This window comes from Stegostoma tigrinum, chromosome 27 (assembly GCF_030684315.1).
Source record: "Stegostoma tigrinum isolate sSteTig4 chromosome 27, sSteTig4.hap1, whole genome shotgun sequence".
NCBI lineage: Eukaryota > Metazoa > Chordata > Chondrichthyes > Orectolobiformes > Stegostomatidae > Stegostoma > Stegostoma tigrinum.
In genome coordinates, this window is record NC_081380.1 from 8,417,165 (window position 1) to 8,474,860 (window position 57,696).

The following is a 57,696-nucleotide window of genomic DNA, read 5'->3' on the forward strand; positions in this document are numbered from 1 at the left end:
TACACGTAAGCTGCCCTCCCTCGCCTATTCTGCAATGACTCGATTCGGAGATATCATACTCTTCTCCTGTTGCCCCTGAAAAGTAGGGGTGGGGTGACTGATGTCGCAGTGATGCAGCTGTACACTCAGGGCTCAGTTTATAGACCTGCTGCTGCACTGAGGCCTGTCAGTCAGGCATTCGTTACCATTCCCGGCCCCAACTCCCAGCAGAGACTGAATCTCTGGTACCTCTGGGCCGCTATTTCTCAGAGACTGCTCCACGGCCAATCCACTGCCATCCATGCCTGCTCTCCCAGCAGACGCCAAGAAGAGAATTTCCCGCCTCTCGTGAGCAGCTTCCGTCAACGGACCCCTTGGTGTTGCCCAGGGATCACCGGCCCAACGTCAGCATCACTCTCCTGTGACCAGCCCACTGCACTACCCAATCTGGGATTGAGAGCCCACGTCCCTCTGGCTGAACTCAGCCACCGACACAAAACATTAATGGCACGTCCCTCTCAACTGTCTGAGTTTCTGAGCTTTCCCAATGCTTTCTGTTTCTAATTATCATAATTCTGATTCTCCCGTTACTGATAAAGAGAAGCTGTGTTGATATTTATGGTTTGAATGTCCATACAGTGACATCCCCCGGTGACGTCCTACCTCTGGATCATTTTGCCTAGCTGATGAGCGGTAGTAAGGGGCAGGAACATCAGAGTGCGTCCAGGGTACTGTATCGAGCAGGTCTGTACAATTTTATTGGATGATTATTTTAAGCAGTGACAGATCTTGCTTTGACATACTCCCCCATACACACAGCTCACGTGGGCCCCAGTGTCCAGGGCAAAGGCCCAGCAGCAGCAACAACACGACATGCGCTTTCTGCAATTCTTCAACGCAAAAATGATAATCAAATCCAGTCTTCCACGCTCTTTCTCACGGTTCACAATTGTTTATTGACATTTTTCTCCCTCTGTTTCTGTTTTTGGTAGATGACTCGAACAGTCGTCAGGAAATTTCCGAGGAACAAGATGAGAAATGCGAGACCACACATGGAAACCTACAACAAGGAGAGGGTCACACGCAGTGAGTCAGGCCATGACTCTGTGATCAAATCACAGGCACACAGGAGTCATACAAGGTTGCACGCACTAGCAGGGAGGTGATGGCATAGAGGTATTATCGTTGGACTGTTAATCCAGTGACCCAGGTGATATCCCAGGGACCCAAGTTCAAATCCAGCCACGGCAGATGGAGGAATTTGAATTTAATTCAAAATCTGAACCATGAATCCATTATCGATTGATGGAAAATCCCATCTGGTTCACTAATGCCTTTCAGGGAAGGCAGTCTGCCATCCTTATCTGGTTTGGTCTCCACGTGACTCCAGACCCACAGCAAAAAGTGTGATTGACTTTTAACTGCCTTCTGGACAATGAATGCTGCCTGGCCACTGATGTCCTCATCCCATGAATGAATTTTAAAAAAAACTGAAGATCAAAGCTTGGTCAACGAATAGCAGTGAGTTAGGTCACTGATACATTCGCAAAAGGACTCGATGTCTGAGTAAACAAGGTGTTGAGCTGGATGAACACAGCAGGCCCAGCAGCATCTTAGGAGCAGGAAAGCTGACATTTCGGATCTTTTTTCTGATGAAGGGTCTAGGCCCAAAATGTCAGCCTCCCTGCTCGTAAGATGCTGCTGGGCCTGCTGTGTTCATCCAGCTCCACACTTTGTTATCTTGGATTCTCCAGCATCTGCAGTTCCTATCATCTCTCAACATCTGGGTATCTTGCTAGAGAACAAGACCTCCAATGCGAGGGATTACCCGTTACAAGACACTACAGCAAGTGATCTTAATGAACAATACATGGGGATGCAGCTGAATGTATCCAACTGTCCCTTATTTCTTACATTCTGAATGCACAGCTCTCTCCTCTACAATCAGCATTCACACTTCTACACTGTTGGAGATTTCTTTCCTGTGGTTTAACCCCAGTACATTTGATAATGTATTTAACAGTTTACAGGGTATGGCTCACACCACAAGGTACCTTTCCCAGCAGACCCTACAGAAAGATTGTTTAATGTTCAAACCCCATGCTCACCTGCCATTCCTTACAGTCTGGGTGGTTGGTTAGCCTGAACAAGGTGATGGCATTATAAAACTGCCAGAACTGCAAAGGGGAAGAACAACATCGTGTTAATGAGCAGTATTCCCACGCTTGCCCACATGCCAACTTGTGAGAATAGAGGTGCCACCACCAACAATTAGACTGTGAAAGGTGGACACCAACATTCCCACCTGTGGACTCCGAGAGGAAGTGAGGATCTAGGCCAAGCATCGTACCGTGGGCCTGAGCACGGCATTTGTTGTCGCTAACTTTCTCCCTTCTTTCCTACGGCCTCTCAAAGCTGTTGACCGTATTGGAGACATTACGACCAAGCCCAGCAGCCCCCTGCAAATGGCAATTCCCTGTCTGCAAGGCTAGGCCCTGGGAGTTAGTCAGGCCTGTGACAGTGAAATTGTTACGTCTCACACGTTACCTCAGCACCAGCTCCCATCGCTGAGCACCTTCTGGGATTTAGACAAGGGAGTCTAAATGAATCTTATTCAATTGGAAGATTCTGAGGGTGGGGGCACTGTCAGAGCAGATTCTGAACATATGTTCCTCCAGAACCATTCCAAAGTTAGGTCTCTCCCATCTAGGATGAGGAGGAGGAACCTCTTCTCTCCAAGGTCTGTTAATCTTTGGAATTCTAAGAAAGGTTTGATTTACAAGGGAGTCCAGTCTTCTAAAGGATGACAGGCAGGAACTAAACCCAACATCAAATCAGCCATGAACTTACTGCATAGTAGAGTGGGGTTGAGAGCCAAGTGGCAAACTCATGCTCCTATCAATGTTTAATGTTTTGCTCTGGGGTTGGTAACTGTGGTCGCTGTTTCCCGACCAAAGACTGGGGCACTGAGGCCAATATTACTGCACCCAACACGGCTGCCTGCTGAGGTCATTCAGAATCAATGGCAGCCAGGATCCAGTTGTGGGATCCTGGCTTCGGTTTCAATTTCAACAAGGGTCGGCACGGTGGCTCAGTGGTTAGCACTGCAGCCTCACAGCGCCAGGGACCCGAGTTCAATTCCAACCTCAGGCAACTGTCTGTGTGAAGTTTGCACATTCTCCCAGTGTCTGCGTGGGTTTCCTCCGGGTGCTCCGGTTTCCTCTCACAGTCCAAAGATGTGCAGGCTAGATGGATCGGCCGTGCTAAATTGCCCGTAGTGTTCAGGGGTGTGTGTGTGTGTTATAGGGGAATGGGTCTGGGTGGAATGCTTCTAGGGGTGGTGTGGACTTGTTGGGCCGAAGGGCCTGTTTTCACACTGTAGGGAATCTAATCTTAAAAAAAAACAACGGCTACAAAAAGCAAAATACTTCAAATAACTTACATGACCAAAGAACAAAAACGGTAGAAGAAACGTGAGGCCTCTCCACATCCAAGATTGGAAACCTTCTGTAAATACAAACCCACGATGCTCAGTTAGTCTAGACAAGGTGGAAAGATCTGCTCTCTTCCGAGACCTCCTCCAGCCAAATGTTCACTGTTGGATTTGGCCACTCCATGTGGTTAATTTAAAATAAAAACAGTCCCACTCTCCTATATCAGTCCTATCTCGATGTTACACCTACAATATGCGCCAACAGCTTATACAGGAAACACACAACACAGGCGTCACTCAAGTGGCCATGGGGTGGTTAAGAGGCGACCAGTCCTCAATGGGGTTAGAGGTCAGTGAGTGGATGTTGACACAGCCAGTCAAGGGGCTTTACAAATTCCAGTCCCCTGCTGGATGTCAGTCAGTAACCTGGCCCTCCCACAGGTCAAGTCTAACCAGCCTGAGGATGACAGGGAAGTCACTCAGGGAGCTGGGGAGGCTCTATACGGGGCTGGCCTGTCAGATCAGTCCAGATGCTGGGTCACGGTCAGCCCTGAGGACTTGCTCACCCGATAGTTATCAAAGAACAGCCCCACAGTGTTCTGGGCAAAGTGAGCAACTCGAGTCCGAGGCTGGGCTCTATGAGACTGGGTCGCTGGTGACAGCAGTGCGGGGCAATGTGGAGACAGTAGGATCTGAGCTCAGAGTGAATCGGATGAGGTTGGGAGAGGGGAGCAGGGAGTCACTAGGTTGGCTTTTACATGGGGAGGGCGTGAGGCTCACCAGCTCTTGGGAATTTCTAAAACCATAGGCTCTGGGGGTAAACTGGGGACAAATATCTTTACATTAAGGAGCTCCGCGGTGGAGGGTGTCACTGAGAAGTCACAGGGGCTACAGGGACAGCAACAGCAAAAGGAACTCAAAGGATGGGGCCTTGTGAGGTCATACCACACCTCATCAGATCCAGAGTGTGGTGGGCCCAGACCCAATGTTTAACAGTATCATGGAAGAATTAATCAAGATAGTTGAATCATGACTGAATAATTTAACATCGTCAGTGTGACACAAAGATCATTCAGGAACTATTTATTCTAAAGGACCTATGTAGGAAGATAAAGAAGAAATCAACTGGATTGTTTACAATGCTTCAGCCATTGGCTATGTAACTGTAATTTACACCCATTTACTTCATCTAGATCACCAAGCCACAGCATCCGTTAAAGATTAACTCTTTATCAAATTAATATCTAAATGAAAGTGGAAACAGAAATCTTATAGAATTTACAGCCCAGACAGTGGCCAAAATGCCATTCACATTCCACCTCCCACTGACTCATTGACAACTGAGTTGGCAATGAGCGCACTCACCTACAGTCAGGTCCATGTTATGTCTCTCTCCCAGGGCTCGGAGTCTGTACAGGCAGCCACTCTGATAATAATACTGCAGGAACTGCACAAAGCCTACACAATACAAGCACAGTGAGTGAGCCAGAAGTCCAGACATTCAAATCCCAAAGGCAACCTCTGGTAATCTCTCTCCCCGCAGGAAATGTACGGACTTACCTGTGGTCCTTGTTATATTGCTGAGCCTTGAAATAGGGCACTTAGAGCTGGATTATTGCTGAGTCATGATGACTCCCAAGCCATATAAAAATGGAGAGACAGACAGACTCATTTCCGGGATTCCTGAACCCATTCCCAGTATAGGTGCCAAGTTCACACCTTGCAGGCCTGACCTGACCAGCTCCACTATAATGCCTCTCAACACCTTACAATACTCAACAGAGCAAAACAGGCTACTCTGTGATGGGTTTAGGAGCCCTCAGTGGAATGTGAACCTGGATTTGGGAACTTATCTAAAGCTATGTTCAATAGCTCTTACCCAAATCCCTACTGTCCACTCCCATGAGCTGTCATGGCCTCCATGACCACACAATACCGATTCATGCACATCCCCAGTTAGGATTGAACACAGTCTCGTTTTACTTTGCTGGGAGCCCAGACTGATAAAACCTTCTATTCTGACAAGTGAACAGTTTACTTGCTAGACTGACAACTCTAAGTGGTTATAGCACACTGTTCTTAACATGATCTCTTTTGTCAACGCCCCATGTTTTTCCATCAAGATTAGCCTCAGCTGGTGATACTTTAAAGACGGTGGAAATGGTTTTGGTTCACTGTTTCACAGAATTAACGAGAGTTCTGTATGGACCAGGATGGCAGGGGCAGATCATGACTCATCAATTACAGAACAGAACGACTTCCTTTGGAAGGTAAGCTTTATGCAATATTGCATCGGGTCACAAGGCATCTGCATGTCGCATAACTGACCCATCTAGCCTGCACGTCCCTGGATACTATAGCCGATTTCACATGGCCGACCCATCTAGCCTGCACGTCCCTGGATACTATAGCCGATTTCACATGGCCGACCCATCTAGCCTGCACGTCCCTGGATACTATAGCCGATTTCACATGGCCGACCCATCTAGCCTGCACGTCCCTGGATACTATAGCCGATTTCACATGGCCGACCCATCTAGCCTGCACGTCCCTGGATACTATAGCCGATTTCACATGGCCGACCCATCTAGCCTGCACGTCCCTGGATACTATAGCCGATTTCACATGGCCGACCCATCTAGCCTGCACGTCCCTGGATACTATAGCCGATTTCACATGGCCGACCCATCTAGCCTGCACGTCCCTGGATACTATAGCCGATTTCACATGGCCGACCCATCTAGCCTGCACGTCCCTGGATACTATAGCCGATTTCACATGGCCGACCCATCTAGCCTGCACGTCCCTGGATACTATAGCCGATTTCACATGGCCGACCCATCTAGCCTGCACGTCCCTGGATACTATAGCCGATTTCACATGGCCGACCCATCTAGCCTGCACGTCCCTGGATACTATAGCCGATTTCACATGGCCGACCCATCTAGCCTGCACGTCCCTGGATACTATAGCCGATTTCACATGGCCGACCCATCTAGCCTGCACGTCCCTGGATACTATAGCCGATTTCACATGGCCGACCCATCTAGCCTGCACGTCCCTGGATACTATAGCCGATTTCACATGGCCGACCCATCTAGCCTGCACGTCCCTGGATACTATAGCCGATTTCACATGGCCGACCCATCTAGCCTGCACGTCCCTGGATACTATAGCCGATTTCACATGGCCGACCCATCTAGCCTGCACGTCCCTGGATACTATAGCCGATTTCACATGGCCGACCCATCTAGCCTGCACGTCCCTGGATACTATAGCCGATTTCACATGGCCGACCCATCTAGCCTGCACGTCCCTGGATACTATAGCCGATTTCACATGGCCGACCCATCTAGCCTGCACGTCCCTGGATACTATAGCCGATTTCACATGGCCGACCCATCTAGCCTGCACGTCCCTGGATACTATAGCCGATTTCACATGGCCGACCCATCTAGCCTGCACGTCCCTGGATACTATAGCCGATTTCACATGGCCGACCCATCTAGCCTGCACGTCCCTGGATACTATAGCCGATTTCACATGGCCGACCCATCTAGCCTGCACGTCCCTGGATACTATAGCCGATTTCACATGGCCGACCCATCTAGCCTGCACGTCCCTGGATACTATAGCCGATTTCACATGGCCGACCCATCTAGCCTGCACGTCCCTGGATACTATAGCCGATTTCACATGGCCGACCCATCTAGCCTGCACGTCCCTGGATACTATAGCCGATTTCACATGGCCGACCCATCTAGCCTGCACGTCCCTGGATACTATAGCCGATTTCACATGGCCGACCCATCTAGCCTGCACGTCCCTGGATACTATAGCCGATTTCACATGGCCGACCCATCTAGCCTGCACGTCCCTGGATACTATAGCCGATTTCACATGGCCGACCCATCTAGCCTGCACGTCCCTGGATACTATAGCCGATTTCACATGGCCGACCCATCTAGCCTGCACGTCCCTGGATACTATAGCCGATTTCACATGGCCGACCCATCTAGCCTGCACGTCCCTGGATACTATAGCCGATTTCACATGGCCGACCCATCTAGCCTGCACGTCCCTGGATACTATAGCCGATTTCACATGGCCGACCCATCTAGCCTGCACGTCCCTGGATACTATAGCCGATTTCACATGGCCGACCCATCTAGCCTGCACGTCCCTGGATACTATAGCCGATTTCACATGGCCGACCCATCTAGCCTGCACGTCCCTGGATACTATAGCCGATTTCACATGGCCGACCCATCTAGCCTGCACGTCCCTGGATACTATAGCCGATTTCACATGGCCGACCCATCTAGCCTGCACGTCCCTGGATACTATAGCCGATTTCACATGGCCGACCCATCTAGCCTGCACGTCCCTGGATACTATAGCCGATTTCACATGGCCGACCCATCTAGCCTGCACGTCCCTGGATACTATAGCCGATTTCACATGGCCGACCCATCTAGCCTGCACGTCCCTGGATACTATAGCCGATTTCACATGGCCGACCCATCTAGCCTGCACGTCCCTGGATACTATAGCCGATTTCACATGGCCGACCCATCTAGCCTGCACGTCCCTGGATACTATAGCCGATTTCACATGGCCGACCCATCTAGCCTGCACGTCCCTGGATACTATAGCCGATTTCACATGGCCGACCCATCTAGCCTGCACGTCCCTGGATACTATAGCCGATTTCACATGGCCGACCCATCTAGCCTGCACGTCCCTGGATACTATAGCCGATTTCACATGGCCGACCCATCTAGCCTGCACGTCCCTGGATACTATAGCCGATTTCACATGGCCGACCCATCTAGCCTGCACGTCCCTGGATACTATAGCCGATTTCACATGGCCGACCCATCTAGCCTGCACGTCCCTGGATACTATAGCCGATTTCACATGGCCGACCCATCTAGCCTGCACGTCCCTGGATACTATAGCCGATTTCACATGGCCGACCCATCTAGCCTGCACGTCCCTGGATACTATAGCCGATTTCACATGGCCGACCCATCTAGCCTGCACGTCCCTGGATACTATAGCCGATTTCACATGGCCGACCCATCTAGCCTGCACGTCCCTGGATACTATAGCCGATTTCACATGGCCGACCCATCTAGCCTGCACGTCCCTGGATACTATAGCCGATTTCACATGGCCGACCCATCTAGCCTGCACGTCCCTGGATACTATAGCCGATTTCACATGGCCGACCCATCTAGCCTGCACGTCCCTGGATACTATAGCCGATTTCACATGGCCGACCCATCTAGCCTGCACGTCCCTGGATACTATAGCCGATTTCACATGGCCGACCCATCTAGCCTGCACGTCCCTGGATACTATAGCCGATTTCACATGGCCGACCCATCTAGCCTGCACGTCCCTGGATACTATAGCCGATTTCACATGGCCGACCCATCTAGCCTGCACGTCCCTGGATACTATAGCCGATTTCACATGGCCGACCCATCTAGCCTGCACGTCCCTGGATACTATAGCCGATTTCACATGGCCGACCCATCTAGCCTGCACGTCCCTGGATACTATAGCCGATTTCACATGGCCGACCCATCTAGCCTGCACGTCCCTGGATACTATAGCCGATTTCACATGGCCGACCCATCTAGCCTGCACGTCCCTGGATACTATAGCCGATTTCACATGGCCGACCCATCTAGCCTGCACGTCCCTGGATACTATAGCCGATTTCACATGGCCGACCCATCTAGCCTGCACGTCCCTGGATACTATAGCCGATTTCACATGGCCGACCCATCTAGCCTGCACGTCCCTGGATACTATAGCCGATTTCACATGGCCGACCCATCTAGCCTGCACGTCCCTGGATACTATAGCCGATTTCACATGGCCGACCCATCTAGCCTGCACGTCCCTGGATACTATAGCCGATTTCACATGGCCGACCCATCTAGCCTGCACGTCCCTGGATACTATAGCCGATTTCACATGGCCGACCCATCTAGCCTGCACGTCCCTGGATACTATAGCCGATTTCACATGGCCGACCCATCTAGCCTGCACGTCCCTGGATACTATAGCCGATTTCACATGGCCGACCCATCTAGCCTGCACGTCCCTGGATACTATAGCCGATTTCACATGGCCGACCCATCTAGCCTGCACGTCCCTGGATACTATAGCCGATTTCACATGGCCGACCCATCTAGCCTGCACGTCCCTGGATACTATAGCCGATTTCACATGGCCGACCCATCTAGCCTGCACGTCCCTGGATACTATAGCCGATTTCACATGGCCGACCCATCTAGCCTGCACGTCCCTGGATACTATAGCCGATTTCACATGGCCGACCCATCTAGCCTGCACGTCCCTGGATACTATAGCCGATTTCACATGGCCGACCCATCTAGCCTGCACGTCCCTGGATACTATAGCCGATTTCACATGGCCGACCCATCTAGCCTGCACGTCCCTGGATACTATAGCCGATTTCACATGGCCGACCCATCTAGCCTGCACGTCCCTGGATACTATAGCCGATTTCACATGGCCGACCCATCTAGCCTGCACGTCCCTGGATACTATAGCCGATTTCACATGGCCGACCCATCTAGCCTGCACGTCCCTGGATACTATAGCCGATTTCACATGGCCGACCCATCTAGCCTGCACGTCCCTGGATACTATAGCCGATTTCACATGGCCGACCCATCTAGCCTGCACGTCCCTGGATACTATAGCCGATTTCACATGGCCGACCCATCTAGCCTGCACGTCCCTGGATACTATAGCCGATTTCACATGGCCGACCCATCTAGCCTGCACGTCCCTGGATACTATAGCCGATTTCACATGGCCGACCCATCTAGCCTGCACGTCCCTGGATACTATAGCCGATTTCACATGGCCGACCCATCTAGCCTGCACGTCCCTGGATACTATAGCCGATTTCACATGGCCGACCCATCTAGCCTGCACGTCCCTGGATACTATAGCCGATTTCACATGGCCGACCCATCTAGCCTGCACGTCCCTGGATACTATAGCCGATTTCACATGGCCGACCCATCTAGCCTGCACGTCCCTGGATACTATAGCCGATTTCACATGGCCGACCCATCTAGCCTGCACGTCCCTGGATACTATAGCCGATTTCACATGGCCGACCCATCTAGCCTGCACGTCCCTGGATACTATAGCCGATTTCACATGGCCGACCCATCTAGCCTGCACGTCCCTGGATACTATAGCCGATTTCACATGGCCGACCCATCTAGCCTGCACGTCCCTGGATACTATAGCCGATTTCACATGGCCGACCCATCTAGCCTGCACGTCCCTGGATACTATAGCCGATTTCACATGGCCGACCCATCTAGCCTGCACGTCCCTGGATACTATAGCCGATTTCACATGGCCGACCCATCTAGCCTGCACGTCCCTGGATACTATAGCCGATTTCACATGGCCGACCCATCTAGCCTGCACGTCCCTGGATACTATAGCCGATTTCACATGGCCGACCCATCTAGCCTGCACGTCCCTGGATACTATAGCCGATTTCACATGGCCGACCCATCTAGCCTGCACGTCCCTGGATACTATAGCCGATTTCACATGGCCGACCCATCTAGCCTGCACGTCCCTGGATACTATAGCCGATTTCACATGGCCGACCCATCTAGCCTGCACGTCCCTGGATACTATAGCCGATTTCACATGGCCGACCCATCTAGCCTGCACGTCCCTGGATACTATAGCCGATTTCACATGGCCGACCCATCTAGCCTGCACGTCCCTGGATACTATAGCCGATTTCACATGGCCGACCCATCTAGCCTGCACGTCCCTGGATACTATAGCCGATTTCACATGGCCGACCCATCTAGCCTGCACGTCCCTGGATACTATAGCCGATTTCACATGGCCGACCCATCTAGCCTGCACGTCCCTGGATACTATAGCCGATTTCACATGGCCGACCCATCTAGCCTGCACGTCCCTGGATACTATAGCCGATTTCACATGGCCGACCCATCTAGCCTGCACGTCCCTGGATACTATAGCCGATTTCACATGGCCGACCCATCTAGCCTGCACGTCCCTGGATACTATAGCCGATTTCACATGGCCGACCCATCTAGCCTGCACGTCCCTGGATACTATAGCCGATTTCACATGGCCGACCCATCTAGCCTGCACGTCCCTGGATACTATAGCCGATTTCACATGGCCGACCCATCTAGCCTGCACGTCCCTGGATACTATAGCCGATTTCACATGGCCGACCCATCTAGCCTGCACGTCCCTGGATACTATAGCCGATTTCACATGGCCGACCCATCTAGCCTGCACGTCCCTGGATACTATAGCCGATTTCACATGGCCGACCCATCTAGCCTGCACGTCCCTGGATACTATAGCCGATTTCACATGGCCGACCCATCTAGCCTGCACGTCCCTGGATACTATAGCCGATTTCACATGGCCGACCCATCTAGCCTGCACGTCCCTGGATACTATAGCCGATTTCACATGGCCGACCCATCTAGCCTGCACGTCCCTGGATACTATAGCCGATTTCACATGGCCGACCCATCTAGCCTGCACGTCCCTGGATACTATAGCCGATTTCACATGGCCGACCCATCTAGCCTGCACGTCCCTGGATACTATAGCCGATTTCACATGGCCGACCCATCTAGCCTGCACGTCCCTGGATACTATAGCCGATTTCACATGGCCGACCCATCTAGCCTGCACGTCCCTGGATACTATAGCCGATTTCACATGGCCGACCCATCTAGCCTGCACGTCCCTGGATACTATAGCCGATTTCACATGGCCGACCCATCTAGCCTGCACGTCCCTGGATACTATAGCCGATTTCACATGGCCGACCCATCTAGCCTGCACGTCCCTGGATACTATAGCCGATTTCACATGGCCGACCCATCTAGCCTGCACGTCCCTGGATACTATAGCCGATTTCACATGGCCGACCCATCTAGCCTGCACGTCCCTGGATACTATAGCCGATTTCACATGGCCGACCCATCTAGCCTGCACGTCCCTGGATACTATAGCCGATTTCACATGGCCGACCCATCTAGCCTGCACGTCCCTGGATACTATAGCCGATTTCACATGGCCGACCCATCTAGCCTGCACGTCCCTGGATACTATAGCCGATTTCACATGGCCGACCCATCTAGCCTGCACGTCCCTGGATACTATAGCCGATTTCACATGGCCGACCCATCTAGCCTGCACGTCCCTGGATACTATAGCCGATTTCACATGGCCGACCCATCTAGCCTGCACGTCCCTGGATACTATAGCCGATTTCACATGGCCGACCCATCTAGCCTGCACGTCCCTGGATACTATAGCCGATTTCACATGGCCGACCCATCTAGCCTGCACGTCCCTGGATACTATAGCCGATTTCACATGGCCGACCCATCTAGCCTGCACGTCCCTGGATACTATAGCCGATTTCACATGGCCGACCCATCTAGCCTGCACGTCCCTGGATACTATAGCCGATTTCACATGGCCGACCCATCTAGCCTGCACGTCCCTGGATACTATAGCCGATTTCACATGGCCGACCCATCTAGCCTGCACGTCCCTGGATACTATAGCCGATTTCACATGGCCGACCCATCTAGCCTGCACGTCCCTGGATACTATAGCCGATTTCACATGGCCGACCCATCTAGCCTGCACGTCCCTGGATACTATAGCCGATTTCACATGGCCGACCCATCTAGCCTGCACGTCCCTGGATACTATAGCCGATTTCACATGGCCGACCCATCTAGCCTGCACGTCCCTGGATACTATAGCCGATTTCACATGGCCGACCCATCTAGCCTGCACGTCCCTGGATACTATAGCCGATTTCACATGGCCGACCCATCTAGCCTGCACGTCCCTGGATACTATAGCCGATTTCACATGGCCGACCCATCTAGCCTGCACGTCCCTGGATACTATAGCCGATTTCACATGGCCGACCCATCTAGCCTGCACGTCCCTGGATACTATAGCCGATTTCACATGGCCGACCCATCTAGCCTGCACGTCCCTGGATACTATAGCCGATTTCACATGGCCGACCCATCTAGCCTGCACGTCCCTGGATACTATAGCCGATTTCACATGGCCGACCCATCTAGCCTGCACGTCCCTGGATACTATAGCCGATTTCACATGGCCGACCCATCTAGCCTGCACGTCCCTGGATACTATAGCCGATTTCACATGGCCGACCCATCTAGCCTGCACGTCCCTGGATACTATAGCCGATTTCACATGGCCGACCCATCTAGCCTGCACGTCCCTGGATACTATAGCCGATTTCACATGGCCGACCCATCTAGCCTGCACGTCCCTGGATACTATAGCCGATTTCACATGGCCGACCCATCTAGCCTGCACGTCCCTGGATACTATAGCCGATTTCACATGGCCGACCCATCTAGCCTGCACGTCCCTGGATACTATAGCCGATTTCACATGGCCGACCCATCTAGCCTGCACGTCCCTGGATACTATAGCCGATTTCACATGGCCGACCCATCTAGCCTGCACGTCCCTGGATACTATAGCCGATTTCACATGGCCGACCCATCTAGCCTGCACGTCCCTGGATACTATAGCCGATTTCACATGGCCGACCCATCTAGCCTGCACGTCCCTGGATACTATAGCCGATTTCACATGGCCGACCCATCTAGCCTGCACGTCCCTGGATACTATAGCCGATTTCACATGGCCGACCCATCTAGCCTGCACGTCCCTGGATACTATAGCCGATTTCACATGGCCGACCCATCTAGCCTGCACGTCCCTGGATACTATAGCCGATTTCACATGGCCGACCCATCTAGCCTGCACGTCCCTGGATACTATAGCCGATTTCACATGGCCGACCCATCTAGCCTGCACGTCCCTGGATACTATAGCCGATTTCACATGGCCGACCCATCTAGCCTGCACGTCCCTGGATACTATAGCCGATTTCACATGGCCGACCCATCTAGCCTGCACGTCCCTGGATACTATAGCCGATTTCACATGGCCGACCCATCTAGCCTGCACGTCCCTGGATACTATAGCCGATTTCACATGGCCGACCCATCTAGCCTGCACGTCCCTGGATACTATAGCCGATTTCACATGGCCGACCCATCTAGCCTGCACGTCCCTGGATACTATAGCCGATTTCACATGGCCGACCCATCTAGCCTGCACGTCCCTGGATACTATAGCCGATTTCACATGGCCGACCCATCTAGCCTGCACGTCCCTGGATACTATAGCCGATTTCACATGGCCGACCCATCTAGCCTGCACGTCCCTGGATACTATAGCCGATTTCACATGGCCGACCCATCTAGCCTGCACGTCCCTGGATACTATAGCCGATTTCACATGGCCGACCCATCTAGCCTGCACGTCCCTGGATACTATAGCCGATTTCACATGGCCGACCCATCTAGCCTGCACGTCCCTGGATACTATAGCCGATTTCACATGGCCGACCCATCTAGCCTGCACGTCCCTGGATACTATAGCCGATTTCACATGGCCGACCCATCTAGCCTGCACGTCCCTGGATACTATAGCCGATTTCACATGGCCGACCCATCTAGCCTGCACGTCCCTGGATACTATAGCCGATTTCACATGGCCGACCCATCTAGCCTGCACGTCCCTGGATACTATAGCCGATTTCACATGGCCGACCCATCTAGCCTGCACGTCCCTGGATACTATAGCCGATTTCACATGGCCGACCCATCTAGCCTGCACGTCCCTGGATACTATAGCCGATTTCACATGGCCGACCCATCTAGCCTGCACGTCCCTGGATACTATAGCCGATTTCACATGGCCGACCCATCTAGCCTGCACGTCCCTGGATACTATAGCCGATTTCACATGGCCGACCCATCTAGCCTGCACGTCCCTGGATACTATAGCCGATTTCACATGGCCGACCCATCTAGCCTGCACGTCCCTGGATACTATAGCCGATTTCACATGGCCGACCCATCTAGCCTGCACGTCCCTGGATACTATAGCCGATTTCACATGGCCGACCCATCTAGCCTGCACGTCCCTGGATACTATAGCCGATTTCACATGGCCGACCCATCTAGCCTGCACGTCCCTGGATACTATAGCCGATTTCACATGGCCGACCCATCTAGCCTGCACGTCCCTGGATACTATAGCCGATTTCACATGGCCGACCCATCTAGCCTGCACGTCCCTGGATACTATAGCCGATTTCACATGGCCGACCCATCTAGCCTGCACGTCCCTGGATACTATAGCCGATTTCACATGGCCGACCCATCTAGCCTGCACGTCCCTGGATACTATAGCCGATTTCACATGGCCGACCCATCTAGCCTGCACGTCCCTGGATACTATAGCCGATTTCACATGGCCGACCCATCTAGCCTGCACGTCCCTGGATACTATAGCCGATTTCACATGGCCGACCCATCTAGCCTGCACGTCCCTGGATACTATAGCCGATTTCACATGGCCGACCCATCTAGCCTGCACGTCCCTGGATACTATAGCCGATTTCACATGGCCGACCCATCTAGCCTGCACGTCCCTGGATACTATAGCCGATTTCACATGGCCGACCCATCTAGCCTGCACGTCCCTGGATACTATAGCCGATTTCACATGGCCGACCCATCTAGCCTGCACGTCCCTGGATACTATAGCCGATTTCACATGGCCGACCCATCTAGCCTGCACGTCCCTGGATACTATAGCCGATTTCACATGGCCGACCCATCTAGCCTGCACGTCCCTGGATACTATAGCCGATTTCACATGGCCGACCCATCTAGCCTGCACGTCCCTGGATACTATAGCCGATTTCACATGGCCGACCCATCTAGCCTGCACGTCCCTGGATACTATAGCCGATTTCACATGGCCGACCCATCTAGCCTGCACGTCCCTGGATACTATAGCCGATTTCACATGGCCGACCCATCTAGCCTGCACGTCCCTGGATACTATAGCCGATTTCACATGGCCGACCCATCTAGCCTGCACGTCCCTGGATACTATAGCCGATTTCACATGGCCGACCCATCTAGCCTGCACGTCCCTGGATACTATAGCCGATTTCACATGGCCGACCCATCTAGCCTGCACGTCCCTGGATACTATAGCCGATTTCACATGGCCGACCCATCTAGCCTGCACGTCCCTGGATACTATAGCCGATTTCACATGGCCGACCCATCTAGCCTGCACGTCCCTGGATACTATAGCCGATTTCACATGGCCGACCCATCTAGCCTGCACGTCCCTGGATACTATAGCCGATTTCACATGGCCGACCCATCTAGCCTGCACGTCCCTGGATACTATAGCCGATTTCACATGGCCGACCCATCTAGCCTGCACGTCCCTGGATACTATAGCCGATTTCACATGGCCGACCCATCTAGCCTGCACATCTCTGGACTGTGGAAGGAAACCCATGCTGACATGGAGAGTCGCCTGAGGCTGGAATTGAAACCAGGTCCCTGGCGTTGTGAGGCAGCAATGCTAAACCACTGGTTACGGGGAGAAGGGGGGCGGGGGGGAAGAGGTGGGAAATGAGGTTGAGAAACATGTTACCCATGATCAAATGGCAGAGCAGACTCAAATGGTCTAAATGGCATAATTCTGTTGCTTTTTCTTTTCAAGCGGGTTTGTGCTTCAGAGGAGTTGGTGACTCTGGGTGCATGCTCACTAGAAGGTTGGAGGCAGGAGACCTCCCCAGTCTTCCACTGATTCACTGTCTTGTCATGGGTGGCCAATTCATTCCGTCGCGTGGCCAGCAAAAACAAACCAAGCAGGCAGGTCATTGTACCATCCAGAAACTGCCATCAGCTCTTCTTGTCCTACTCAGCTAACAACGTAATTCTAGTGGTAGTGACGGAGTGACGAAGGTGGGCCAGGACTTTGGAAAAACTTAGTAATCCAACCATGCTGTGGGAATCTTCAATCTCCCAAACATCCTAAAGGATGGTGTCTTGGACAATGCGGACCCAGTATGAGGGACAGTTCAGCTGCTGTCATGTTGGCGACCAGTCTTATAGCATGGACTCCAGAGAATCACCCCCACTGCATCTTCATGGAGAGAGTTTAATCAGCTCTTAGCAGGTCCCCTTTGCAGACGGGAGGCAATGTCTCGCTGGCATTTGAGCAGTTACATGCTGTTTCCCAAAAACATGGGAACACAAGACTGCAGAGAATTGAAAAGGCAAGCTGGAGACTTGAGAGGTTGGACGTAGAGGAATGTCATACTGACAAACAGAACAGAAACATCACCTCACTCCATGTAGAATTCTTCTGTACCTGACCTGTAGGTAGAAGCTGCGAACAGTCACCCCAGTGTTTAATAAAGATTGCCAAAGATTAGCAGAGCTGACAGAGGAGTTGTACATGTCTATACCACTGGGTGAAAGGGAACGTTCAGGAGGTAGGAATAGAGCAGACGCTACTTAATAATTAATTAAAATACATCTTTGAAGATTGTGGGGAAATAGTTTGGGTTCAGTATTTAAAAACAACGAAAGAAAAAGAGGATGTAGCACTGCATGTACTTACTCTGATACATAGAAAACGAGAGGAATTGGTTTCGAAATATCTGGTACATTTTCGAATCGGGCCTGAAAAAGACAAAAGGTGAACCTGTAGTGGGAACAGCGATGGGTGTGCGAGCATTTCCACAGGAGCCCTGTGTCTGATGAATGAGGACTGTTCTGCTGTGAAAGGGTTAAAACAGCTCAACTAGCTCAGTAATTGCCAGGGCAGCTCCCAGAGTCCACAGCCTTCAGTACAGAGGAGACAGGTAGGAAAGGAACTACATTCAGAGCCAACAGTGTAGACACTGCCATCTCCTGAATTCCCTTTCTCCACCCCTTCAGGATCCTGGGCTCTCATTCATGGATGACTCAGGTTACACCCACAGGGGAGACAGTGAGAGCGCACACGTGCAAGAGAGCGAGCAAATGAGAGACAGAGCAAGAAAATGAGTGAGAGAGCATGATAGATAATGTGCAGAAGTGCACAAGACAGCGTGCAAGAGAGCCAGCACACAAGGGAGAAAGAATGAGAAAAAGATGTATACTGAGAAAGAATGACAGCATGCCAGAGGAAAGAGAGAGATGGAGATAAATAAAAAGTGTGACTCAGCGGAATTAATAACTTGCCCTGCATGCGTGTATGTGACCAGTTCAAAGTACAGATCATGGTAAATAGGGAACAGTGTAGGGAGGACTGTACCAGGGGTGGGTTGAGCCTGTTCTCTCCAGGCATGGGGACAGGGAGGAGATGAAGAAAAGTCCATCCATTCACAGCCACCAGGAGATCCACACCATGATCTAAACACTCAGAAAATCAGAAACTTCACCACTGCTGGAACGCAGAGATCCTACCCAGAACAGCATAGAGTAAACAGAGAGCACCAAACTGCCACAGTCAATTTAACCATTCCAATAGGCATGCATTACAGGTACAGCCCAGGTTATACAATATTACTTGTATCACATGGCCTCATTTCCCTTTGTAAAAGTACATTTGACACAGAACAGACACACTCCTGTCTAAAAGGGTTTGTACCAGGCAGACATTATTTGATGAACACGGTGAAAGGCAGCATTTTGAGCACAGGGTCTGGAGCTCCACACTGGCCAGATTTAGTGGGGGACAGGGACAGGGGTATGGGGGTTAGGGGTGTTGCTGCTAGGTCCATGGGCGGTGAGCAGTAACCACACGCAGATTGACAGCTGGGTTCCAGCCTTTGTGAAGCCCATGCCATCCAAGCCCTGCTTGGAAAACAGGGGCTAGGCTACAGGCACAAAAAGACAGACCTATTCAGTTTGAACAGTGGTAGACCATAGCGCCACTCGAGCACATTCCAACATTGTTTCCATATACTTTGCTGATATACCCTTCAAATCTAATAAAAATCCATCAATCTCAAGCTTAAAACTGATTTGCAAAAAACAATTTCAATCCTCTACAAGCTCTCGTGTCTAAAATCTCTGGCTGTAGCTTTTAGACTATACCTCCCCAACCAGCACAGAAATGGTGAACAGAACTCTTTGCTCCCCTTAATATCTTGAAAACTCTCATCACATTACTACTTAACCTTCTACCTTGTAAGGAATATAGGATTCATTTGTGGAATCTCGCCTTACCTTGGAATGCAGGTTTCAATGCTAAATAAGCGAAGGAATCGAATTTTATGGGGAAAAGACATAAAATGGAGTTGAGGATGATCAGATTAGCCACGATATTATTGCTGTAGCAGACTTGATGGGCTGAATGGCCTATGTCTGCTCCTACATCTATGACCTTTCTTTTGGTAATTCTATATTCCATTCTCTCCATTGTGATGATCTAACCAGCGCCGTGCCAAACTGAAGCACAGCCTTCTAACCTGTTGTATTCTAGTCCTCGAGATTTCAAGGCTAGCATTCCCCTTGGGGAATTTTTGTACTTGTTGACAACATTTTAATGATTTATGCATCCTGATCCTCTTGAAGCTCCTCATTTAGAAAGTACCCTGCCTTCCAGTTCACAGACAATGATCACACATTTTCCAATATTTAAACTCATTTGTTACAACCTTGCTAATCTTTTAATATCTTTCTGTAATATTATGCTTCCATCTAAATTGCTCACAATACTATCTCTATCTTTGTGTCATTTGGTTATTTGCCTCTGTTTATTAGTAACTGAGCTGATAGGAAACAAAGTGGGGTAATTAAGGTTCTAACATTAACACTATTGTTGTGATTCAGAGCACCCACATGATCCCTACTTTCTGTCTCCCGCCATTCAGAAATTTCCCAAATGGAATCGATAAATTGCCCTCATTCCCATGGGCTTGAGCTTTAGCTACTGGTTGCTTATGAGGAACTTTATCAAATGCATTTTGGGAGTCGACATCAACAAGCATTTCCCTGTTTTAACACATCTACATTGGCTCTTACTGATCTGTTGAAAGCCCTATCCTTAATTCTAAACACCAAGCTCAATTCCACATCAGAGGCTTGTTGGCCACAGAAGATGCATTTGTAACACAGCCAATGGCTGAAAATGCCTCTGATAGGCAGAAAGAGTGGGCCAGTCTCCTGGGCAGCCATATTTGACACAGAGTGGCACGCCTCACAAAGTTATGTCCTCTGTTGACAGGTTAGCAACTGTTTCCAGGAAGAAGTCCCACGATGGATGCGGTCCTAAGCAGGGGCTTTGTCTCCCTTGCATACACCCAGGAGTGTGAACAAATAGGACTTTCCTCACAGTAGTGGGCTATAAAAACAGCAGAGGAACACACATCAATTTCCAACGTAAGGAATGTTTCCAGAATCGGGTGAAAGTAGCCTGGGCACCTACATTTGTTCTCACCTGTATCGTTTATCCCTCAAAACCCCTGAGATGGAGAATGTCTGGTTCGGAGGATTTCTCACTCATTACTTTCCACCTTACTGTGACTGTGTGATAATCTGAGAGAGCTCCAGATGCAATAATTCAACAGTTTTGGAAGAAAGAATCAAAACTAACTAACAAGTCCCACAGAGACAGGGGGAAATAGAGTGGGGTTATTTAAAAGCCTGCATCTCAACTTTCCTGCGATGTATATCGCTCTGGATTAATTAGATTGTAATTACCAGGTCAGCATAACTCCAGACAGGAAGGCTGAAACATAATGATGCATTACCCACCAGCCTTTAATCCTGCAGAAACAAAAAAAAGAAATCATCCATCAAAACATGACAATTGCAATCGTTAGCAGATCGAGAAATCGTCTCACGCAATACTAAAGAGTTATTCTGAACTCATTTCTAATTTATTGCTGGACTTTTATTTTTGTAATTTTTTCCCCTATGAATTGGTTCTTAAGATTCTGTATCTAAATACCTAAGATGGCACTGTAAGTGGTGACTTGTAAACTTTTCACTGTACTCCTGAGTATATGTGACAGTAAAGCTCATTCTAAACAGGGCAGAATCATGGGTTGCAGATTTTAATTCACAACCATGCTGCCTCCATCAGGATGACAGAAGACATGGGACACTTGGGGTTCAAACGTCAGTCTTGTGACAGGCTGTGAGGGAAGAGGAAACAGTGGAGATGACTAAAACATATCAGGATTGTCGATGGCTCTCTATTGGGTTTGGAGTGCTATAGGTGCCCATTGGACTCCAGAAAGGCTAACTAGCGACCTCTGCTGGGATGTGTGTGTGTTTGCAGGTCAGCCAAAGATTGCAGATTGAAGATTACAGTTCCGAGGAAGGGTCACCGGACCTGAAGCGTTAACTGATTTTTTTCTTCGCAGATGCTGCCAGACCTTTTCCAGCAACTTTGTTTTCGTTGTTGCAGATGTTCCTGAGATTTTCCAGCAATTTGTGTGTTGGTTTTTGTTTCTGGTGTCCAGCATCCGGATGCTTTTTTCATTTTCTTTTTTTTCGTGTGTTGAAGATTGCAGACCGCTAGCCAGTGATGTCTCCACAGTCAATTAGATACTCCTGTTTCACGAGTAAAGTAAGGGACGGTCTCCTAGCACTAAAACCAAAGTAATAGATTCAGAGAAACTGCAGGAGGCCTGTACAATACAAAACGTCGTCCTCCTTTTCACTTCTGGTTTTTACACGAGGGAAATCAGGAGCAGATAAAGCTGCTGCTAGCTTTGCACGTGTGGGTAGTTCAAGAGACTGTAACAAACAGGATTGATGCAGCTCAATGACCTGTAGCATCCGTTTTTCACTTCTGCCTCATTTCAAAAACCAAGAATGCAACGAAAAGGTTCATAGTACGAGAGATGGTTTAAAGTTGATTACCAGGATATTGCCAGGAATGGAGGGTTTGAGTTATAAGGAGAAAGTTGCATAGGCTGGGAGGCTTTTTTCTCCACTGGAGTATAAGGAGGTTGAGGGGCGACCGACAGAGGTCGAAAAACCATGAGAGAAACAGATAAGATGAATGGCAGATGTCTTTTCCCCAGCGTGGGAGATTTCAAGACTAGGGAGAGGAGAAAGATTTAAAAGAGGACGAGGTAATTTTTTTTTAATACAGATGGTGATCCATGTGTGGAATGAACCAGAGGAAGTGGTGGATGCAGGTACACTTACAGCGTTTAAAAGACATTTAGAAAATAACAAGAAGAAGAAATGTTTGGAGGGATATGGGCCAAGTGCAGGCAAATGGGACTAGTTTAACAAGGTGTGGAGCTGGATGAACACAGCCGGCCAAGCAGCATCAGAGGAGCAGGAAAGCTGACGTTTCGGGCCTAGACCCTTCTTCAGAAAATCTTCTGTTCATCCAGCTCCACACCTTGTTATCTCAGATTCTCCAGCATATGCAGTTCCTACCATCTCTAGGACTAGTTTAGATTGAGATTATGTTCGGCATGGACTGGTTGGGCCAAAGGGTCTGTCTCCATGCTGTATAACTATGACTGTACAAATCAGGCAGTAACAAGAGTGCTTTTCAAATGGTAGAGTATTCTAAAATGCAAGGAAAGAGTAAGTAAGGGAAGAGACACTGCAATAGGTCTTGATTTCATCAGTTATAAGGATTACACATTATGAAGGAGTTAAAGAAAGCTAATGCGCTTAGGAAAAAAAGCCAGCGGGATAACTCAGAGGTACTCAGCAACATTGATAAGCTAGTGGTAAGCCATGTTGAAATGAAGGCATTAGTATCTAAAAGTTAGAAAGAGATTTTTTAAAGAGCAAATATTTTCTTTGGTGCTTTTATTTAAAGTCCACGGGGTGTCGCACGCGTCGACAGAACTAGTCACATAACCTGAAATGTCCTTTGAGAGCAGTTAATAGTTGACCACATTGCAGTGGGTCTGGAGATGTATGTAGACCATAATGGATAAGGACAGCAGATTTCCTTCCCTAAAGGACATTAGAAAATCAAACGACGTTTTACTACAGTGATAGTCACCCTGACAAAGACTAGCTTTCAATTCCATTGATTAATGGATTTAAATTCTGTTGCTGTTGTGTGATTTAAACTAATATCTACTGAGCATTTAGCCTGGGTCTCTGGATTGCTAGTCCAGTGATAATGACCACTACATCATGGTCACCCAAGGAGTGAGATAACTTTGCTGGGTTTTCCAGAGACCCACGTCTTACCTGGATCCATTGTTGATGAGGATGCTCTCTCGAATTGTAAGTGTACAGTAGTACCACACCAAAAGGAAGTTGAATACAGAATCCACCACCCTGCACAAGAACAAACACAGGCAAAAGATGTTTCACAACCTACTCAAAACATTGGAATTACCAACAAATTCAGTGATAAACACGCTTATTCTAACTGAAAGGTTAACAGGTACTCACAGTGCGAATCATACGGACTTCCTCTCTCTCCTGCTGCCTTCCTGCCGTATTTTCTGATTTTGTCAGATTTCTGGCATCGACAGCTCTTTGTTCTATTGTACTGCTGTACTGCATATCAGAATATAATCTAAACTTGTACTAAACCCCTGGTAGACAAAATTGTGCGCAAGTACTTTGTACAGTAGATAACAGACCTATTTCAATAGCCCTGCAGGTTTACTGACAGAGTAGTTCTGCCAGGAAGATAGTAGTTTTGATCCCTGGTCTATAAATTAGCAAAGTTCACTTTTAGCAATAGAACTAGTGCTGTAATTGGTCTCTATCAATGAAATGGGAAGACAAAGTAAAAAAAAAATTCCTGAAGTTTCAATTCTTAGATACCTTTCGAATAACACGTGTCATAGTGAGAGAGGCGGCCTTTCAGCACATTGACTTTCTCCAGAGTAATCCAGTCAGTCCCATTCCCCTCACTCCATCCCTGGAGATGCTGCATGTTTTATTCCTCTAGGGTCCAGCCATTTTCCTTCTGAAACCAGTGATCGTTTTCACCTGCACCTCCCCCTCAAAGGCATCCCAATCCCAACTGTTACAACATGCTGCAGGGCAAGGTTCCTCTTTTAAAATCACATCCCCGCCCCACAAAACATGAATTAGTTCAAAGATGTGCAGGCTAGGTGGGTTAGCCATGAGGAATGCAGGGTTACAGGGATACATAGGGGGATAGGTCTGGGAGGGATGTTCTTCAGAGGGTTGGTAGAAACCTAGAGGCCAAACAGCCTCTATCTACAGTGTAGGCATGCTATGATTAATTCTGTGTTACCTGAACTCTGTAGCATTAAATTCTTTTACTGATCTAGACTTTCTGAACTTGTTATGGACCTTGTATACCTCTGAGAGAGAACCCCTCATTCTTTTTTGTTCCGAGGTGAACATTTCCAATTTCTCAAACTTAACTTTGCGGTTAAATTCCTTTAACCCTGGGATTGGGCAGGTAAATCTCCCCTATAACCCCTCGAGCAGCCTCACACACCCTCCCCACAGTGCGGTGTCCAGAGCTAGACTCAACGCTCTAACTGTGGCCCAGCACTGCTTTAGAAAGGCTCAGCACAACATGTTTGCTGTTGGTCTCAATCCCTATAGGGAGCCCAAAACTCCACTGCCCTTTTCTCACTGCACTCTCAATAATGTCCTCCCACTCTCAGAAGGTCAACTTACATCAACCCCCAGACCCTGCTATCTCTGTACACGATTTCAAACTCTGCCACTGAGTCTGCACTGGCTCAGTCTATTCCTTCTACCAAAATCACCTTGTACCTTTCTGTACTAAAGTCCATTAGCTGCTTGTCTGTCCAACTACTAGCCCATTCACATCCCACTGTAACCAACTGGTATCATCTTTACTGTCTGACACACCTCTTTATTTGGTATCATTGGAGATTTGACTTTGTATTGCAATATCCAAATCACTTGTATAGATCGTAGTGGTCCTAGCACTGACCCTTGAGGAACACCAGTGTCTACCATCCTCCTGTCTACATACTGACCCATTTGTTTTCTTTCAACAAAGTTTAAACCAGCTGTCATGGGTCCCCTTGTCAGTTTTATCACCAGCCTTTGTCTAAATGTTTTCTTAAAATCAATTCAGACAATATCCATTGCATTCTCTTCATCAACTTTTGCTGTTATTTCAGCAAAAACAGTAGATTAACCAAAGACTAACTTGCACTAGCTTTCCTTAAGTAACTCACTTCTCCAGATGCTTGATACTTTTATCTGATTATTGCTTCCGAACCTCAGTCCAACATTGATGTTAATATGACTGGGTTTGTAGTAGTTAGCAATGTTGTGATGCTCTTTCTTGAGGATCTGTCATTATCCAATCCTCTGGCCCATCTCCTGTAGTATCAGGGAAGACTGCAAGTCCTACCCCACGTTCTCAGAAAACGGAGATACAAGCCATCTTGACCAGGTGATTTACCAGTATGTCCTGCCTGTCAATTTTCTACCCATCATTACCATCTCCACTTCTACCCATATTTTGTCAAGATCATCCTCCTCAGTAATACACTGATACAACGTAGTCAAAATATTCTAACGCTACCCTATGCCTCAAAACGTGTATAACCCTTTTTTGTCCACTTTTACGATTACAATATTTAAAAGGCGTCTGGATGGGTATATTAACAGGAATTGTTAAGAAGGATATGCGTCAAAGGGTGTATTTCCTTACTGTATACCCTTATGACTCTATGACCCCCATTCAGCTTCTGGTCAATGGTCAATAGCCATCTCAGCTGCAGGAGATCTCTGCTGGAGTCTCTCAGGGTAGTGTCCTAGGCCCAACCATCTTCAGCTGCTTCATCAATGACCTTCCCTCCATCAGAAGGTCAGAAGTGGGTTGTTTGCTGATGATTACATGATGTTCAGCACCATTTGTGACTCCTCAGATACTGAAGCAGTCCGTGTTCAAATGCAACAAGATCTGGACAATATCCAGGCCTGGGCTGGTCAACCCCCAAGGTGTTGATAGCAGGGGATTCAGTGATGGTAACACCATTGAATGTTAAGGGGTGGTGGTTAGATTGTCTGTAATTGGTGATGGCCTGGCATTTCTGTGGCACAAATGTCACTCACCACTTGTGAGCCCAGGCCTGGATATTGTCCAGATCTTGTTGCATTTGAACACGGACTGCTTCAGTATCTGAGGAGTCACAAATGGTGCTGAACATCATGTAATCATCAGCAAACAACCCACTTCTGACCTTCTGATGGAGGGAAGGTCATTGATGAAGCAGCTGAAGATGGTTGGGCCTAGGACACTACCCTGAGAGACTCCAGCAGAGATCTCCTGCAGCTGAGATGGCTGACCTCCAATAACCACAACCATCAAGTTATGTGCCAGGCATGACTTCTGGTTTGCTCCAAATACCTACTGATTCCAGTTTTGCTCGAGCTCGTCGATACCTCATTCGGTCAAATGCAGCTTTAATGTTAAGGGCTGTCACTCTCACCTCACCTCTGGGATTCAGCTCTTTTGTCCATGTTTGAACCAAGTCTGTGATGAGGTCAGGAGCTGAGTGGCCCTGGCGGAACCCAAACTGGGCGTCACTGAGCTGGTGCTGCTTGTTGATGACACCTTCCCTCACTTTACTGGTGATTGAGAGCAAACTGATGGGGCAGTAATTGGCCGGGTTGGATTTGTCCTGCTTTTTCTGTAAAGGACATATTTGGGCAATTTTCCACATTGTCGGGTAGATACCAGTGTTGTAACTGTACTGGAACAACTTGGCGAAGGGAGCAGCAAGTTCTGGAGCACACGTCTTCGGTACTATTGCTGGAATGTTGTCAGGGTATGTAGCCTTTGCAGTATCCAATGTCTCCGACTGTTTCTTGATGTCACTTGGAGAGAGTCTAATGGCTGAAGAGTGGTATCTGTAATGCTGGGGGCAACTGGAGGAAGTCACGGTGGATCGTCCACTCGGCATTTCTGGCTGAAGATTGCTGTGAATGCTTCAGCCTTATCTTTTACACTGATGTGCTGGGCTCTTCCATCATTGAGGATCTGAATATTTGTGGAGCCTACTCCTCCAGAGAGTTGTTTAATTGTCCACCACCATTCACAAGTGGATGTGGCAGGACTGCAGTGCTCAGATATGGTTTGTAAATTGTAGGATTGCTTAGCCCTGTCTATCACTTGTTGCTTTCACTGTACAGCATGCAAACAGTCCTGTTTGGTGGCTTCACCAGGTTAACACCTCATCTTCAGGTATACCTGAGATGGATCATCCATTTGGCACTTCTAGCTCTAGCAGACAAACTCAAACCGATTCCAGCCCATAAATAATTTCCAATCATCAATTATAATCTCAGCAACCGGTAAACCCCCATTCAGAAAGAAACCGCATTTCTGCCATATTTGTCGCAACCTGAAGACATCATAACACATACTTAAGAGACAATTAATATACTGGATAACAAAGGAAATGCAACAACCAATTTGCGGACAGCCAGTACCCACACACAGCAATGTGAGAATAACCAGCAATGTTGGTTCAGAGACAAAAATGAAAGAAAAATATCTGGAGACTGGGTGAAATTCTTCTTCAAAGTAGTGCTGTGGGACTTTTAATGTCTACCTGAAGGACTCGGTTTAATGCTTCATCCAAAAGGCATTGCTTCCAACAGCGCAGCGCTCCCTCAGTGCTGTGCTGGAGTGGTGAACTTAGCTTATATGCCTTAGGTTGTTGTAGTAGGATTTGAACCTCTGATCCTCAGTTAGCACCTATGGGATTTGTACACCACCCAAAGCTTCTGTCAACTGAAAGTGTATGCAAGTGCTCCAGTATGGTAGAAACATGAAAAATTTCTTAGTGCTTCTTGTCAGGAGCTAGTTGTCAAAAGTCTTTTGTTTTAAATTCAATCATGTGTTGTGGGCATCACTAACTAGCCCATACGACAGTTAACTGTCAACCACATCGCTGTGGGCCTGAGTCAAATACAAGCTAAACCAGGCAAGGATGGCAGATTTCCTTCCCTGAAAGGCACGAGTGAACCACGTGGTCTTTTTTTCTCCAACAACCGACAATGGTTTCATGGTCATCATTAAACTCAACTCCAGATTCTTTAACGAATCTAAATTCCATCATCTGCCGCAGCGGGATTCGAACCTGGGTCTCCAGAATGTTAGCTGAGTTTCTGGGTCAAAAGTCTATCAATAATACCCCTAGGCCATTGCCTCCCCATGGTCTGGTCAAAACGTCAAATATCAGTGAGCATGCAAAGGTATCTAGAAAATCAGATACACTCCTGACCTCTCCAATGGCACTGTCCTCAGATAAGGTATCCTGTTGGGGCTATCGGCCTCTGTGCCGAATGGAGCATATCTGTTACCTGCCCAGGGGCTAGGGAGGAAGGGTATTGAGAAGGGGCCACTCTCCCAGTCGTATTGTCACTGCATTTACCAACTAACCTCTCACCTGGAGTTTAACAAGAATCTGCAGCTGAAGGAGATGACGAGGAGGATGATTGTAAGACATAGCTTGAATTTCTCATATTCATCCTTGTAGGCAAACCTGCAGTGGAGAGAAAATGGACAAGGTCACATGGAAGACTTAAGGAGAACTTTACTCATCTGATTCCAGAAGGGGGGCCTAGTCGATACTTACTTGGCCTGTTTGCTGAGCAGGGTCACATTGACATTTCCCAGAACCAGACTCAAGTACAGCCTGTAACAGAAGAAGGAGAATCATTGTCGTTCCCGAGGTTAGATCATAAATCAAGGCCTGTTTAAGGACGACAACACTCCTGGTATTCAGGTTCAATTGTGTCAGCTTTCAAACCAATGTATGAGTAAAATGCTTGCAAGATGCACACCAATAAATGGAGGTGCTCGAGCAGCTGAGTAGACAACACTCAACCCAACTGGCCATGTGGTAGGTTTACCGCATTTGTCCCTGGAAGGTCCTGTGGTGAGAGTAAATTGGACCAATATTCTCTGGAGTTGGGAGGAATGAGACGTGATCTCACTGAAAGATTCTGAAAGGGCTCAATGGGGTTAGACACTGGGGCGGTTTGAGGCGGCGGGGGGGGGGCGGGGGTGTCAGCGGGAAGACAGACAGTCCGACAATGTGGGGTCAACCTTTCGGACAGACGGGAGGAGGAATGGCCTCATTCAGAGGATTGTGAATGTGTGGAAGTCTCTAATCCAGATGACTGTGGATGCCCCAGTGAATGTACTTAAGGCTGGAACAGATACATTGTCAGTCTCGAGGAATCAGAGGACACAAGGAGGGCAGTAGGGTTTGGACACGTTCTGTTCCTAGGTCTTGAGCCGGACAATCTTTTGCACTGACAAAATATCGAGCCTTCAAGCATTAAATGTAGGAATAACTAAAACTCCACTAGGAAATTGCCTAAGAAAAATGACCCAAGGGTCTGTTCCCGTGCTATATGACTTTCTAAATAATACACGTGGAAGAACTACATAGTAATGTCCATTGATGAACGACACTGGCGACAAGTTAGAATTTGCTTTAAAGAAGAGATTCCCAATCTATCAAAAACCTAGTATTTGAACACACGCATGAATAGGCATAGCCAAGTCAATCTTTTACAAACAAAGCTGCTTTAGCACTCAAAGGATTTAAAGTAGAAAGGGTCACTCGAAGCACTTACCCATTTTTTTTTGGGAGGAAAGCTTCCATTTCAAAGAAAATGTTTTGTCTTTCCTTCATCAGTCCCTGGATGAAACCAATGTCTCTCCACTGCTCTTCATTGCCTGGCAACTGACATCTAGGAGGGGAGAAACCAGATCAAGTTGTAACATCACCAAACTGTAGGAGCAAACAAACTTCACTCAGCTAGCTCCCTCTCACTGCTTAGTCAACACAGATTCGAGACCACATTCCAGGCCTGAACAAACGGTCAATACCAACATTTCACCTCTCAATTGCAGGGCCCTGGGGAGTGTTGCCGAACAAAGGGACCTAGGGATGCAGCTTCATAGTTCCTTGAAAGTGGAGTCACAGCTAGACAGGGTAATGAAGGCGGCATCTGGCATGCCTTTATTGGTCAATCTATTGAGTATAGGAGTTGGGATGTCATGTTGCAGCTGTATGGGACATTGGTTAGGCCACTTTTGGAATACCGCATTCAGCTCTGGTCTCCCTGCTATAGCAAAGATGTTGTTAAACTTCGACGGGTGCAGAAAATATATACAAGGACATTGCTGAGCCTGGAGGGTTTGAGCTACAGGGAGAGACTGAATAGACTGGGGGATTTTTCCTCTTGGAACGTTGAAGGCTGAGGGATAACCTTATAGGTGTTTATAAAATCATGAGGGGCATGGATAAGGTGAATAAACAGGGTATTTTTCCTCGCGTGAGGCAGTCCAAAATGAGAGGGCATAGGTTTACAGTGAGAGGGGAAAGATTTAAAATGGGCCTGAGGGGTAACCTTTTCACACAGGGGGTGCCAGAGGAAGAGGCTGGTACAATGACAACATTTAAAAGGCACCTGGATGGGTAAATGAATAGGAAGGCTTTCGAGGGATATGGGCCAAATGCTGACAAATGGGACTAAGTCAGATTGGGATGTCTGATCGGCATGGACAAGTTGGATTATTTCTGTGCTGCTTAGCTCTAGGACTCTATAACTCGACTTGTCCATCTACATCCTGGGAGCTGCCATTGACCACAAACTGAACTGGACCAGTTAATACAGCAATTCTAACAGCAGGTCAGATGCAGAATTGCTAGCAATGAGTAACTCACCTCCAAACTTCCCAAAATCTGCCTACAAATTAACAAGACACAAGTCAGGCATGTGATGGAATATTCCCCACTTGCCTGATGGATGCAGCTCCAACAAACTCAAGAAGCTCACCACCATCCAGGACAAAGCAGCCCATTTGATCAGCACCCCACCCATCACTTTAAACATTCAATCCTGTGGGATCATGTTCAATAATGACTGAGATGGGCAAGTGGCGAGAAAAGCCTCTTTATTGAGCATCCAGAGTGGCACAGTTCGAGGTGGTAATGAAATCCAAAGTACAGGTTTACAGTAATCTATTTATACACATTTTTCACATACATTGAAACGTGAGCGCTATGGTGTCATGTAGTTGTATCTATTGTACACAGGTTTGTGTGACATCTGTTCTGGGGAAGGAGTGTGTTTAGGCACTTGCTAAATGCTGGGTGTTCCTCCTGATGGGATTAGACGGTCTGTTTGGTCTGAACTTGCATAAGTAACAGGTGTTAGTCCTTTTGTCTTTAAAGTTAGGAACGTTAGTAAAAATACTAGACCTACATGATCTAAATATGTGAAAATCTAAATGTGTACTCAATAAAAGTATAGAGATATTAAACTAATCTCCTGCAACTGGGTTGAGAGATTTTAACTTACAATTGTCGGTTTTGGTAGTCCATACACATCCATTCATGCAGTTTCATGGAAGCGCTGTTTTTGTAGTAAGTTTCTTTAAAGGGGTAGTAGCCCTATTTAATATGTGTTTAACAACTACATACTCATGGAGGAAACTGTCAGATGTTCTGCAATCTATTTAGGTCCAGAGAGGCAGTTGTTAAGGGCTAATTAATATTATAATCTTTCCATAGTTTTAAGTGAGTTATAGAGAAATGATGATGGGGATCGCATTGTTTTGAATAGGTTACTCGGGGTAGCCTTCGAAAAAGAAACAGGTATAAATGTTGCTTGCAGTATGGAGTCGATAAGAATTAAAAGGTGCAAACAGCAGTAATGGATTGGAAGGAATATTAATTTTGTTTAATGCAATTTTATGAATGAGTGAATGGAAACGTGGTATAGTAAACATAATGGGCTTGTGAGTGATTTGGCAAAGAGAATCATAACACAATATCTGACAATCCCATCACGACTAATATGTTGGCAGCAGTGTGTACCACCGACAAAATGCAATGCAGCAATTCTCAAGCCTCCTGCAGCAGATATATGACAATACCACCATCAAGTCACACACCATGCTAACGTAGAAATCTATCACCATTGCTTCACCATCGCTGGGTAAAAATCCTAGAATCCAGCAGTGTGGGTGATGTCCCTACATCCAATGATTGCAGTAATTCGAGAGAACTGCTAAGTACAACCTCAATAGGGCTGTTAGAGAGGGACAACAAATGCTGGCCAGCCAGTGTCACTCACATCCCAGGGATGATTTAAAAAGTAATTCCAAAAGGCCTTGCACTAGCCTGACCATGGGTTATTCCTCAAACAACGATGGAGCAGCCTGCTCTGATTTCCTACATCAGAACAAATGATTCCAAACTACAAAATGTGAAAGACACTACTTTAACTGCAAGTTCTTTCTGCTGGTTCCCTCTTCTGCAGGTTTTGGTCTTACATTCAGACATCAGTCTATTCTGCCATTCACACCATCTCGCGCCACACCTTTTCTTTCTTTCCTTGCCCTGTGATTACTCCCCCTCAATCTTGCCCCAGATATCCTGCCATCATTTAACCTCTCTGTGTTAGACATACTTTCCCTTCTGTTACTCCCCCTGGCCAACCATTTCACTTGCTTTAAACTTGTTTCTAACTTTTCCCAATCCCAATGAACTGTCATCAACCTGAAACATTAAATTTCTGTCTCCACGGTAACTTCCCATTCTGTTGCGTATTCTCAGCACTTTTTGTGTTTATTCATTTTTGCTTTTATTTTTCCTTCTCATCCTTTTGCCCCATCGGATAACAAATTCAACGTTACAGTTTGAATACATTGACAGAGTGCGAACACTTCAAAACCAAATTCAACAGCCTGGTCTATAGAAAGTAATATCTACTGTTCAAGACTTTTGGAGAGTTCCTTGTATTTCTTCTTCTGTCGTTCGATGGAACTGAGGCAGGCATTCTGAAGTTTGATCACCTCTTCCAACTGCTGCTTGTAGTGTTTGTGTGTTTCCTGGAGAAGAGACCAGAGAAAGTTAAATACTACGTGAAATCAAATGTAGAAGCTTCAGGATGCACTCAACTTCACTTTGACCTGGAGATCATTACAGAGGCTGATTGTGCTTACAAGCCTTCATGTTTTCTATGCTCCTCCAATTCCTAATGGATTCCTGGCGTGGTATGACTGATGTATGAGGCGAGACTGGATCGGTTAGGAGTACATTCACTCTCACAGTGTGCCCTGAGGATGAAAATTCAGCCCAATGGGGATGGCACGGTGGCTCAGTGTTTAGAACTGCTGTCTCACAAAACCAGAGATACAGGTTTGATTCCACCCTCGGGCAACCGTCTACGTGGCGTTAACACGTTCTCTGTGTGGGTTTCCTCCCACAGTCCAAAGATGCGCAGGTTAGGTGAACTGGTTACGCTAAATTGCCCATAGTGTCAAGAGATGTGCAGATTAGATGGGTTAGTCATGGGAAATGCAAGGATACAGGGATAGGCTAGAGGAGTAGGTACGGGTGGGATGCTCTTTGGACTGTGTGGGCTGGAGAGGCTGAATGGCCTGCTTCCAAACTGCAGGGATTCCATTCTGTTCTTTGATTCATCTAATCAGTGGAAATCATCAAATGGCCAGGTCCCGAACTCTGGAAGTACCTCCTTAAACATATCCACCTCATTCTCCTCCCTTTGAGATTCCTTAAAAGCTATGTTGTTGGCTAACATCATGGTCACTGATCCTAATATTTCTTTATGCCACTTTGTGTTTGAAAATGCTTCACTTGGGATGTTTCAGCATATTGCAAGTGCTATATAAATGTACACTGTTGTTGGATTTTGTTCAAATGCACAAGATCTGCAAACTCTCAGCTTTTTTGGTCCCCGCAGTGACACATCCAGACCAGACAGCAACTAAATCCACAGCTCAGTCTAATACCAACCATAAAACTAGGTCTTTCAGCAGGGGAGAGAACAAGATGAAGCCACGTTGAATTTTCTTTCCCAGTTCAGGGAAAGAGAAATGGTGCGAGAGAATTATAGAAAGAAAAAAATGGAATCCAAAAGAAACTTGCATTTGGATAGTGTCTTTTAAATCCTTACGACATCCCAAAGCACTTCAAAAGTCAATGAAATAAAGCCAATAGGCTTAATATCAGAGGGGAACAGTGCAGATAATGTTTGAGTGGGTTCAGGGATACAGACAGGTCAAATGACTTATCTTATTTTATATTCATTTCTTTTGGTTAATAAGCTTTGTTTTTTTGTTGAAAGCATGATATCCTGCAGATTACGTTTCAGCAAGAGATCTCATTAAAATCTAACAAACAAGTTCTGGACTTTGCCTTGTTCAGTAATAACATCGGCTGGGGCTCAGAGCATTTGAATACGGTGGTAGGCAACACCAAAGTCACAGTTCACTAGGGCACCAAAACCCTTGAGCTGGACCCGTCCATTCAACAATGGCCACCAAATCATAATCTTGATCATTGTTTTCTTTAAGATGTCTACTCAGTCCTATGTTGAACAGTTTCATGTGTTTGGAAAACAAATTCTATTGCTATTCTAACTCTAAGGAGAGTAACCTAATGGGTATTTACATATTTGATACCTGTACCACCTGCACACCACTGCCATCTCAATTCAAGGCTGGATGTCTACTCGGGGTTGTGAATTTGGACCATAGTTTGTTGCACTCAGAGTAACAGTTTGGTAGCCTTTCCCACACTCTTTTTGCAACAAATACCAAAGAACACATTCAGTGTTAATGTTGCTGATAGATATTTGAAGGGTCGAATGTTGAACTCTAAATGTTTGCCAGATTTGCACAAGTAACAACTGTATTTCACCTGAACGCCTGATGTGTTTAAGAAAAAAAGCAGACGGATTGTCATTACTTTCAGATCTGCGTCTAAATGACTTTCACCCTGCCACAGCAATCATTAGAATCCTTCTTGTTTCTTTACATCTGTTGATTGTCCCCATATATAGGGAGATATTTTATCTGACACTTGGAATATCGCTTACATTATGGTCACTCACTCCAAGCCATCCACTCCCAACCAATCTTCTAGTCAACACCATAGAAATACACCAGCAATCAAACATAAGAAGTATGAAGATTTAAACCAGTTCTGCAACGACACAACAGCTTTCATGTTATTAAGCACAGTGGAAGTCGAGATCCCGGTGACAGTGTAATTTTGCATCCTGGGGAGGGGAGGGATTAGACCTGAAATGTGCAGATGGGGTGAAACAACAAACACATTGAGAACAGGAAGTGGTGATTAATCAGAGGACTCCTCTCTCCCCAAAGGAGAGGGACACGTTGCATTTGCACACGGGATAACTCTCTTTCGCTCGCTGTCCGGACAGCGTGCAATCTGTGGCAAATCGGCAGGATCGCTGACTGACAGCCGGGCCGGGCAATCAGGAAGGAGTTGGTGGCTCCTGGGCCCAGAGATACACCAATGGTGGACAGGGAGGGTTGGGACTTGGGGATGGAGGTAGGGACAGGGACAGCAGCGGCGGAATGGTAAGGGAAAACTGCTGAGGCCGGCCGCACGATCACCACTACCTGTAAAAGCTGATAGTCTTTGTCCAGGGCCTCCCATTCCTCCCAGCACTCCTGGAAAGACATGCTGCTCTCCTGTCTGCCTTTCCCCCGAGCCGGGCTGCAGCTGCCAGCTCCCCCCACCCCACCTCCAGGCTCCGGTTACACCACCTCCTGTTCTCTTTTACCGGAGCGCACCCTCAAACCAGCAGCGCGCTTCCGGGTGAGGCCGGGCCCGACCAAACAGTGCCGTGGGGGCCGGATCAGACCCCGCCTTCTTTGTGTTCCACCCAATGGCCCGGCGAAGAGGACAATGGCTCTGGCCCCGCCCCACTGCCCGTCCAGCCAATCGGCGGCGGGCACTGACTGTAGCCATTTTTAAGGCCGGGCTTCGCTGGACTGGGAGACGATAGCATGGACTTCCCCCGTAGAGGTTGTTGCTCTCCGGGCTATCCCACCTCGGCCAGTATTGGAGGTCCCTCTGGCAAGGGAAAACAAAGAAGCCCTTACATTTTTATAGCTACTGGACGACCTCAGTGCATCCCAAAGCTCTTCAAAAGGCGGGCTTTAAGGCATGGATGCTAAATCCGCGTAAGAGTTTGCAAAATAGAATTAGAATTAGATTTCATTGTCATGTGTACTTCAAGCATAGGGCTATAGACAAACAACCTAAGATCCTTCTGATCTAATTACACCCCTGTGTGACAGTACAAACGTAACACTGTGGACCCTCATACTCCATTTGCCAGAACGTTGGCCACACATTCAGTCTCTATCCAAGACAATAAAATGTGAGGCTGGATGAACACAGCAGGCCAAGCAGCATCTCAGGAGCACAAAAGCTGACGTTTCGGGCCTAGACCCTTCATCAGAGAGGGGGATGGGGAGAGGGAACTGGAATAAATAGGGAGAGAGGGGGAGGCGGACCGAAGATGGAGAGTAAAGAAGATAGGTGGAGAGAGTGTAGGTGGGGAGGTAGGGAGGGGATAGGTTGGTCCAGGGAAGACGGACAGGTCAAGGAGGTGGGATGAGGTTCGTAGGTAGCTGGGGGTGCGGCTTGGGGTGGGAGGATCCCCCTCGTTCTCACACACCACCCTACCAACCTCCGGATACAACGCATTATCCTCCGACACTTCCGCCATTTACAATCCGACCCCACCACCCAAGACATTTTTCCATCCCCTCCCCTGTCAACTTTCCGGAGAGACCACTCTCTCCGTGACTCCCTTGTTCGCTCCACACTGCCCTCCAACCCCACCACACCCGGCACCTTCCCCTGCAACCGCAGGAAATGCTACACCTGTCCCCACACCTCCTCCCTCACCCCCATCCCAGGCCCCAAGATGACATTCCACATTAAGCAGAGGTTCACCTGCACATCTGCCAATGTGGTATACTGCATCCACTGTACCCGGTGCGGCTTCCTCTACATTGGGGAAACCAAGCGGAGGCTTGGGGACCGCTTTGCAGAACACCTCCGCTCAGTTCGCAACAAACAACTGCACCTCCCAGTCGCAAACCATTTCCACTCCCCCTCCCATTCTCTAGATGACATGTCCATCATGGGCCTCCTGCAGTGCCACAATGATGCCACCCGAAGGTTGCAGGAACAGCAACTCATATTCCGCCTGGGAACCCTGCAGCCATATGGTATCAATGTGGACTTCACCAGTTTCAAAATCTCCCCTTCCCCTACTGCATCCCTAAACCAGCCCAATTCGTCCCCTGCCCCCACTGCACCACACAACCAGCCCAGCTCTTCCCCCCCCCACCCACTGCATCCCAAAACCAGTCCAACCTGTCTCTGCCTCCCTAACCGGTTCTTCCTCTCACCCATCCCTTCCTCCCACCCCAAGCCGCACCCCCAGCTACCTACTAACCTCATCCCACCTCCTTGACCTGTCCGTCTTCCCTGGACCGACCTATCCCCTCCCTACCTCCCCACCTACACTCTCTCCACCTATCTTCTTTACTCTCCATCTTCGGTCCGCCTCCCCCTCTCTCCCTATTTATTCCAGTTCCCTCTCCCCATCCCCCTCTCTGATGAAGGGTCTAGGCCCGAAACGTCAGCTTTTGTGCTCCTGAGATGCTGCTTGGCCTGCTGTGTTCATCCAGCCTCACATTTTATTATCTTGGAATTCTCCAGCATCTGCAGTTCCCATTATCTCTCTCTTCAGTCTCTATCCAAACAGCTTTATAGAGATAAGACTTTGGACTTTTAAGATTTGGACATTTTCTTATCTGCTGGCTCTTTTTCAGAGGAAAAAAAACAACTTTTAAAAATCTGATTTTATAGCCAATACAACCACACTTTGTTATCTTGGATTCTCCAGCATCTGCAGTGCCCATTTTCTCTGCTCACGACACAGAGAATAGCAACTTTGTACGCTCTTCATTGTACTCATATATTCCTTTATACTAACAGGTATATGGAATACTCACATACACGGGTGTAATTCAAGCAAAGGGATGCTTGCCCATAGATCCCTGAAGGCAGCAGGATAGGTTATTAGGGTAGTTAAGAAGGCATACTGGACATTTGTCTTCATTAGTGCTGGCATAGATTGCAAAAGCAGGAAGGTCACGTTAGAGTTGTACAGGAGTTTGTTTAGGCCAGAGCTGGAGCTCTGGTCACCATACCATAGGAAGGATGTGATTATACTGGTAAGGGTACAAAGGAGATTCACCATGGTGTTAAATGAAAAAAAACCTGCAAATGTTGGAAGTCTGAAACAAAAACAGAAACTACTGGAAAAGCTCAGTAGGATCCAGCAGCATCGGTAGAGAAAGAAAGAGGAGTTGATGTTTCAGGCCTAATGATCCTACTTTAGAACAAAATCTTCAGTCTTCAGTTTTGAAGAAGGGTCACCAGGGCTGGATAGGCTTGGGCTTTTTCTTTTTCGAGCAGAGAAACTTGAGGAGGGACCTGATAGAGGTGGATAAGATTATGAGGGGAATGGACAGGGTGAATAGTGTTCTCTTTAGTCGAAGGTTCAATAACAAGGGGCATAGTTTTAAAGTGAAAGGCAGGAGATTTAGAGGGGATTTCACCCCTAGCCAACCCTCCCTGTCCACCATTGGTGTATCTCTGGGCCCAGGAGCCACCAACTCCTTCCTGATTGCCTGGCCTGGCTGTCAGTCAGGGATCCTGCTGATTTGCCACAGATTGCACGCTGTCCGGACAGTGAGCAAAGAGGAGACAGTTATCGCACAAATGCAATGTGTCCCTCTCCTTTAGGGAGAAAGGAGTCCTCTGATTAATGACCACGTCTTCTTCTCAATGTGCTTGTTGTTTCACCCCATCAGCACATTTCAGGTCTAGTCCCTCCCTTCCCAGGACTGAACAGTCATATTGCAAATGCATTTCCTAGAAGTAGTTGAGGAAGGAAACCTCATAACTTTTAAAGTACTTGGATGAGCACTTGAAGTGTTGTAACATTCAAGACTATGGGCCTACTGTAGGAAAGTGGGACTAGTTGATAGGCCTGTTTTGCACTCTATGGTTCTATGACATCGAAACATTTCCTATACTTACAAACAGTTACTTTATATTATCCCGCTTGTGTTTCGACTGGTTTACAAATTGACTTGCGAACTGTCCCGGTTAGCAACCAGTGGACTGCCTGTGATGTTGAAAAAAAAGTTGTTATTCATTTTGAGAAAGAAAAAGCATACAGTATTACTGACATGGAGGACAACTGCAGAAGACTAATAGGATACTATCATGCATTACAAAAGGAATTATAAATAAAAGTAGGCATGGTATGCTTCAGTGATACAGGTTCTCACATTTTGAATGCTGTTGCAGTTTTAGTCTCCTTATTTCAGAAAGATGTGTACGATTTGGTGACAGTTCAGAGGCAGTTTGATACCTCGAATGAGTGGATTATTTTATGAAGAAAGCTTGAGCAGACTAGTCTTGTTTCCACTGGAGCTTAGAGTTGTAAGGAGTGACTTGATTAAATTTATATTCTGTACAGTCTCACGAAGATGTATATGGAAAGGATGTTGCCTCTTGTGGGTCAATCCTGAACCATGGAACACCAGTTTTAACATATGGGTCATCCTTTCTGGACAAAGCTCAGGAAAAAAAAAATTCTGAGTTGACAGACTTTGCAAACTCCCTTCCTCAGAAGTCAGTGGAAGTGGGCTCATTAAATATTTCTGTGGTGGGGTGGATAAATTATTGTTAGGCAGAGGAAACAAAAGGTTACTGGGGGTAGGTGGAAATGTGGAGTTCAAACACAAACAGACTAGTCATAATTTTATTAAATGGTGGAGCAGATGTCAGGGATGAAATAACTTACTTATATACTTAATGTACCAAGGTGGCACAGTGGTTTAGTGGTTAGCACTGCTGACTCAGAACCAGAGACCTGGGTTCAATTCCACTCTTAGGTGACTGTCTGTTCTGCACGTTCTCCCTGTGTCTGAGTGGGATTTTTCTGGGTACTCTAGATTCCTCCCACAGTCCAAAGATGTATAGGTTAGGTGGATTGGCCATGCTAAATTGCCCATGATGTGCAGGCTAGGGATTAGCCATGGAAAGTACAGGGATAGGGCAGGGGGTTTGGATGGTCTGTGGAGGGTCTGTGCAGACTCAATGGGCTGAATGGCCTGCTTCCACACTGTAGAAATTCTAGGGTGATGTTCTAATTTGTATGACTGTCATAACCTCAGCATGTCCCAAAGATGGAAAACTTGCATGTTTGTAACAACTTTCACAACTGTGTCCCAAAATTCTTCGAAAACTTACATTCATATAATTAATGACTACCCTGACATCTCAGCACTTTATGGCCAATGAAGTATTTTTGAAGTGTAGTCAATGCAGAAAACCAGTCAGCCAACTGTGCACACACCCAGTCTCCCCAAAACAGCAACATGATAAGAACCAGATATTCAGCTTTTTAGTGATTTTTAATTGAGACACAAGTATTGACCACAATGTCAGGGATAACTCCCCTGCTGTACTTCTTGGAAATAGTATCTTGGACTCTTCGACAGCCAACAGAACAGGTAAATGGGACCTCAGTTCATGAGAAAGAAAGGTACCTTCCTCAGTTGAAAACAAAATACTGGGGCTGCTGGATATCTGAAACAAACATGTAGAATTCTGAAGAATTACAGTAGAGCTGACAGCATCTATAGAGAGAGAAAGAGAGTTAATGTTTTAAGTCCAACATGATTTCTTCAGAATGGCACACACTGTTAATGCTGGTTTTCTCTCTCCACAGATGCCACCAGACCTGCTGAGTTTCTCCAGCATTCTCTGTGATGCGCCATAGTGTCAGCCTTGCTTTTTGTGCATGTGCAGCTGCTAGACCCAGAGGCAGATTGTTACAAGCTCAGCCACAGCCAATTTGGCAAAAGTCAACCAATCCAAATCACCAGAAGTCAAATCCAGTTCAACTTCTGTGAAGGCCGCTGTAATGCCATATCATGTCGCAAATTTTAGAGCCAAATATACCTTTTTAAATTGTTATTAATAATACAGGGAACGGAGTAGCCAATTCAGCCACAGGAAGGCCCCTCATAGCAATGTGGTAAAGGAAAGGGAAGTGGGTTTCAGTGCTGTTGGATAAGAGATAAATAAATAGAACTTCTCTCTTTCATTGAAATGGTGATGTGAAATCTTTTACATCCACTTTCTGCAGACAGGGCCTTCAGTTTAATTTGTCAACAAAAGACATTTTCTCATATGAAGCAGCATTCCCTCAGCATTGCACTGAAGTGTTGAGCTAAATTAAATGTTGAAGTTTCTGGAACCCACAATTGTCCGACTGAGAAGTGAAGGTGCTACCAACAAAGGGGTAAAACATTATTGTTTAGTCTCCTTTTTATAATAATTTAAAGTTGCAATGAAATTCAGTGAAAATATTGCCCTCAAAAGAGATAAAGGAACGTTCCATAAATTCCACTCCTGGCAACCTGTACATATGTAGCAGTTTCAATTTAGTAAAATGACTCAAGGGGCTTCACAGGAGTGCTGTAAAACTCATGTGGCTTTGATCAACGCAAGGAAATATTAGGGTACAGAAGTAGGTTTTAGGAATCATCTTAAAAGGGGTGAGAGAAAGAGAGAGAGAGAGAGATGGATGGGAGAAGTCTAGGATGGGTTTTCGGGCACTGGCTGCTAGTATTCCTTCTTGAGATAAGTGCCATTGCCAATGCAAGCATTCCTACTGACCGTGAACGTGTGTGGTTGAGCTGCCATTATTAAGCCACTGCCTCCTCCAGCAACTTATGATCCAGCCGATCAGGACTGTAGTGACCATCTACATTTCAATGAATTTTGAAACCATCCTCAATTTCTATCAATTAAGTGTTGTTACCATCACCTCCTTTACTACTACTTTAGCAGCTACTTCTCTGAAGACAGTGCTCATATACTCTATCTTCTGTCTCCATAAGACTATTATAGTTATAGTCCCTAATCAGTTACATCTATCTTCTTGCTGTCCTTTTACTATTCAATTGCTTATGAACGACTTTTGGGCTCTCTTTTCTTGGCCACTAATATATTTTTATATTCACTCTTTACCCTTGATACCCTTTATAAAAATTGCCTTTTTTCTTTCTACATTCACGTCAATCTTCAGCTGTATTTTGTACCTAACATGTTAGGTTTTTTTTATTTTTAAACACGAGAAATTTCTTATTTTTAAAAATGAAACATACCTAAAGGGGTCAATGCTTATTTACTGCAGGAGCGACAGATCTTACAACGCTGTTATGAAATGCATTAGACAAATGCAGGTATTTTCTCTCTGTAAACATTTTGCCCAACCAGCCCATTTACCTTTCACACAAGTAAATAGTTCTAATGAGATTTGCCCTCTCTGTTCCTACATTCCTTCAATTCCTTCATCTAAAGATCCAATCTGATCTTGAAAGTTGGCCTCTACTAACTCAGAAATGGAAACAACAATCTTAATATTTTGAGTCAAGAACGTTTTCTTTCAGTCTGTTGAGCTCCCTTGCATTTAAATTTTGTATCTATTGCCTCGACTTCTGAGAACAGTCCATTTTTATCTACTTTCATGATAAAGTGGAGATTGACCTCCCTCTGAAAAGTGAAATGGAAACACCTATAGAGTAGCACCTCGCTCTTTAAGCTGCAAAAGGAGTGTGAAAAGTGGTGTAATCTGCCTTTCAGCAACTTCTAGTAGTTAAATAAACTTGGCACTCACTTTAAAATCAACAATTAATTATTTATCTAACTCTAACAGTGAACAAATTAACTAAAATATTAACAAACTGAATACACCTCTTCAAACTACTAACTATTCCCAAATAAAACAAAATTCTAATGGTATGCTGTTCCAATAAATACAAATCCCACTTATACAGATTTTTTTTAAAAAATAAGAATTTAGTTTCTCAAAATTACAGCCAGATTACTTGTCTTCCGGAATGTTCTATGCCTTCTCTATCTAATGTTCTATCAGGAATGCCTTCTCTATCTAGTCTTCTGTCAGGAAAGCTTTCTCTGTGAAATCTTGTGTCAGGAATCTTAACTAGGAGTGCTATGTTACCATTGTGAATAGATAGTGTTTACTTCAAGAGCTAAGAGCTGTTATCTTTCGTAGACAGCAGTTCACTCTCATGTCTTTACTCAACTGCCTCTTATTTTATACTCTTGATGACATATCCATTTCTTACAATAGGATTGGTCCTATGTTGTCAGAACCATCATAGTTAAATTGAATTAGTTTTTGGTATCTAAGTGCCTGTTTCAAACCGGTTGGCTAAATTCAAAACATGTTGCCTTGGTATCAAAACAAAACTGCTGCTTGGCCTGCTAAACGTACAGCTTTTTGATTCAAATGTTTTAATTTAGGTGCTCTCTCTGTGCCTACAAAACACACAAGTTACTGTCCACAGACATCCATTTTGAATCTCTAAGCATAAAAATACATAGCATCTTTTAAAGGGTCCATGCAATGCTTCCCCCACATCCCCCAATTATTTCACTATTACCAATATTTTACAAAATTCAAATTCTAACTTCTTGCCTCTCAATTCATTAATACTCTATCCAACCTCACAACACCTCCTCCCTTGAGGAAAAACAAAACAACCATCAGTATGAAAAGATGGGTTTTTTTTCTTTTAAAACCTTAACTCCATTATATTACCAGATCCATAGCTCATTAATCTAGAGTTACACATTTCATACTAATTCTATATACATATAACACTGAATACTACCATTTCTATCTTATATAAATACTTTTCTTTTACAGCTGTGATAAAGCATCTGCGACAATATTTTCACGACTCGTGACATGTACAATCTGTAAATTATATGCTTGTAACAATGACACTCCAACAAAATAATCTGGTGTTCTTGTCCTTAAATCTTTGCAGAAATGTCAAAGGATTGTAATTAGTATACACAACTGTCTGTGGTGCATTGTTTGCAACGTAACCATTAAAATATTGTAAGGCCATTACTAAACTCAATAACTCTTTTCCAATAGTTGAATTTTTTTCTGGCAGATATCGAATATTTTTGAAACGTAACCAATTGGCCTTTCAATTCCACAATCATCCTCCTGTAACAACACAGCTCCAACACCTACTTTGCTTGCATTGATGGCAACTTTAAATAGTTTGAAGAAATATGGCATGGCTAAAACTGGTGTGGTGGTTAACACTGCTTTTAAATTATCAAATGCCTCCTGGCATTGGTCTACTTTTTCCACACAGTCCTCCAGCCTTGAATCAGATTTGGTCACAGTGTTGACCTTCCTATAATCTACGCAGAATCATTGAGTATGATTAGGTTTGGGAACCAGCATGATCAGCAAACCTCACTCACTTTGACTTGGCTCTGTGATGTATTCTTGGAGCATCACTTCCATCTCCTTCTGAACCTGCGCTGCTTTGAGAGGATTAAGTCTGTAGGGGTGTGTTTTATCACAATTGCTTTCCCTATGTCAACTTCATACACTGAGGTGTTCGTCCTTCCCATTCTATTCCTACATACGTCCTCGTGGTGCTGTAACAAGTCTTTCAATTCAGTTCACTACTCCTGGGACAGATACCTCACTACCCTCTCCCATTCCTTAAGGTCTTCCTCATTATTCAACTTATTTTGAGGCACATCAAAATCTAAAATCATCTGGATTTGATTCTTCATTCTGAGTGGCAATAACTAATATCTGTTTCTCCAGTTTCCTTTCCCTGTCATATTAAGGTTTCAACATGTTCACATAACATAGCTGATGGGGAATTTAAAAACAAACTTATCTGGCATCTTTTCCAGATAATTCACCTGACTTAACTTCTTCTCAATCTGATAGGGACACTAAACCCTGCTTTCAAAGGGATCTCCTACCACGGGTAACAGCACCAATACTTCTATCTCCATGGGAAAACAGACAAATTTTAGATTGTTTATCTGCTTCTTGCTTCAATAGGCATTATGCCACCTTCAAATTTTGTCTAGCTAATTCACATACTCTGTTTAATGTTCCTCTCACCTCAGATACATAATCCACTGTGAGATCTCTGACTTCGGAACCATTAAATCTTTTCTTAATTAATTTTAAAGGCCCTCTTATTTCATGTCTGAATACCAGTTCAAATGGAGTAAACTGAGTCAATTCATTTGGATCATCTCTAATAGCAAATAATACCTTTATCCCAATCATTTGGATAATCCTAGCACTAAACCCTCAGCAATTTCTCTAGGGTCTGATGCCATCTTGCCAGTGCTCCTTAGGATTCAGGATGGCACATACTTGATTTAAAGTGCTTGACCCCTAAACTAACCAATAGCTTGGCAGTAAAATTGGACTCTTGGTCTGGGTGAATCTCCCTGGTTACTCCACAACAGATAAAGAAAGCAAGCAACACTTCCTCTCTGAAGGAGGGTCTAGGCCCGAAACGTCAGCTTTTGTGGTCCTGAGATGCTGCATGGCCTGTTGTGTTCATCCAGCTTCATACTTTATTATCTTCAACTCTTCCACAACTCTTTTTGGCTTGATATTCTGAATGGAATTGCCTCCGGAAACCTGGTAGACACATCTATTGTGGTGAGCAAATGTTGATTTCCACTTTCGGTTTTAGGGAGGGGACCTACATAAGCAGTCATGACCTGCGTGAGAGGTTCTTCCAATGCAGGAATTGGCATCAAAGGCACTGGTTTTATTACTGCCTGTGGCCTTCCCACCATCTGACAGGTATGACAGATATGGCAAAATTCAACCACATCTTTATGTGATCCAGGCCAATAGAAAAACTTCTGTATTTTAGCCCGAGTTGTCCTCACTCCTACATGACCTTCTACAGGTAATTCCTGTTCATATTCTATCAGCCACACAATCTGGTGAAGTTCCACCCATTTCTCCTCTGCATTAACCTGTCATGGTCTCCATTTCTGCCTTACGATTTTATCCTTAAGGTAATAACATACTGGCATACATTCCGATTCCTTTTCCGAGTAGGCTTTATGATATAAATCCTTTATCGTCTCCTCTTTTTGTTGTAACTCCATTAGTCTTTCAGAACTAAATACGTCCCACTGATCCTCTACCTGCATAGGTTCTCCCTTTACCATCTCATCAGACAGGGTGTCACCTAACTGGACCTCAACTCCTTCATCTTTGTCTTCTTTTCCCTTCTTATTCTAATTTACGGCTGTGGGATCTTGTCACCACACAGTGCGGAAAATTCCAGAGTATTTTCCTTTTAACTCCTCAGTTCCCTATTTTTCTTTTGGCTTCTCCAGTACGACGGGCATGACTCCCAACCGTGATCCAACTATATTAAAAATCCAATTTTTCCAATCACTCCCACTAGCACTTCCCTAGTCTTGATTGGACTTTCTAGCCTTATCCTACACGGGGAACATTAATTCTCTCTCCATTTATTCCACAGATTGTAACTGTCTCGGGCAATATTTCAGAAGAAGTGCAAATATTTTCATCTCTTACTATTAGAGATCGACCAGCTCCTGTATCTCTCAATATTTCAACTTCTTTACCTACTCCCCCTGTTCTACCAGAGTAAAACTTACTCACGCAGGTGAAGTATTTTTAAAAATCAGGTGCTATTTTACTATTCAGCTCATGACTAGGCTGTGCACTCTCCTGCAGCTCCTTGACTTCTTGTGGGATTCCTTTGCTACTTTAATTAATCCCATTGGTCTGGCCTCTTTTACCACATCCTTTATCCCAATGCCAGGCAAACCACCAGCACTGTGACTTCGTATGTCTCACCTTATTGCAGTGAAAACCACCTCTTTTCTGCCTGCATCGGTTTCTTTTTTTCACATGTGGTAAACTGTTCCCAGAGTGATCTACTTTTTTCGCATTGAAAGATCTCCCTCTTTCCTAATTTCTCGGAATGAAATTGCTGTCAAAAGCTAGATTTCGATTTATGCACTACTGCATATTCATCTGCCATCTCTGCAGCTCTTCTTACTGTTTTAACTTTCTGTTCCTCAGCATGGGTTCTTATTATTTCTGGAAGTGAAGTTTTAATCTCCTCCAGCAGAATAATCTCTCTAAGTTCCTCATATTTCTTTTCTAACTTTAATGCTCTCACCCATCGATCGAAGTTGCTACGTGTAATTCTTTCAAATTCAAGATAGGTCTGACCTGATTCCTTCCTTCCTTTCTGAACTGTTGTCTATTTGCTCCTGGTACCAACTCGTAGGCACTCGATACAGCCTGTTTTATTTCTTAATATTCTCCTGACGCCTCCTCTGACAGCGTTGAAAACACCTCACTAGCCCTGCCTACCAATTTGGTTTGAATTAACATTACCCACATATTCTCTGGCCAGTTCATCTGTTTAGCTAATTCCTCATGGGAAATGAAAAAGTCTTCTATAGTTTTTCATCAAATTTAGGTAATTTTTTGACATATTTGTATATATCCCTACCAGGTCATTGGCCACGATGGGATTGCTCATCATCACTCTCCATCGCACTAAGCCTACCTTCAGTTCTATCATTTTAAGTCAGCTTTCCTGTCTAATTTGCAACTTCTGAAGTTAAAACTCTCTCTCTTTCTCCCTTTCTTTTTGTCTTTCCTCTGCTTGTAACTGTAATTCAAACAGTTCCCTTTCCCTTGCTTTATCTACAATTGAATTCCAGCCATTTCCCAAAGATTCCGCTGGCCTTTCCAGCAAATTTAAATATCGAACTGTTGCTGTAATTACCTCTTCTTTTCTCACAGTCAAAGGCAACCTCAAATCCAGCTTGTCTGCCAATTCCAGCAGCTTTTCCTAGCTCACCTTTTGTAAAACCCCCCGAAGTCACTTCTTCCACCCCCAGAAAACTCTTAGTGAATGAAAGAGCCATTAGCTCACTTTTGATTTGACCAACAAGAAGCAACCAAAATTAAACAGGTTTTTAAATTTTCACCTAAGTTTTATTTAAAGATCTAAGACATTAGTTCCAAAGTCTATATAAGTCTTTTCATACTCTAAATCAGTTCAAATCTGTCCAAATTGGTCCATTCAGATCCCAGACATGTGGTGGCAAGATCCTGGACCCAAGACCCGAACCTGATATAAAGTGGAGAGTGACCTCCCCACCACCCAGCAAACTAAAACCAAAACACCCAAAGAGGAGCATCTCACTCTATAACCTGTAAAAGCAGTGTGGAAAGTAGCATAACCTGCCTTTCAGCAACTTTTAATGATTAAATAAAACAAATCCCTGACATTCACTTTACAGTCAATAAGTAACCATTCATTTATCTAACTCTAACAGTGAACGAATTGACAAATTATTAACAAACCGAATATACTCCGAACTACTAACCATTCCCAAATAAAACAAGATTCAAATGGTATGCTGTTCCAATAAATACAAGGCCCACATAGATAAAATAAATAAAAGGAAAGAATTCAGTCTCTCAAAATTACAGCCAGATTACATATCTTCTGGAATGCTCTGTGATTTCTCTTTCAAATATTCTGTCTGGAACGCTGTCTCTGTGAATTCTTTTGTCAAGATTCATAGCTAGGAATACCGTGATACTGTTGTGATGGTGCTTTCTCCAAGAGCTGAGAGCTATTATCTCTAGCAGACAGCAGTTCGCTTTCCTGTCTTTGTCCAACTGCCCCTTCTTTTATACCCTTGATGACATATCAATTGCTTACAACAGGATTGGTTTTATGTTGTCAAAACCATCAGATTTAAATTTAATTGGCTTTTGGTATCTAAGTGCCTAGTTCAAATTGGTTGGCTGGTAATCAAAATAATACTGTTGCTTGGCCTGCTGACTTTGTGGCCTTTTGATACAAATATTTCAAGTCAGATACTCTCTGTGCACCTGCAAACCCACAAGCTGCTGCTCATAGATATCCTTTATGAAACTCTAAGCTTTGGAATATGCACAGTTTTTTTTTAAAAGGGTCCACGCACTGCTTCCCCATCCCACCACCCACCCCCCTGCATTTTACAAATACCAAATCTAACTTCCTGCCTCCCAAACCACAGGTACTTTACCCAACTTCACAACTCCTTTCTCATCCATTAATAAATTTAACACTTTAATTGTATTGCTCTATTGCATACAAAAAGTTTCCAAATCTGTTATTGTGTTAATATTTCATCATACCAGGCAGCATCCTAATGAATCAGCCTTCTACCTTCTATAAAGCACTAATTTCCTCCCTACAGTGTGGAACCTTATACTGCACACAGTTCTCTGATTAACACACAATTTTACATAGTTTTACCACTCACTCAGCTTATGTTATTGCATTCTGACTGCGACAGAGCTGCACTAGTCTGCAAACTTACAGACACTGTTCATGCAGCAATAGAGAATGATTCATCTTGAATGATCAGATAGCGACATACATCATCTGACAAAGGGCACAAACTGAACATAATTATTAAGGAGCTATAAAGGAAGGAGCAAGGTTCAACTATTACAGATTTATGTTAATGACAGAAGGGGGCCTGTTTGTAAATGACATCTCCAATATTCTTTTAACTTTGAATCAAGACCCAAACAGAAAGTGCCAAAGATCTACATGGATGGTACAAGAACAAGAGGTTATAGGGATTGAGAAAGGTTGAAGGCTTTCCAGACAATCTGAGAGAGGTCTTTAAAATTATGAATGGGTTGAACAGGGTGGTGAGAATGTCCATTTGTTGGACAGTACATAACTAACAACAAAACCAACAGCATGGATTCAATTCCCACAGCTGTTAGATTAGCATGAAGGTAACTTAGCACCTCTCAACCTTACCCCTGGGCAAAGGCATGGTAACCCTCAGGTTAAACCATCGAATGAGAGAGCAGCCCTACAGTCCTCAGGGACTATGGCAACTTTACCAATAAATAAAAGATACCTTCTAATGAATCCAATACGGAAGGGAATGGGAAATTTCCTTACAAGGAATGGTTGGATTTTGGAGGGGGGATTGGTCAGTTCTGATGGCTGGAAGTCTGCTTTGTGATGCAGAGCGATGCCAGCAGCATGGGTGCAATTCCTGTACCAGCTGAGAATGACTCTCCTTCTCAATGTCTCCTCTTGCCTGAAGTGTTGGGACTCTCTAGTTAAACCACCTCTCTCTAATTACAGAGCAGATCTATGGTTTGGTAAGACTGTGGTGACTTTATCTTTACCTTTTAAAATGTTGAAAAATAATACCATCAAAATTGAGACAAGCAATGTTGGTGCTTTGAAAACAAAAAGTTAGACACGTACGTAGAGGGAATAGAAATTTTGATAGAAATAAAAAAAGAGAAGCTAAAGTTGGGTAGACAAAGGGAATATTAACAACAGCGAAAACCCTGTCCCTGGGTTGTATACCCTCTGTGATATGATGCAAGTCCACGTTGGTGTCTTTCTCCCATCAACCCCTACTCTCAGACTCACTCTAATACTTTTAAATAGTACAAATTCAAGCTATGCATTGCAATAAATTTCTGTTAATAGTATTTATTTGGTATTGACTGAGCTATTTTCTAATATTTTAATACAGGCCCCATTTATCAACCTACTCAGAATTAGTCTTGAATGCTTTCCAGGATCTGCGTTAGAAGGCAGCATGGGAGAGAGGCACGATAATTACAGAAATAGAAGGCCCTCCTAGTTCCTAGGCATGATTCTATGCCTATTTGGCCTGCTTCCGAAACAGCCACATTTAATCCCAGGCATCTACACCCGTTCCCCAGACTTCTTTGTTTTTGTACGTAGAAGACACACTCCAATATCTCCAGAAGCATCAACTGAATATTTGATACATAGGCTACAACTAGACAGGGCTCATTGAGGGGGAGTCTCTTTCTGCAGACCTGTCCTTATTCCTTCCCACAGCCTGAAGCCCAGCTCACCAAGGAGCAGATTAACACACAATCAGACTGAACCTCCCTTTATCAAAAGGCAGGAGGTTTGGTCTACTGTTAGAACATGAACCCCTATGTAGGAGTGATGCTGCCTCTATCAGCTCTTATATACTTTTAGCGAACAGTAAGTAACCTGGACTACCTTTTTTGCTTTAAACTTTTCTCAATTTAATAAATGTCTTACATAATTTCTCTTCACTTCTGTTATCTAATCAGGATACTATTGCTCCAAGAGATATGTGTATAATGACTACCAAAGATTGCATGAAGGAAGAGGTCATTTGACTATGGCAAGCCAGTTGGTACATGAAGTATAATTAGAATAGAATACAGAATGTCCTTTTATTGTCACATATACTCCATTGTAGGAGTACAGTAAAAAACGTTCACAATATCTGCCTTCTTATGGTGATATCTTAGGTTCAAGTACCTAGGTACGATTCAAGGGTACAGCAGAGGAATAAAAGTAGTTGCATTGCCCTTTGAGCCTGCTATGCCATTTAATGAGGTCATCGATTTGTTTTTAACCTCAAGTGTACATTCTTTCCTATCCCCAGTAATCTTTCATCCACTTGGTAAACAAGAATCTATCTACCTCTGCCTTAAAAATTGATACATAATTTTGTATCCACTGTCTTTTGACTAAGGGAATTCCAAAGGCACTCAACCTTCGGGAAAAAAAATTTCCTCATTTTTGTTTTTAAATGGGTGACCATTTTTAAACTGTGACTTACTTCTAGATCGTCCCAAATCAGAAAACATTCTTGCAGCATCTACCCGGTCAAATCATCAAGATTTGTAAGCTCTGGAGTCTTGCCATGTCCATTCATGAATGATGTAGTGTGTAACATTAAAGTTTATGGGATTGGGAGTGGTGTTTTGAGATGAATAGAAAATTGGCTGGCAGACAGGAAACAGAGTAGGAATAAATGGGTCATTTTCCGAGTGGCAGGCAGTGACTAGTGGGGTACCATAGGGATCAGTGCTTGGACACCAGCTATCCTTAGATGAGGGAACTAAATGTGATAGTGCCAAGATTTATAGATGACACAAAACTGGGTGAGAGGGTGAGCTGTGAGGAGGATGCAGAGATGCTTCAGTGTGGTTTGAACAAGCTGAGCGAGTGGGCAAATGCATAGCAGATAAAGCATAATGTGGATACATCTTGGGTTATCCATTTTGGGAGCAAGAGCAGACAGGTATATTGTTATCTGACAGCTAGAAGTTGAGAGGGGGGAAGAAAGTGCAACATGACCTGGGTGTCCTCATGTACCAGCTCCTGAAAGTAAGTGTGCAGGTGCACCCAGCAGTGAAGGAGGCAAAACATGTTGGGTCAGTAGGAACTGCTGATGCTGGAGTCTGAGATCACACCATATGGAGCTTGAGGAACACAGTAGGCCAGGCAGCATCAGAGGAGCAGGAAAGCTAACGTTTTGGGTCTGGATCCTTCTTCAGGGAAAGGCAGGGGGGAAAGGAGCTCTGAAATAAAGAGAGAGAGGACGGGTAGGCAGGATGGTGATGGGTGAGTGCAGATAAGGAGTGGTGGGGAAAATGTCAGTGAGGTGGAAGGAGCAGATAGCTGGGAGAGAAGATGGACAGGTTGTGTCAGGTCAAGAAGCAAGGGGGAAGAATGGTCATGGGGTGAGGCCGGGGCGGGTGGGGAGATTTTGAACCTGGTAAAGTCCACATTGAGACCATTGGGTTGTGGGTTCCCAAGGCAGAATATGAAGTGCTGCGCCTCCAGTTTCCGAGCGGCGTCATGGTGACACTGGAGGCGGCCCAGGATGGACATGTCACCCAGGGAGTGGGAGGGGGAGTTGAAATGGTTCGCGACCGGAAGGTGTTGTTGTTTATTGCGAACAGAGCGCAGGTACTCTACAAAGCGGTCTCTGAGTCTCCACTGGTATGTTAGCCTTTGTTGCAAGAGGATTCAAGTACAGGAACAAGGAAGTCTTTTTGCAGTTGCAGGAATGAGGGTGTTTTCTCATGGAAACCCATGAGATCCTACCAAGACTAGACAGGGCGCATGCAGCAAGTTGTTCACAAGGATTGGCGGAGGGGGGAGCGGGAGAGAGAGCGAGAGAGTGGGGGAGGAGAGAGAGAGAAAGAGAGTGGGGGAGGAGAGAGAGAGAGAGCGCGAGAGAGAGGGGTGGGGAGAGAGAGCGAGAGAGGGGTGGGGGGAGAGAGAGAGAGTGTGTGTGTGTGTATGGGGGGGAGAGAGAGCGCGCGAGAGAGTTGGGGGGGAGGGAGGGAGAGAGGGAGGGAGGAGAGACAGAGAGAGGGGGGAGGGACAGAGAGAGAGTGCGCGAGAGAGAGGGGGAGGGGGAGAGGAAAGAGAGGGGGGGGAGGGGGAGAGGAAAGAGAGGGGGGGAGGGGGAGAGGAAAGAGAGGGGGGGAGGGGGAGAGGAAAGAGAGGGGGGGAGGGGGAAAGAGAGGGGGGGGAAGAGGAAAGGGGGGGAGAGGAAAGGGGGGAGAGGAAAGGGGGAGAGAGAGAGGGGGGGAAGAGAGAGAGGGGGGGAAGAGAGAGAGGGGGGGAAGAGAGAGAGGGGGGGAGGGGGGGAAGAGAGAGAGGGGGGAGGGGGGGGAAGAGAGGGAGAGGGGGGGAAGAGAGAGAGGGGGGGAGGGGGGGAAGAGAGAGAGGGGGGGAGGGGGGGAGAGAGAGAGGGGGGGAGGGGGGGAAGAGAGAGGGGGGGAGGGGGGGAAGAGAGGGGGAGGGGGGGAAGAGAGGGGGAGGGGGGGAAGAGAGGGGGGGGGGAAGAGAGGGGGAGGGGGGGGAAGAGAGGGGGAGGGGGGGAAGAGAGGGGGAGGGGGGGGAAGAGAGGGGGAGGGGGGGAAGAGAGGGGGAGGGGGGGGAAGAGAGGGGGAGGGAGGGGAAGAGAGGGGGGAAGAGAGGGGGAGGGGGGGAAGAGAGGGGGAGGGGGGGGAAGAGAGGGGGAGGGGGGGGAAGAGAGGGGGAGGGGGGGAAGAGAGGGGGAGGGGGGGGAAGAGAGGGGGGGGAGGGGGGGGAGAGAGGGGGAGGGGGGGAGAGAGGGGGAGGGGGGGGAGAGAGGGGGGGGGGAAGAGAGGGGGAGGGGGGAAGAGAGGGGGAGGGGGGGAAGAGAGGGGGAGGGGGGGAAGAGAGGGGGAGGGGGGGAGAAGAGACAGAGAAGGGGGAAGAGAGCGAGAGAGGGGGGGGAAGAGAGGGGGGAGAAGAGAGGAGGGGGAGAAGAGAGGGGGGGGAAGAGAGAGAGGGGGGGGAAGAGAGAGAGGGGGGGGAAGAGAGCGAGAGAGGGGGGGATGAGAGAGAGGGGGGGAAGAGAGAGAGGGGGGGGAGAAGGGGGGGAAGAGAGAGAGGGGGGGAAGAGAGAGGGGGGGGAAAGAGAGGGGGGGGAAGGGAAGGGGGGGAAGGGGGGGGAAGGGGGAGGGAAGGGGGAGGGAAGGGGGGGGAAGAGAAGGGGGAAGAGAGAGGGGGGGAAGAGAGGGGGGGGAAGAGAGGGGGGGGAAGAGAGAGGGGGGGAAGAGAGAGGGGGGGGAAGAGAGGGGGGGGAAGAGAGGGGGGGGGGGAGAGAGAGGGGGGGGAGAGAGAGGGGGGGGAGAGAGAGGGGGGGGAGAAGAGAGAGAGGGGAGGAGAGAGAGAGGGGAGGAGAGAGAGAGGGGGGGAGGGGGGGAGAGAGAGAGGGGGGGAGGGGGGGAAGAGAGAGAGGGGGGGAGGGGGGGGAAGAGGGGGGGGAGAAGAGAGAGGGGGGGAGGGGGGGAAGAGAGAGGGGGGGAGGGGGGGAAGAGAGAGGGGGGGAGGGGGGAAGAGAGGGGGGAGGGGGGGGAAGAGAGAGGGGGGAAGGGGGGGAAGAGAGGGGGGGGAAGAGAGGGGGGGAAGAGAGGGGGGGGAAGAGAGGGGGGGGAAGAGAGGGGGGGGAAGAGAGGGGGGGGAAGAGAGGGGGGGGAAGAGAGGGGGGGGAAGAGAGGGGGGGGAGACAGGGGGGTGGAAGAGAGGGGGGTGGAGGAGAGAGAGAGGGGGGGGGAAGAGAGGGGTGGGGGGAGAGAGAGGGGGGGGAAAAGAGAGAGCGCGAGAGAAAGAGAGAGCGCGAGAGAGGGGGGGGGGGGGAAAGAGGGGAAAGAGAGACCAGAACCTGGGGTCATAGTCGAAGGATATGGTCTAAACCATTTGTGAATGAAATGATGAGATTTTTTCCACCTAAGCAGTAGTGAGCCCATTGAATTCCCTAACACAGAAAAAAGTGTTTGTATATCAAGGAGCAGGTGGATATAACACTTGGGGCTAAAGGGATCTAAGGATATGGGAGTGAAAGCGGGAACAGTTTAACGTTCTGCCATGATCACAATGAACGGTGAAGCAGACTCAAAAGGCCAAAAATGGTCTATTTTTCCAATGTTCTATTTTTCTATGATGGACAACTAAATAACTCATTGGAGGAGGCAGATCTACAAATATCTCCATCCTCAATGATGGAGGAGCCCAGCACACCAATGCAAAAGATAATTCCAGTAGAAGTGCTGAATAGGTTATCCATCTCAGCCTCAACATCAAGAAACAGTTGAAGACACTGGATACTGCAAAGGCTGTAAAGTCCTGACAACATTCCAGCAATTGTACTGAATAGTTGTGTTCCATAACTTACCATTGCCCTAGACAAGCTGTTCTAGTACAATTACCACACCGACACCAACCTGACAATGTGGAAAATTGCCCAGGTGTGTCCTGTACATAAAAAGCAGGGAAAATCCAACCTGGCCAACGACCAACTACCCATCTCTCTATTCTCAAACGTCAGAAAAGTGATGGAAGGTGCAACAGGCCTAGGTCTCAGCCAAGATCTTGGGGAGGAGCAGAAAATCCATCAATACCTGCAAAACCTGTATTGTAAGAGTTCACTCTGAATCCCATAAACATTGCAACTTATGTCTGCTGTTTTTAAAGAATTAATTCAGCTGCTGTTTCATAATTGTGCCACAGTGGGAAAACACTCCAATTATTTTTCAGGTCTCCTTTCATTTCTACAGCAGCCAGAAATGGGAAACATACAAATCATTTTGATTCATCTAGTCATGCAAAGTTGCAAAAAACTCTCTCAATTCTTTGCTGTACCTTTCAATAGTTGGCACTCTTACAGCACTGAGAATCTACATATTTTCAGCTGCACCCCGCGCACACATGCTACAAGACAAAAGGTTTATATAATGGCTGACACAGATTACATACAAAAGCCACTCACAACTCCAGTCGAGGACACAGCGTGCCAAGTTCAACTGCATTTCTCTAAATGACTAATAATGTAAAAGTTAGGGACACAAACCATGTATAGCACAAAAACATCAGTCAAATCATTTTGATGTTGTGAATTAGACATCAAAGGCAGGAAAAGGCAACTTATCTAAATGGAGAGAAATTTCAAAATGCTTCAGTGCAGAGGGATCTGGGTGTGATGCACGAATGGCAGAAAGTCAGTCTGCAGGTACAGCAGGTAATAAGGAGGTCGATTGGAATTTCAACATTTAGGAAAAGGTATGGAATCTAAAAGCAGGGAAGTCTGTTGCAATTGTACAAGGCATTAATGAAACTGCGTCTGGAGTACTGCTCCAGCTTTTGTGCTCCTGAGATGCTGCTGGGCCTGCTGTGTTCATCTAGCCTCACATTTTATTATCTCAGATTCTCCAGCATCTGCAGTTCCCATTATCTCTGGAGTACTGCACATTTGGTTCCAACAGGAAACAAACATCGAAAACAGATGCAGGAGTAGGCCATTTGGCCCATGGCTGATCATGCAATTTCAGTGTCCCACTCCCACTTACTCTCCACACCCCTTGATCCCTTTACCCACAAGGGCCACGTTCAGCTCGCTCTTGAATATTTCTAATGAACTGGCGTCAACAGCTTTCTGTGGGAGAGAATTCCACAGCTTCACAACTCTGAGTGAAGGAATTCTTCCCCATCTCAGTCTGAATGGCTCACCCCTTATTCTTAGACTGAGACCCCTAGTTCTGGATTTCTCAAACATTAGGAACATTCTTCCGCATCTAGCCTGTCGAGTCCCATCAGGATTTTGTGTGTTTCTGTGACATCCCCACCCTCATTCTTCTAAATTCCAGTTAGTACAAACTCATACAATCTGGTCTTTCTTCATATGTCAATTCTGCCATTCCAGGAATCAGTCTGGTGAACCTTTGCTGGACTACCTCAATAACAAGTCTGCCTTTCCTCAGATTAGGAGGCCAAAACTGTATACAATACTCAAGGAGTTACTTGAAGAGGAATGTAATTGTATTGGAAGTAGTTTAGAAGTGGTTCACCAGATAAATTCCAGAGATGGAAGGCTTACATTATGAGGTGAGATTGAGCAGTTTAGACCTATACTCAGTAGAGTTTAGAAGAATGAAAGGAAATCTATAAGATGTTGAAAGGATTGACAAAGTAGATATAGAAAAGATATTTCTTATTTAGGGCAATGACGAGTGGCCATTGTTTTACAATAAGGGGTAACAGATTTAAGACAGAAATATGGAGTAATTACTTCTCTCGGAGGGGGTGGTGAATCTGTGGAATTTATACCCAAGAGTATGCTGGACGTCTGG

General features: G+C 46.6%; 1 protein-coding gene across 1 annotated transcript; it reads right to left on the reverse strand.

Moving 5' to 3' along the window:
* Window positions 1–708: 708 nt before the first annotated feature.
* On the reverse strand, window positions 709–36,053 carry tmem120aa (transmembrane protein 120Aa). The gene is made up of 12 exons (XM_048557073.2): window positions 35,825–36,053; window positions 33,144–33,262; window positions 29,995–30,111; window positions 28,986–29,045; window positions 28,797–28,892; window positions 23,614–23,703; window positions 21,136–21,201; window positions 18,065–18,126; window positions 4,778–4,870; window positions 3,422–3,486; window positions 2,088–2,156; window positions 709–1,039 (listed from the first exon to the last, which is right to left on the reverse strand). The coding sequence occupies exons 1-12, from the start codon at window positions 35,885–35,887 to the stop codon at window positions 923–925; spliced, it is 1,017 nt and encodes a 338-aa protein (XP_048413030.2). The 5' UTR covers window positions 35,888–36,053; the 3' UTR covers window positions 709–922.
* Window positions 36,054–57,696: the final 21,643 nt, after the last annotated feature.

Coding starts and splice junctions, on each gene's coding strand:
- tmem120aa (XM_048557073.2), bottom strand. CDS start 35,887: ATGTCTTTCCAGGAGTGCTGGGAGGAATGGGAGGCCCTGGACAAAGAC. Junction 21,202..23,613: donor CTCATCAACAATGGATCCAG/GTAAGACGTGGG, acceptor TTGTTTCTGCAG/GATTAAAGGCTGGTGGGTAA. Junction 3,487..4,777: donor TAACATGGACCTGACTGTAG/GTGAGTGCGCTC, acceptor TTGTATTTACAG/AAGGTTTCCAATCTTGGATG.